Raw genomic sequence first — 65,551 nt, 5'->3', positions numbered from 1 at the left:
AGGTAAGCGGCATCTAATTGAATTGATTCACCCGCTCTCAGGTTGGGCAGTCAGGATCGGAGAAGGGCAATAACTCATTTTTAAAATCAGCGTTCTTAAGACCAAAGAGTCGGGCGGAAGGGGAACTCATGCTCTTCTTCCTAGATTTTCTATAATAATGTTATATTTTTTAAAAAAATATTTAATTACAAATGTGTCAATCAATCATATAATATCATGATAATTGGGTGCTCTTTTTACGCGAAATTAGAAAATTTAATATACAATCAATGAATTCAACCGATCTCAATATGTTCGACATAGTCATACATAATTATTATTTAAATAGATAAGAATTAATTTTGGATCTATATTTTTTTAAAAGTTTAACGGTTTAGTGATAAGAATCAAAAGGTCAAACCGATAAAATTTATATATTAAATCCACCTTTTCGTAATAGTACATCCATACTCTCGAAATTCTGTATACGCCTCTGTATTATTTATTTTTGTGTTAGAAAGATAATAAAGTAATTTTTATGAAAATAAATAATAGTTATTTGATCATATTTAAAATTTACCCTCATCATTATTGGTATGGTACAAGCCTAGAAGCTACGCAGTTTAAATAGTTTGAAACTAGCTAGAATGATTTAAAACTTGAATCGTAAATTGAGTCGTAAAAAGAGGGCTTGAATATATGCATATAATATGTATACCTTTTATAAATATATTGAGCGGATTTGGAAATTTAATTTAACTAATTAAAACGATCCAAAATATATAATTAAACAAAAAATACATGAAGGAAATTCAATCATGAGTTCAGGTCTTTTAGGTTTAAATCATGAGTTTTCGGTCTTTTAGGTTTCAATTCTCAGCGAAGGAAAAAGAGTATTAGGAATAGGCGGTTTATTTTTATTTATCTAAGCTTTGGTAGATAGAGACACGTGGTAAATATCGAAGAATAATTGAGGTATATACAAATTGATATGAACACCATGCCTCACAAAATTAAAAAGTACTTTCAAGATTTAATGAAACCTTATATATGCTGCTTAAACACCTTCAAAGATAAGATGTAAAAGGTTAATTGTTCACAATAATTGCTTCTGTATATTCACTGATGGGCACAGAGTAAATTGAAAGTTTTTCTGGAGATGAGATGTTTAGTTATCTGATATATATATATATATATGTACAGCGATGGAGACTTGAGAAACCAAGTTCCACGTGCTGTATCTTTCACTGTGCCCTACCATCTTACGTTGGGTCATAGTATAATAATTCATTTTGTGCATCCTCAATCTCGATCAGTGTAAATAGTCTTTATACTATAAGTAGTGGTGGAATAAGATTTTAATTAACTAAAAAATTCAAAATATAAACAAGTTAAAGAGATTCAAATCGAAATATTATACAATGCAATTTTTAAACGAAGGGAGAGTTCGAATCATCAACCCCATTACAGTACCTTGGCTCCGTGTTAAAGTTTATTAGTGCAAAATCTATTTTTTAACAAAATTATAACTTCAAACAAATTTCATATAAATAATGAAATATACAATATGAAAAGGAAGAAGAATCAAGTCCTCTGAATTCACAGAGTTTCCTTAATGAAATTATTCCCCTCAAGTATTCGAGGTTATGAAATATATCCTTTCAGGATAAAATGACTCACGACAAACTAATAACTTTTTCTTACTATGTAGTTTTTTTTTCTTCTTCTCGTGAACTTATTTCAAAAACTTATATTCATATCTGAAAAAGATTCAAATATTTATAGCCTATAGGTGAGCACAATGATTCATACATGATATATGAAAAGGTAGCCTAGAAATACGAAAGGTTGCATTCATGCACTTTTACATTTTTAGTTCACCAATCTTTATTCTATGTATCATTATTCATTCACATATTATACGATGAACCCAACACTCTACTCATAAACTACATTAGATGAAGGGATTTGACATTTTTTCCTTTCTTTTATGTGATGCATCATTTTCTAGAAATCCTAAATTCATCGTCATCGCATAGAACATACATCAAAATTATCTATGAGTTGTGCCCCTACGTACGTACTTTGCATGTTCTATCAGTTGAGATGTTGTGAATCATTTGGAAAAGATAATGTGGAAGAAACCAAAAGGCAGCATAACACATGTAGTAGTCATGTACACACACATACACACACCAACTAAATAAATAGGGTTTATGGGAGGAGACAAAGGTTTCTCGTTTTCTGTTTCACAAAATTCATTCTACCCTTTTTACGTGCAACAGTATGGGGAAGCTACGTACCTGTTAGGTTATCATCACTCTCCACTCCTGCTATATGTTGCTGCCTTCATTTTTATTTATTCATTATTTCAAAAATAAATATCTATTTTTACATGTTCAATTTGAAATTATTAATTATATATCATCATTTCTTAAAATATTGAATCCATTATATTCAAATAATCAATAGCGAATCCAAGATTACAAGTCAAGGAGTTCGATTGTTTGGGACTCTTTTTTTGGGGGGGGAGGGAGATTAAATCCACTATTTCAACAATTTTTTATAAAAAATTAATTAATAGCGATAAATTTGGCAAGGCTAGTGGATGTTCCCAAAATTAAATGAATAGAAATAATAGAAGCAAAAAATAAAATACAAACCGTGAGATTCAAACCTGAACTCAGTGATCCATTTGAAAAGACACATATCCACTAGGCTACACTTTTTCTCTTATTTAGAGTGTTCAAAAATAATAAACGTACATAAATATAAAAAATTTATCTTATATGCACCGTGTAAATTTGTTGAACCCCTTCTTGCCCCCGGATTCGCCCCTACAAATAATGATATAGCAAAAATTTTATCCAGTTAATATTTGACACAAAAAACTGAAGAGATGAAAAGTAAGTTGATTTTCCCTTCCTCCCAACGTAGATTTTCTGCTCAATTCAATTGATTTTATTATCCTATTCTAGGATTCACATAACACTGTATCTCCATTTGGACAGTGACATGGGGAAAAAAAAGTTGGGAGACATGGAAAAGGTAAAGGAAAAAATAAAAATAAAATGGAATAATTAGATATTGACATAAATACATAGTTAAGAATTTGTTATATTATTAAGAGTGACATGTTATAGATTCAATCTCAATTTAAATGGAGAAAACACAACTACGTAATAAAGTCAACAAGAGTAATATAAAAAAGTTCATTTTTATAATTAATATTATTTTATAATATTCATCAATATCGCCATTTAATTTATGTTTGCCTTAACGTAGCATTACACGCATATTTTTGTTAGAGAAATATCAGTGAGATACTCAATAATCATATTTTTTGTTAAGTTCTATATGCATCTAAGTAAACATGAACAAATTTAGTAGCTCAGTTGGTTATCTAAATTTTTATTTAATTAGTGAGAGTTTAATTCCTTTTTGTAATTTCTTATCCAGTTTTCTGGTCTTATCCCGAATTTTTTTTAAAAATAAATTTTGAAATAGTTATTAGTAGGTATTTGGATATGTAATTTCAGGATTATAATTTTAAATCTTAATTTATTTTTTTAAAAAAGATTTTGGGATGCATATTGCGATATTAATTTTTTTCTAAAATGTAAAACTTGACTCATAAATTTATATTTCATAAAAATAGATTCATAATTTTTAATTTTATATAAAAAAAGACTCATACGCGGGGTGATCGAATAGATTGTTGATCATGCCATGTGAAAGGATCATATTAAAGAATAAATAGTTACTAGTACTAATTGTTGACTAGTAAATATTTATAAAATTATTTATATTTAAAAATTTGTGGGTGCAAACATATTTTTATAAAAAAAATATGAAAATATGCGATTTATCAATTTGACACCTTAAGTTATTCATATATCTTATTTATTAATTATAATTTCCTCATTTTGTAAGACTATATAAAAATTAAATTTGTTTTAATTATTTTTATAATTTAATTTTTATAACTTATGAAATTTTTATATTTCTAAATAAAAAATAAAATTTTAAATTACATATCCAACACAATCCAAGAACCATAAATAGTGACTTTTGTTCCTACTTTAGGTTGGGGAAATAAATCAACAATAAAACCCTTTGTCTTTATCCATGCTACAGTCATTTATCCATCACTGCGGGTCCCATAAAACATAATACAAGTCTATCTTTTAACTTGATTTTAGCTGACACATTCTTTAATTTTAAATATATATAAATATATATTTAAATTTATATAAAATTAAATAAATAAATACACATATTTTAAGTGACTTAATACACAAAAAATGCTACATAAAACATGAATTATCACATAAAATATAAATATCTACTTATTTAATTTTATATAAATTTAAATATATATTTATACATGTTTAAAATTAAAAAAAATCATAAATATTAGCTAAGACATAATTAAAAAAATATATTTATATATTATTCTTCAAAATGACATGATATAATATAATAGATAGATGTAGAAACCCCATGGGTACAGGTAGGCCCAGTGGTCATACTCATTACTTATTTACTTTCCCCAACTCCAAAATTATTTTGTACTTCAAAATGTTTACTCCCTTACTCATTCTGTTGTTTCACCACGCGATTTTTTTTATTGATAATAAAAATTAACCTTGAAAATATATATTATTTTCTTTGCTTCAATTCGATTGATGTATATTGATTTGACATAAAAAAATTGATTTTTTTAATATTATAATGTTAAATTAAAAAATATTAAATGTATCAAACAAATTGAAACAGAAAAAGTTAATTTAATAAGTGATGTTAGATTTTACTTTATTAATCCTAATGAAATAATCCCTATTAATTAACAAGTCCGCAAAAAGTATAAACTAGTAATTGAGAATTAGATATTCTAAAATTATCACAGAGTTTAACATTCTATGATTAAAAAAAAATACTTAAGTAATGAAAAAAAATCAAGAAGAAATTTGAAGGTTAGAAATGTATGAATTAAAAAGAAGCGCAACTTGATATATTGATCCTTGTGGTCTTCTTCTTTAAACTTATATTCAAAATTAATTGACTATTCATCACTTCTTTTTAGATTTGATCTTGATGAAATTGTTGACAATATCATAAAATTTTATTTTATCAGTCGTATCGATAGATATCGTAAAACAAATACTCATGAATCACCTTATCGTCCCAACTCTGGTTTCTACCCTGCAATATTTTCTTTTTGTAAGAATGGACAAGTTTGTAAACCATAGAATGATTGATGCGACAATCTATTTTTCTGTCTCTAATAATGATAAATACTTACTGAATTTTTAGGTTATTTGATTATTCAGTTAAACTTTTTTGTAATTGCAAGCAATATTCGAAGCTACTTAATTATATAACAAATAAGCTGGGAAAGCTTACGTGACGATAAATTAACAATTTATAAAGGAGCAAGATTCAAACATAAGATCATTTCATGGCAGATCTTGTTAAATAAAGGACAAAGAGTTGACAACGAGTAGGGTAGGCTTGTGACTATAATATTTGTGAAATCCTCTACAGAAATATAGTCAAAGATTTCATCACTTTATACGATATAAATATTGATTTGATACAATTTATGAAATCAAACTCCACAATTCTTATTCAATCTTATAGAATGAGCTAATTATAATTCATAAATAAGATATCTGACTATCTGATCTATTAGTTCAAACAATCGATAATATTAGTTCTAGTTAGCTAATTTTTTAATAGGGAATAGGCTCAAATATGCCATTGAGTTTTGAAAAAAGATTCATTTATATCATTCGTTAAAAGTTTGGCCAATTTATACCATTTTCATTTTAAAAAAGGCTCATCCATGCCATTATTTGTTAACTGAAATGGCATAAATAAGCCAAACTTTTAACGGATGGTATAGATGAGCCTTTTCTCAAAGTTCGATGGCATATTTGAACCTTTTCCATTTTAAAAAAATAATTTAATTAATGACGTGGTCGAATCATAATTTACCACGTATACAAAAATAATTTTGCAAAACGAAAAATATTTTTGGTTTACAAATAATGGCATGGATGAGCCTTTTCTCAAATAGAAATGACATAAATGAGTCAAACTTTCAACGGATGGCATAGATGAGCTCGAAAATGACATAAATGAGTAAAACTTTTAACAGATGATATAAATGAACTTTTTCTCAGTTCGATAATATATTTGAGCTTTTTCTCTTTTTTAATATAATAATTATGCTGATATTCTTTGATATAATCTTATTATACGATTTATTCTGCTTTACATATTGATACAATAATTTACTATTTCGTTCAAAATTAGATCAAACTGACTATCATAATCAACTTTAAGTCAATTAAATAAGAATGGACAAATAATGGTGTAGCTGATCTCAAAATAAGGAAACACAAATAAACTAGAAAATGAGAAATTAACGACAGATAACATTTCATAGCAAAACAATAAAAGTTAAAAGCCATTTATCTATAGTTATAAAGAGCATAAGACCAATTTTTTTAATGATTTTGCCAGCTAGAAGTCAAATGTCCCAAGAGTAGTACTTTTGCCTTTTGAACTTTTTTTCCGATTAAATTCTAAAAGTAATCAACGTAAAAATTGACTAGAAAAATCTGGTAAACAGTTTGTCTGATCCTTATATTCAGTGGAAGTTTAAAGAGAGAACAGAAAAAGTGCAGCTATGAACCCTTTCTAGAGCAAATTAATGGTAATATATAGCAATATAATATGAAACTCTAAAGCACTGAATTGCCTTTAGTTAAATTATGAGTACTAATTTTGACGATCCATATAAAACAAACAAGAAAAAGAGACCATAAAATCCTAAATATTAGCCTACAAAGTCTGCGTTTATTTACTTTATATCCAGTAATGAGTTTGACTTCCCACTAGGGTTTTTGACTACAATTATTCTTTTTTCCTTCTTTCTTCGTATAATAATAATAATATACTATATAGTTTCACAACTGGAATTTAGATATTTTTTTGTTTTTCGATTTATATGCTCAGTTGAAAGAGTAGAACTAGGAGAAAAAAACACAAAGTGTTAAATGTTACTCCTTTAGTGGTAATCTGGGTCATTTGGGTTCATATACATGCATGTTTATATATATTTATTTATAAATAAGTATAATTGTTGAATTAAAATTTATCGGCGGAAATATGAATGAACTAAATTTTTAATAGAGAGTAAAGTTAGATTTTTCGTGAGAAGAATGGGATGAATTTGAATCTTTATTTTTCTCTTTATATCACTCTTTTTTTCTTATTCTTAATAGGCCTTTCATTAAGTTTTCATTTAAAATCAATGTTTGTTTATGAAATTTGTATACAATTTTAAAATCCAAATTCTCTAAAATGTTGTATTCAAATTCTAAAATGTAATTTTATTTTATTTTTAAAATATAAAATTTAACCCATAAATTTATATTTTGCAGTTTACAAAAAAAAACTCACGTTCGACGTAATTTTTTTTACGTATGACGTAAAAGAATTATATTAAGGATAATTAGTCTCTGTTTTGTTGTTCCACCTTTTTGTGTAACAGTTATCTACGGATGCAGAAGGGAGGATGGTTTTGTATATGTAGATCTCTAGAAGTGGATTAATATTTGAATAGGGGTATTAATAATTAATATTGATATTAATAATCCTGAATTATGTTAATATTATTTTTATTCACCGTTTGATTTGATATATTCAACCGTAAGTCTATTTTAATTTTTTCTTTTCTATGTTTTAATAATCCTAATATTACGATTACAATAAGTTGTTATTTATTAGTAATATACCGTACAATATTAAATAAGATGTATAACTAATACAATTAATATGTATAATACTTATACATATATACATCACATAATTACCAAATTGGATATTACATAATAACAAATAACAGATATACATATCTGGTATTAGTAATGTAAGAGTTTTAATGTATGCATTAGTATGATTACAAATACAATTATCCTTCAAAACTTTTTCCGTCATATTTGTGCAGGATATTTTTATAAATAAATAATTATTTTAAAAAGTTATGCAATATATGTTATTCCTAATACACCATACCAAACAATATATAAAAAATAATATTAACATAACTAATATAAATATAATTAATATCAATATTAACACTATTCTTATATATCTTATCAAAACAATCCTTCTTTATTAGTATTAACTGTTGGGTTTTAAAGGTGTGAATGGAAAATGAAAGATTGTGACCTTTTCAAAAGGTTGTGACTTTTTCAAAGAGTTGCGACCGTTCCGAAAGGTTAGGACTTTTCCAAAAAAAAAAGTTGTGACTTTTTTGAAAAGTTGCGACTTTTCTGAAGGGTTGTGACTTTTACGATAAGCCATAATAAACACATGTTCACGCTACTCTCTGTTGTCTATAAATAAAGAATTTTTCCTCTCATTTTTGAACATTGAATTTCTCCTTCTTCTTCATATATTTTCTTAAAAACAAAGTTGAGTCTTTATGTGATTTTGTTGCTGGCTTTTGAGCACGCTGAAATTATTGAAGTTTGAAGTACCGCTACTTTTTTAATAGTTTATTCAATTTATCTTGGGAGGAAATAATTCATAACCTCGGGTACAGTGAGAGGATTAAATTCCTTAAAAGACACACAGTAAATTCTGTGGACTCGGATACTTTTTTATTATTATTTTCATCTTTATAATTTCTAATTTACTAACCTTAATAAAGATGGAATAATATTAACTACTAATGTGGTATTCAAATTTCTCAAAAAGAAAAGAAGAAGTATTTTTCTGCTTCCTTCATATACGATTATGTGGTATTTTATCTGAATTACTTCTTTTTTGAGTAATAAATTAGTAATCTTTTATCTAGGAATATTTTGAAGTGTCGCGTGAAGCAGGAAATTGCAAACCGCGCGTGGTTTTTCCCTCTCCATTCATCGAATCTTTGTTTCAGAATTCCCTCATATGTTGAGTACACGAGTGAGTTGTCCTACACTCCAACTGTATAACACTTAGGCAAACCAAAATGAAAAGAAGAAGAGGAGAAACTGATTAAGAGCCCGTTTTGATTGACTTAAAAAAAATAACTTTTATGTATGAAGTGTTTTTAGAACTTTGAAGTACTGAAAGTTATTTTTATAAATAAGCAGTTGAGTGTTTGGATAAAAGTGCTTATGATGTGAATTTTAGGGTTAAAAGAATAAAAAAAAGTAGTTTGAGAATTTAGTTAAAATACAAGGGATATAAAAGTAATTTCCATGGTCAAAGAAAATGACTTTAAGCACTTTGGAAAAAAAAAGTTAGAAATCCTAACTTTTCATTTTTGACTGACTTTAAAAACTTTATGGCTTAAAGTCAGCATTAGGCAAACAGGTCCAAAAGCTAAAAAGGGACTTTAAGTTGGTTTTGACCAACTTAAAGCCAATCCAAACGGGCTCTAAATAAATGATTAGATTGTACAAAGTACACAAACCCAACAATTTGAGCACTAATTAGATTATATCTCAAAAAAATTTAAATTTTAATAATTTTGAATTTTTTAGTCACCCATACATAAATTAATATGTATCAGATATCAAAACATAATAAAAACTGTCATAATTATATACCAAATACATAACTATAAATCAAATATATTAGAAAGTGATGTAATTGAATGTTAATAAAGAGAAAAGGACAAAAAGGATTTTTTTTAATTAATTAAATCGTGTAGATGCTTAATTTTTTCTTAAAATAGTACAACTATCACAACGAACAACAATAAAAACGTATTGGTATAATTTTATGTGTGAAATTTGAAGAATATACTATGGTATCAGTGCGGAGTCAATGTATAACTTACACTTTGATTTAAATTTTATATTTGTCTTACAAATTTATACAACATATTCAAATTATTAATTTAGAACTCAATAATTTTAAAGAACTAAAATTCTAAATTAATAAACTTCAAATTTTAACTCCCTCTTTACTACATACAAAATATTATTTCTATTTTGTGAAGTTTGAGAAATTATTTTTGATTGACCCCTTATTGACCCTTTAGTCGAATTAACCTATATAAAACAAAGACATGAAAAAAAAATACAACAATAAAAAGTGGTACTGAAAATAATTAAAAAAACTATAGCAATAACAAATATACGATAACAAAAGCAAAAGGTAATAAAAATTATAGATAGTAAAAAGTCCAATAATAATAATAACAATAATAATAAAAAATATTAATTAAATAATATTCGACTATCTACTAACCTTCTATTCTAATTCACCATCTTTATATTCTTCTATCTAGGGTCATAAAATAAGAGATTAATGATAGTAATAATATGGGTAATGCTCCATCTGGTTTGTCTTGCTTTCTATCTTTTTTCTATTTGAAGAGAATTTTAAGGCTGTCACATTAGAGAATATGATATATATATATATATATATATATAAGTGTTTTTAATTTAAGATAATGAGATTTAAAGATTAAATTAGGCGGACAAATCGAACGAAAGGAAATATATATATTCTTTATTAAGTAATTTTTTTAATTTTGTGATTAGATTAAATTTAAATTCATATTAAAAATTCTCATATTAAGAATGTAAAACACTCTCGAATAAAATTTTATATTTTAATTAAAAATGAAGGTGTATTTATGACAATTGATTATTTAACTTACTTTTATATGCTCGGTTGAGCACTCATATGTCGCTATCATACTTAAAAGAATAGGCAGAGCTGAAAATAGGATAAATAGACACCTCGCCCTCTGCCCCAGACCCACACCCACCCCTACTTCTCACACTTTTCGAGCGGGAAATAATAGAAATCACGCATAAAGTGCTTTCTTCCCCCTTCTTTCTCTTTCTCTCTCTTATCTTTCTTTCCCTAATTTCTCTCTATAAAAAAGAAAAAAACCCCACCTCCTAAATCCCTCACCACTCAAAAGCAAAAAAAATAATCTCTTCGTCGTCTTCTTCTTCAATTTCCATGGATTGTTGAAGGAGCTGCGTGTTTGCTTACTTTGTACTATAATTAAAGGTAGCTAGTAGTAATTCATTTGTTGTGTTTTTGCTTTCTCTCTCTAGTTAAAGGTACTGCTACTAATCCTATTAGCTTTCTCTCTCTATAACTATGTAATTGTTGATTTTTATATGTTTCTAAACGATTTGTGTTGTTTTCAGGTAGAGTAAGAGATGCCGGCGGTGTCCACAGATGGTTTCTCCATCAGGTAGTGAGATTTTAGTTGTTTTTTTGTTTGAATAGTGATACAGTACTTTTACTTCTATTTTTTTTTTTGTATATTGTGGTATAAAAAATAGGGAGTATACTGCGAAGATGAGGAGTGAGGACGTGGTGAAATGCTGGCCGTTCGATGATTCAGCAAAGGAAGATCATGTGAGAGCTATGTTGCCTCCAATTACAGTGAAGAAATTCAGTTGGTGGCTTGATGTACTGGAATCGGAGGATTCTGATGATGTTGTTCCTGTCACGAGAATGGGAACTGGTAGAAAAATTAAGTCTGTTAAGGGAAAAACAAGGGTTCAGAAGAAGAGGTCTATTGTTGATATTTTCGCTGTGGCGCCTCAAGTGGAGAGAATCGACGGTGATGGTGATTATTACGATGAGGATGAGGATGAGGAAGAAGAAGATGATAATTGCACCATTGTTAATGAAGAGAAAAATCAGTTTTCTGATCGGAATGTTAATGCAATTAGAAATCGTAAAAGCAAGAGGAGAAACACTATGAAGAAGAAGAAAACGATTGCCAGCAAATTGAAGGAGGTGAAGAAAACGATGAAGAAGGATAAGAAGTTTAAGCAAAAGAAGAAAGTGAATAGTAGCTGCCTGGATCTACTTATCCGAACGAAGGTACGATTTTTGCGAAGCTTCTTATCAGCTAAATGTGTATTTCATTGTTATTTTTTGTGCTAATTTTGTTAATTGTGACGTGAAATGTATCCGAGGCTTAATGAATTGAGATTTTGATGTACAATTTTGTGCATAAAATAACGGGGTTTTAGTACGGTTAGATTTTGTTGTTCAGTACCTTTTGAACTATGAACTATTCCGGTAAAACTAGTCCATATACCCCTCATTGCTTGAAATTACTGTTGAAAAAGCCGGGTAAATATACATCCAAAGACGGAGCTGGGGCTTGTTATTTGTTTTGTTTTGTCTTAAATGTGGAAGAAAGCTACGGCTTTTTATGAATTGTTAGCTTATTGTGGATCATCAACAGCTAATTTTATGCTGTTTCTTCAGAATTTTGAGATGTTACATTAAAGGTGCTTTTCATCTCATTAAGCGTTTAGTATTGATCAGAAACCCATATTTTATGATAGAAGTTAAACGATTTCGTCTAAATTGTTGGATTAGTTACTAGAGTAAGCCTAAAGGCCACTATTCACAGAAAAGGGATTTAATCAACATTTGATTTGTGCATTTGATATTAGAGAGGGGTAATTTACACCCTTTTCCATGATTGGCAACGTGGTTGGTTGACATAGGTGAATCATGCCCCAGCTTAATGCTAGCACGGGTATTGAGGGGTTTACTTTTTTGGGTCCAAGTAAAGTAGTAGCATTGAAGAACTATTTGTATTTTGTTGCATAATCAATTCATCAATATAAAAAAATTGATGGGTTTTCCTCAGTGATTAGTGGAATATACTTGAGAAGAAAAATATCAGCCTTTCAATTCGCAATATCTCTCAGATAAAATGTAATTTAAGAACTAGGAAATTCCAAAATTCTTCTTGTTGATGTTTATCGTTTCCTTTGGAATTAAAGTATAAATTTTGCAATATAGCTATAGCTCAAAATAGAGATTTGTACGTTCAGACTTGTATACACATATACCTCTATTTTTCTACGGTTGTTTTAAAGATTTTGAACCCCTCTTGGAAATTACATTTTAAAAGTTTGCCGGTCACTGTCTAAATGAAAATGCAATAAACTCTAGGGGGTGGCTTGATGCTATATATGGTTGACTCATTTTGCTTGCAGGAGAAATTTGACAATTTTAAGCTCAAAGTGCCGAATTCATTTTCAAAACCAAGTTGTTTACAACATAGAATGAAATACGAGAAGGACACGGCAGATTATAGTCCTACCTACGGGAGGAAACCACAAAGAAAACATCTAGTTTCAGAAAAGAAGACCAAAGGCCTTACTGATTCCAAGTTCTCAGCGGATCACCAAAAGATGATGAATCCAGTTTGTAGCAACCTCAAGAAAAGGACTAAACGATTTCCAGTAGAGAACTCAACAGGTGGCATCTTATCTGGTCCTAATGATGCAAATTTTTGCAGCAATCAACAAGGTGACAAACATGTTACCTCAGGTAAGGAAAAGATTCTTTTGCAAAATAGTAAAGCATCTTCTGCTATATGTTTTCAGATATTTTCGCAGTCTATTCTGACCTGGTTTCTACTTTGATTGTATAAGACGATGCCACAGAGAGAGGAGAGGTTCTATCCCTTGTGGAAGAGAAAGGAATAGATACATATATTTTGAGGACTACAGAAAGTGAGGTTACTGTTCAACCAGGATCTCCAAAGAGATCCGTCGTGCATAGTACAGCTGATGCTCCTGGTTTACTAAGGCACAATATCGGTACTAAAGATAATTCATCTGAATGCAGTGATGTTTTTAATCAAGTCTCTGAGGGAAATGACAATTTAAAATTATTCGGAAGAGGCTGTGGGGTGGCATCAGACGGTTCACAGTGTCTCCGCAACCCTGGGTCTCTTCATGTGCCTCAACAGATGTATAACCACCAAAAGAATGACCAAATAGTTGGAAGCCTAATTAATGCTTGTGGTTCTAGTGAGAGATCACATGACAAGTTAAGAGGTTCTCCCCCTGAAGTTGCTGGAGTTTGTTCCATGCATTCTGTGAAGGCATATCCTCAACATTCATCAGCTTATGAAAATGTGAACATGAAGCCTATTTTGCTGCCAGAATCCGTCATGGGAAATTGCAGTGGTCATTTCATGCAATATCAGCCACTCCCTCAAATCTGCCATCAGGAATTTATGTGTAAAATATGTTCTCTTCCTGAGTGGAAGCAAAGAGAATCCATGCATGGAGAGAAGGGAATTGAAAAGGACTTTGTTCGTTTGCCACTCAACTCTCAAGGGGAATTAATTGATCTGAACTCAAACAGTAAAGGAAAGTTGACTCAGCTGCCAAGCTCAAGGGGAATTGCGGGATCTTCCAGAGGATTAGCTGTAAACAACGTTTCACACTCAAACATGGACAATCTATCTGATGCTAGAGGTTGGGATAAGCGAGCACCATCCACAGACCAGCTAAAAAGGCCCTCTGCAGATGATTCAATGGAATGGAGCCCTACTTTTCCCGTACCTTCAAGGTTAGGTATCTATGAGTATGACGCTGGAAGAGCAAATGTTGAGTTGGATCCACTAAAGCAAAATGAGGAATCTATTACTCCTTTTGAGTTAGATTGCAGTGTCAGTAATTTGTCCAACCATAGAAGCAAGAAAAATGATCAGGCCATGCAACTTGAAACCAGCAGGAGTAAGCACTATGGGAATTCTGATCAAGTCTCACTGCTTGTTACTCCATCTAAAATGCGTCTGATGGGAAAAGAGTTTACAGTTGGCAGAGAAGATTTTCATGTACCGCAGGATAAAAGGATTTGGACAGATAAGCAGATCATCGCTGAGAATTTTTCAGCAGAGACTTACAACTACAATTCAGTGGTTACAAATCATGATCCACAAAATCTCACTGTGCATCCTGTGCTGGGAACACTGAAAGGCACGGTTGCTTGCTCTCCTAGTATCCAAATCAATCAGGCCATTCCAAGGCCTCTGGTTTGCCCTCCTGACTTCAGCTACCAAATTGATTCAGCGCAGCAAAATTGTTTAGGTGCAATCAAACAAAGCCCTTTCTCTCTTTATAATCAAAAACCAAACTTTCAGGAGCCTTTTACAGGTGGATACAAATCTTTCACAATCAGCCCATATGCACCTGTACCAACAATAATGCATCATTACTCCAGTCAGAATGCGGGCTCAAGCTCTGTTGATCTGAACAGTTCAAGCTGCGCCATCAATTTTCCTTTCTTGCGTCCAGATTCTGAAAGGAACTTCCGGCCATCCTGGTCTCAGTTTTCTTCAGAAAGCACCCCATGGTTTTCAGATGATAAACAGACGAAACTACTAATGGATTTTCATGAATTATATTCTACATCTGACAGGAAACATCATTACTGCAGCAGCATTGCAGGGGATAACCGTCAAATCGAACCTTCAGTATATCTTGCATCAGAGCGCTTCTGTTCTTTCACTCAGCGTCCTCAACCTGCACTGGAGAATTCAGCCTCTCCACAATCTTTAGCTAACTATTCCCCTATGCCACTCCAAATAGGTTCCAGAGTTAATACAGGCACAAATAAAAGACATGGCGACGTGACCAAATTCACATCTACTCCTTATCTTAGAGACCTTGGTGACAGCAGAAAGAGCAAAAAGAGGCCATTTTCTACATCAGACAATCGTACAAATGTGGCAGAGGTCCCTAACTTTGGTTTTCGAGAAGATCCTTATGTTGTTTTAGCACCATTAAAAAGCTATTCTAGTTTTGAAGGTCAATACAGCTGCAGAAAAGGATTTGAATCAGGTTCAGTTAAAGGCATGGCAAACAGTATTGACAGTGGCCAAAGTGGAACAACAGAGGCACGCCTTGGATCTTTTAACAATGAAGATACTCTCAATTTTGAATGTACTCTGGGATCTGGGCCCATTAAATTATCAGCTGGAGCAAAGCATGTGCTTAAGCCCTGCCAGTATAATGATCAGAAGAACTTCAGGCCAACCCATTCAACTATCCAATTCGACGCATCTACTGCTGGTAGCACAACTCAGGAAACTGAGAAATCAACCAAGATATACAAGTTCTAGTGGTGAGCTTGATCGTGCAATAGCTTACAAGCCTTCTGGGATAAACCCTGTCAGCCTCCAACTGTATGAATCACAGGAACATCTTTTTTTTACCTGCAGGAGATATTTTCTCTTGCCCGGTGGACTTGGATTTCAGATGTAAAATAGTCAAACCATGATGCTGCACTTGACAGGTTGACTTGTAAGCTTTACTATTAAATTATACTCTAATTATCAGGTAACTATGTTTTGATTGTGATATGACATTTTAATGTGGATGCTTAACTTTTGACATTCATCATTTGTGTGGGTCTTCAGTATTATGTTTTAGTATATATAGCTTTCAACTGTCAGTTTTAACTATGAGCTAAACGAAGATGAGAAAATTAAAGAGAGAGATCAAAAAGAAGTTCATCTTGTGATTACCCTATTGGGATCCGATAAGACGCTACTCATCTCACCTGAGTGACATGACGCCATCGCAAGAACATTCACATCTTTCCTGTTTATTGCATTGTATTTGTTTTGGTTTGCATCAATTGGAATTGGCCTTCCATGCATGCAGAGGTTCAAATGTTTAAGTCACCCATGTTTGTAAAACCGAGGTCGATTCGCGCTGCCCCAAGACACATGGAGGAAAAGAAAAGAAAAGAAGAGAAGAGGCTGGAATATGTAAATGTGGAATAGTATTTGGAGCTTTAAACAAAAATCAAACTAAACATCAATATACAACAAAGATATCAGATGTTTTGGAACCCAATAATAGGGCAGTAACTCAAAAAAACTGTACTACACTAAAGGGGTCTTTTGGTAGACTGTATTAGAAGAAATAATGCATGTATTAGTATTGTGTGTTCGTAGTACCTTGTTTGGTACACTTTTTCAGCCTATGCATTAGTTATACACTTTATTGTGTATTGAGGTGTGCATCGCTAATACATAGAAATCCATGGTATTAGACTATTAGTAATACAAAGAGTTTTAATGCATGCATTAGCATGGTTAAAAATTCAATTGCCCCTCAAAACCTTTTTTTTATATCTTTTCTACCATATTTGTGGAGGGTATCTTTGTAAATGCATATTTTAAAAAAGAATCATGCATGCATGTTATTTTCAATACACCAAACCAAATAATGCATAGGAAATAATCTCTGCATAATTAATGCAAGCATTATTAATATACTCTATTTAGCACTATTCCTAGATATCCTACCAAACGACCTTAAGGGTGTGTTACTGTGTTTGGTAAGAAAGGAAAACATTTTTCGGAAAATGTTCTCCAATTTTCTCATGTTTGATTGACTTAAATGTTTGGAAAAATGTGTTTCTAACAGACTTATTTCCCTAAAAATAAGGGACATTCTTGATCCCGATCCAACTCCCGATTATAGTATTTTTCAGGTCTAGTGTCACAGTATTTTCTTAAGTTTAATTTGGGGCAATATTAAGGGCTCTTAATCCATTCACAAGCACAAATAAGATATTAATGGTTTCAATTCTAGTATGCATAAACACTACTAGAAACAATAATTTTTTCCACCGCGAATCAATGGATAATTCGCGCTATATAACATAATTTTTTCATTGAACCAATTTATTGGGAAAATGTATCTCACTGAAATAGTGGAAGCTTTCTAATTTTTTTCATATGAAACAATTACTATTTTTTTTCTTTTCACACCAATTCCATCAAAATATTTGTGGAAATATCCATTGAACATTTTTCAGTGGGAAAAATAGTGATGTTTTAGTAGTGATATACCCGATTTTATGACTCCCATTAAGGCACAGCCTAAGTTTATAGTTTTCTTTTCAAATTTAGGCACTTCAAAATCAACTTTAAACCTATGAAACTAGACAAAAATTCAGGTCTGAAGTTATAAAATTCGGACATAGGTTTGAAGTAATTACGCTTCCCAAAGTGGAACTGCAGACAATTTGGACGCAATCAAACTTTCGACAAAGTTTGGCTTGATGGTCCCAAACTTAGACATCTTTGTTTGAAGTTTGCCATATTCCAAAACACTCTTTTGTCTGAAGTTTGGTCCAAAAATTTCAAACTTCAAATCCATATGTCTGAAGATTGGCTTAGCGTATAGCAATCTTCAGACAAAATCGCCCAAAAGCTTCCAAACTTGGGATTTAGCTTCACCTAAATAACTGGTTTCTAAAGAATTTTATTTAAGAATTTGTATTCAAGTTTTCTGAATCTGCACACATTGACCATCGATTTCTTTATATATGTAAATACATGCAAACTAGATGTCTACATTTAGATTCCTATTCGCACAAAGCTAGCATAAATTAGCGTTGCAAATGCACTAGAATACATAAAATGATGTGTGCCACCAAATCTGAGCACACAATCGTAGTCCAAACAAGGTCTCTGCCATCATCCAAAATCAAGTCAACTTCACTTTCATGACAAGTCATAGCAATACTTACACAAAATTCATAGTGAAAAAACTGGATATAACTTAAATAACATAGTGAAAACAGTTTAGGACAATGTTGTGTATAATAGATTCTTGTGATTTGACCATTTTCTGGACCACACACGTAATGAGAGCTTAATACACCAGGCTGTCCTTTTAACATGTGAAAAAATAAATATGTTGTACTCAAAACAAATGAAACACGATAAATATAAATGTAGACATAGCATGACTTGCATTTCCGAAAAAATTGTACTAATAAGTTTTACTCTAATAAATATGAGATATTTTATTCCTCTGAAACATATATAGCTGTCTGTAATAAGTTAGCCTGCTTTGATAATTAATCTTGTTGTAATCACTAACTTTGATAGTGATGTTTGTAACTAATGAAGCGATATATAATATTATTGACCTCTTTACCAAAAAAAGAAAGAAACTTATATATCTTGCAAATTATGAATTTAATACAACACTATTAGCAATAGTGATAAAATAACAAATAAGAGAATACATCTAGATAATGGCAAAATCAGGATTTTTTCAAAAGAAATTCAAAATATAAAGATATTATCACATGAATAAGTTTAGGCAATTCAATATCTATGGTATATATAATAATTTTAGTTTTGTATATATAATATAATTTTCTGGAGAAAGAATTAAAATGAGCACCTTTCACTCCTAGGTCTGCCATGCTTCTGACACTCTCTTCTAATTATCCTCCTTTAGGCAAGGGATTGTTGTTTCTTTTACTAGTGTTTGAAAAGACACTTCCACTTCAAAAAGGGAGAAAAGAATACATACATACATTATCATTTGAAAACAGAAAATAATGCCAAGCAATTAGGAACACAAAACACGTTCGATTCTTGTTGTCACCTAAATATCCAACATATTCCAATAACGAAGACAAAGTTTGTACAATAATTGGAGACAAACGGAGCAAATTATTTTATCTCTTTCTTGATGAATATCGAAACCTTAATATATTATTCCGTGAAAGTTCAACATTTGATTCTCTCAGAGGCAAAACTATAATTACTACCATATATTAAGACACATTGGTAGAAATTAGGTTCTTAAATTCGTATTCATATACAAAAAAATCACAAATAGTTTGTTTGTATTTCTACGCTAATAGAGTATAAACTTTTTTATAAAAATGACGGAGTATTCTCTCCGTTCACGTTTAATTGTCATATTTGGACTTGAGTCACTTGAAACACCTATTAAGAAAACAATGATTCACATAACTATTTTACCATACAATCTCTATTAATTGATGTTTAGTATTAGGTCTTAAAAAATGATTTGGTAATAAGTAATTAATGCTAAGGGTAAAACATGAATTCATTTTTGTCTTTTCTTGACATGTTAAAAGTGATAAGTAGAAGTGAAAATCTATTTCTGAAATAGTGGACAAGTAAAAATGATCAGAGAGATTATCAATGGGATCCCAATATCAATTAATTAAACATTTTTTAAGCAATAGAAAATGAGATAGTATCGAAAGAAAAAAAAAACTAATGATATATGGGGCCATTCTAATTTCTAGCTAGGTAATATTTATTTAGTTCTGTATATGAATCAATAATTGTGAAATTCTTTAATCAGGGTATGAGAGTATATAACCTGCAGTGCATTATTAATGAAAAGAAGTAGAAGACCCATAAAAGAAAAAAAAAAGAAGGAAAAAATGGAGAGATAATTTTGAAGTTTGTGGAAAACATTTGAAAAAGACTTGTGTACATGTATTCACTGATAAAGTCAGATTTATCAAGGGGTTTAATATTTGCTATATATATAAATAAATAATTTTAATTAAGTATAATATTATAATTTTTTATTAAATGAGGTTTGGATGAACCTGCTCGGCTTGCCTCGGTCGACCCCTACATGCATTTAAATTAGATTTTGAGAAAAATTTATGTAGAAAACTTTTGTATTACTTATAATTGGGGAAGCATAGGATTCTTTTAGGTTTGTAGAATTACTTGGGGTTCTCATAGGACAAGACATTTTCAAGAGTAAGCTTTTAATACCTTTTCAACTCAACCATCATTGTTTTCAAAAGCTTTTCAAATTAAAACCAAACAGAACAGGATAAAAAAGTTGTAGGAGAACCTGATTCTTAAACCCTACCTACAATATATAAGATATAAATAATGGAAAAATGTAATTACTACTTGGTCTACAGCAATTTTGTTTACACAGTTTATTTTGATTTGACTTTAGGAATACATTACTTAGAAATTGAAATACACCCAATTATTATTATTATTATTAATAATAATTTAAAGTCGTAGTAGAAACTTTTATATATACTCCAAATTCCAGGTCTTCTAGGAAGGGTCAGAGTAGCTTGTCGATTACAGAGTGGGAAAAGGCATAAATTCTCTTTTGAATTTAGTTTGAAAAGTCAGTTACAAGCTTAAAGTATTATGACGACTTACACACTTTTACTATTTAAAAGTGAATTTATTATCTCCCTAAAATTGACGTGACAAAAAAAAATAAAAATAAATAAATATGCACGTCAGATAAAAAATTAAAGCAAAAAAAGTTTAAAAATCAAAATCCTCCTTTGCCCCATCCCTACGTCTCTTCTTCTTCACAAATCACACCCCACCCTTCTCTTCTTTTTCACACCCATCCATTATCCTCATCTTTTTCATTCTTAATTTTTATCACAATTCTTTATTTTTTATCACAATCTCAAAGTGTGAGATAACAAAACAACATCGGAAAACCTTCCTCTGTCCACCATCGCTGTCGCTGTCGCCGTCGTCATCGTCGGTTGTGAATCTTCAAGTGTTTTTGGAACATAAAAACATGTATTTAAACTCAATGGAAACTTTGTTTTTCTTCATTTACCCACTATTTTGAATCTTGAATTTCTTCAAAACCCAGAAAGAAAAAGAAGAAATCTAGTTGAAATTAATAAAGAATTGAACTTTAACCCAATGAGGTTGATAAGAAAATGAGAAAATCAAGATTCTTTTGTAAAATTACAAATCTAGTGCTTTGTATTTGGGATTTTGAAAATGATGATGGTGATATTTGATGGTGCGTGATGAAGAAGAAGAAGAATTGAAGGTGATATAGTGATGGTGAAGAACAAAGAATCGATAGTGAAGATAGTCGAACATGATTTTTTCGATGGGAAGAGAGATAAAGTGGGTGAGATTTAGTGATGAATAAGATATAACTATCAGAGAATTTTAATAATTAATTAGTGTAAACTATAGTTAACAAAAAAAAAAAGTTAATCTTTTATATATATATATATATATAAAAGAGAATCTTCTACATGGTGATGTGACACTTCCTAAAACAATAATGACTATTTAGATTTTTAATATGTTTTTTGCCATTTTAAATGAAAAATTTAATTAATTTTAAATGCCCAAAAGTCGCTATTGTTCCGGTTAAACAAAACTCAAAAGTCGTTTCCTTTGTCTAAACCCCTCTCCCTTTCTCCTCCCTTACAACAAGTCATCCATTCATCACGCGTCTTACTGCAGTTCAAATCACGCATAATCTAAGATTTTTTTAAAAAAATTCCTTCAACCGTTTGTTTTCCAGAAAAAATGGCGCCTTCTCGCAGTTTTCAAACAATCGTGCGTCTTTTATTTCTTTCACCGTCAAACCTTTTCTTAGAAAATTCTTCACCCAATTCATAGTGTCAAATCACATCAATTTTCACAAGTACATAAATTAATCAACAGAGATTAAGAATTCCAACTAATTATTGAACCGTTTCAATTCAAGACCTTAAGATTTTTAATTCCGATAGCAGCAAAGGCAGAGAATAAATCAATAGAGGAGAAGAAGTTTATCGTCTGTTAGAAGAAAAAAATAAAGGTACGAAATTCCATGTTAACTGGTGTTTTACTTCCTATATTTTATGTATTAAACTTGTGCCTTTTTTTAAAATTCTAGAACAGTTTAATTTGGTATTATTAATGTTTTAAAATTTCAAATTCACCTTTTTTATTTCTCTTAGATTTTCTTTCCTAACTTTTGCTTTAAGAAGATTTATGGAAATAAGTACAGAATAATAGGGTAACACAAGATAACTTTTTTCATCATCGAGATTGCAACTTACTTACAATTCTCTCCAGATTTATAGTTGTTGTTGTGGATTTTTTGGTTATGCTATTGGATGTTGAGATTGACCCTTTTTCTCTCCCCGCTTTCATTAGAATTTGTTTTTTAAAATGTAAGAGAAATTGCATTATTTGTTGTTGTTTTGCTTCTTTTTTTTACGTTTTATTGGTCCACTTAGAATTTTTTTGTATTGAACTATGTGACGTGAGATTTCACAAGAGGTATTATCTGGGTACTGTGACCTATGGAAACCCAGTCTCCAGGGAGTTGAGCTGCAGTCTGTTCCCCACCCAAAGGTGCAAATTGGCCCAAATGCCTATACCTGTAAGAGAGGGGGAAAGAACCAACATGAAGCATAAGATCAGAAAAGGTCGAAAGAGTTAACACTTGAGTCGTTTGGTAGGACATATTAGAAACAATCTCAACATAGCTAATTTCAACATTACTAATACACCCTAGTGAGTGATTTTCATGCCTACCTAAAAGGATGGAAGCGATGGCGCCCTATTCCTCTGAATCTCAGTGGACCTTCTGGATTTGCTTCACATATATTGAAGCGATTGAAACAGTCAGCGAGTTAGCTACCTTGTTGAGCCGCAACCTAGTGTGTTAGACAATAATGATAGAAGCATAAGATAAGAAATAGAAGCATATAAACAAGAGAAAACAATCTCTATATATTCATTCACCTGTGCTGTAGCAGGAAGATTTTTCATCTGGGAATCTACTTCAGCTAATACATTCACATAGGCTTTATACTTTTATATTTTAAAAATAACGTAATATATATAAATAATTTTTCAAAAATTCAATAACTTTCATTTTTTAAATCTAAAATTCTTAAACTCAATTCTAGTTCCGCATATACGCATTTTTACTGCATGTTCAGCTAATGAGATGGGGGCAAAAAGTAAGAAACTGGTAATTGAGGATGATTGATTCCAAGAAGGGGTCATTCATGTGAAGTAGAATCTAGTCTCTTTTCTTCAGAGCATGGAAGAGAAAGAACTATAGTACTAATATTTTTCCATTGAATTTTTTTACCAAAAAAATATGGGGAATTTTTGCATATAGCCACTCAAAAATATCTTAATTATGCTCCATAGCTATAGTTTGCTAATTACAATTCGTAGCTATAGTTATAACAACATTTATATAATTCGCTATACAATTCGTAGTTTTTGTATAACATTTGTATATTTCACTATACAATTCATGCACAACGTTTGTATAATTCGCTATACAATTTTTAGTGTTTGTATATTTCGCTATAGAATTCGATTCACGCACAAAATTTGTATAAATCAAGCGAATTATACAAAACTCAACTGTATAATCGCGCGAATTATACAAACCGCAAACTGTAATTACAGCTAGATGTTTGTGGCGAGCCATAATTAACTGTAACTATAGCTATTTTAGCTAATTAACTAGTATATATTTGCTTATCCGCGTAATTTTCTCAAAAAATTTTGAGTAGCTATTTTCATAAATATTTTAATTGAATTAGTGAAAAAAGAAAAAGATAACAATATTTTCATGTAAAAAAAATAGGAAGCTTCTTAGTATTTTAGTGAGAATTGATTTCTCATCATACATTTTTTAATGTACTGATTCAGTGAGAAATCATATTTTATAACACATTTTTTTTATTGATTCGCGATGAAAAAAGCTTCTATTTTTAGTAGTGTTAAAGCTACCACTTAATGGATTGAAAAGATAATAATAAAAAGTTGAAAGAAAATTGGAGAACATATATATGCACGAATGAAGTCTGCCGATCTTGTGTTTACTGTAGATTGTTTAATAACCTAAAAAAAAGTTTATTACGATTATTTATAATATATTAAAAAATATATTCTTAAAATATTTTGACTAGGGCTGTTGTTAGGAGTAATTAACGTAACTCTACTCTGAGAATATTAAAGAGATGGACGATGACGACTCATTCCCATGATTTTATATATATAGATAGATAGATATGTGAAAACTCACTATTATTTTAATAAATATTTGATTTGAACTCATTTTTTAAAAATATTAATAATGAATTCAATGCTACAAACCGTAAATATTGAACCAATTAAATTCAAATTTTGAAAGAAAATAAGATGTACCGTTGTACTAAAGTTAGTCAATTGAACAAAAGACAAAGTTTTGAACTTATTGTAGGTAGTACAGTTAGGACATACATTTATAAGCACTATGTGCTTTCCTTTTCCTTCCAGTTTCCTCGTCTTTTTTTCCTTTAATTTATCCCATATTTGTATCGAAGTCAATTAAATTTGAAGTTGAGTCAGAAAATCCTATATTGAAAGTAAGCGCTCTCTAACAAATACAATTTTATATTTAGGGTACTCAAATCCGAGACTTTTAATTAAAAATGAAAGATACTTATCACTTCACCACAATCCTAATTGGTTCAATCTTCTTTATTGTCGCACTATGCTGCTGCTGCTTCTTCTTCTTCTTGTCTTATATATATTATCGCCAAATTTGACTCTCTGTGTGGTCTGCTGATGGGAGTGAAGTCATTGTTCTCAAGAGATAGTTAAAATTTCAGAATAATCATTTTATTCATTTGATTCCTTTTTATATTTCAACTTCTTATCTTAATGAAAAGCTCTTATACATAGCTATATACAAATATTACGACATATATAAAATTAAAAGCTTCAAAAGTTTTAGTAAAATCATAATTTCGATACACTTGAATCGTAAAAGAGACTATATGGGGGACCTGCTTTTTATTTGTTTATTTTTCTTCATTTTATAGGATTTATTTTGTATACATATGCAGGTGAAAAAATAAAAAATTATGTTGCGTCGATTATACTTATCAATCAAAATTCTAGGGAGAAATTAGTTTGTTTGTTTTTACATTTTTTTTTACTAAGTCGTCCAAATGATCCAATCCACCTCCCTATCATGTATATCTACAATCAGAAAAATTAAAGGGAAAGAGATAAATATCGACCAAATTTGATGTTAAAGCTTTGAAATTATCTGTTAATTTTAACTACTATATATTATTTTTTCCAGGTGACTATCTGTTAATTTTAACAACAGACCAAATATACTTAGGTCGGATAAATTTAAAGAATTTAATAAGCAGAAAGGTATATACAAACAATTTTACTCTTGCTCCAAATTTAAGGAATTCGGTGTACAAAGCATCTAGCGTTATTAGAGTTAAGGAGAGGACGCACACCTCAAGGGTGTGATATGTAGACCCTAATACAAATATTATTGTCGATTTCACGTCTCGAGTCTGTAACCTATAAACCACAAGGAAATAATTTTATCATTGCTCCAAATCTCCCCTTCCCAAATATAAGAAACCATTTAAGTTAGTGTTTTTTTCATGTAATAGTATTTTATGGGATAATGGGTAAAACATAGTCATTTTATTGGTATAAGATAGATAACAGTAACACAACTAGAAAACGAGGAACTAGCAACGGATAAAATCAAATCTCATAGCTAAACATCAAAAATTCCATACTAAATTCCATTGGGCTAAGGATTAGCGATGAATTATAAAAAAATTCAATTAGCTAGAAATGCTTTATCGACAGATTAGCTAGAAATTGTCCACAAATTCGGTAGGTAGCTAATTTCATATTTTCTTTTCTTTTAGTGTAACTTTACTGATCAGTAGTTTTTACAACATGAATGACCATACAAACTTATGTATTACCTCCAAAGACAATGAATGACAAGTTGACAATGTCGACGATGTATATTTAATATACAATAATATATAATGATGTACATTGATTATATACTGTATCTTGACTATTTCTATTTTTTTAAAAAATAAAGATCAAAATTATTCAATATTATAAGCTTTGTTGGCGTAGTTTAAAATTTCTTATTCATCTGATCGAAAATATGAAGAATTTTAGGGTCATTAAATCTCTTAAATTGTTGAGTAATCTAATTTTCCCTTCCATGCACAGGCCCAAGTACAGGTGGGTTGTGGGAGCAGTTTGGTACAGATACTGGGCTTTCGAAATTGGGCTTTTCCTCTCTTGGGCCTGATGGAGACCAAAAACAAGAAAAAGATAAGGGAATTTTACACAAATCTCATAGTTTTAAGAGCTAATTACATTTTATCCATACTCTTTTCCAAATTACAAAAATCCCTTAAATTGGGTGAAATTCGGATACATCCCAAAACATCCCGATACATCCCGTCCCAATTTCGAATACATCCCTCAACGTCCCGATACATCGAATCTCGATTTCAGATACATCCCTCAACATCCCGATACATCGAATCTCGATTTCAGATACATCCCTCAACATCCCGATACATCGAATCTCGATTTCAGATACATCCCTCAACATCCCGATACATCGAATCTCGATTTCAGATACATCCCTCAACATCTCGATACATCGAATCTCGATTTCAGATACATCACTCAACGTCCCGATACATCACATACGTTCCAATACATCGCATAAAGGAATATATCCAAGAATACGAGAGAATAGGGATTTTTTATAATTTTTTCGAATGGTAGAAAATTTTAGAGAATATGGTAATATAAGTTGTGTATTTAGGTAATTTTTCCAAAAGAAAATGACAATAAAAATGTAGCAACTTCTCGCTCTGCTTCATATTATATCGGAAAACTTACAGAAATCTCACTAGTTTAGGAGCTAATTATTTAAATACACTTCAGTTTGTAAGATTACAAATCTTACCAGATTTTGGTGTGTCTAAAAACGTTTAGATACGTGTATCTCATGATACATAGAATCAAAATTAGGTGTAATTTGTTAGAGATACACATTATTCAAGTGGATTCGCATGTATCTAGGATACATGACTATTTCGCTCGCCTCCTTCCCCATTTCACTTGTCTCTCTCTCTATTTTAGTATACCTGGTAACAAAAATATATTTATCTAGGTGTATATTCCTCAATATATGGTAGAAAACTTTTAATTAGCGGTAATCTACGTAATTATTTGAAATATAACTAAAATTAGTATATATGGTATGGATATATCTCTAATGAGGTATTTTCCCTATTAATATTCCACCAGTTTCAATTTGTTTTACCTATTTTTTCTATTAAATAAGATTTTGTATTTTATGATATTAAATTACAGATATGCCAAATATACTAAAATATCATTTAATTTTGTGATTTTAAACATATGTCATATAGAAAGTTGAAATTAAATAATTGTTAAAAAGAGAAAAAATTATTCTTTTCTAAACGAACTTAAAAAAAAGTAGAGCAAATAAATTGAAATTAAAAAATATATAATAATTTTGACTGAAACATGAGATCAAAATATGAACTACTGTCAGATTATGGGACGTCTTAAAATTTTTAAAAAATAAAATCAGCATAAATTAAAACTGATGAGAGTAAAAGAGTTAATGAAAGGCTAATCCAACTCTTATGAGCTTTTTGTTTATTGTTCAATATCTATTTTTAAAATTTTAATTATTTTAGATTAATATTAATAATAAAAAATAATCTTATTCATCTGATCGATACGATTGAACTGCCTATACTTCATTATTGTTAGGCGGGCCCACCATGTCGTATTATTATGGGGACCACCTCTGAAAACAAATGATGCGAACATCAATCTCAGGAATTATTTGAAGAGATTAATGCCACTGTGGAAACACAACGTGTCGGCACTTTAATTATTTGTTATAGAAAGATCAAATACATCAATATCCTATAAAATTTTATTTAAACAATCAAATTATGATTTGTTACATGAATATACATAATATATATAGCTAAAGTATATAAATTATGTATATTTTTATCATATTGATAAGCTTAGTCGAAGAATACAAATCTTTGATATTGCAACGTGAAGCGTAAATGGGCCACCGCCCTAATCAAAGGATAAACAAAATAAATTTCACTATTTTAGGAGCACATTACTTAGATATACTCCAATTTATAATAGTACGTTTTGTATCGTTATTTAGGCGTCGGATATATGAATTTGATTCTCTCAGATACATGTATCCGAGATATATACTAGGCGAAATAAATGAAAGACGCATGCGTATTAATTGTGTGTAACTAAATAGCTTAATTAGTGGAGCAAACTACTCCTTTTGAAAATCTGAAGCAAAACAGCTTCCTAATAATTTCAAAAAAAATTGAATTTTATTCTTTTTTTTTTTTTGCGAAAAACATCAAAGGTTCATTTTTTCTTCTTCAGTAATTTGAGTTTGTGAATCTGTATTTTGAGCTTTGCTTTTTTTTCACAATGGCGAATATTACTTTATTGTTGAGACATTCTGATATATGAAATTCAGATACATAAGAATGTTATATCAAATACATTAAAAAAACAACATAGATACATAGGATAATCATCAAATCATATACATACCAGATACATTGACTGGAATAAAATATAATACATTAACGATTACATCAGATACATAACAAATTGAAATCTGTCACAAATACATGACTTTGAATAATGATTAAATACATACAAACCTCAATTGTTAATGTCATTTTTTTCAAGTATTATTTTTGGAGATTTAATGATGGAAATTGTGGCAGAGAGAAGGAAGGTGTATAGAAGGAAGACAGAGAGAAGGGTGATGGAGAACATAGGAAGGAAGGTTGATGAGAAAGATGAGAGTATTTGATTGACATGAAAACCTTAATTTGGGGTGTTTTAAGTGTTCAGATAACTAATTTAGACTATTATTTATGAATATGTGCATTTAAATGTATCTTCCTCAATATATAGTAGAAAATTCTTAATTAATGATAAAATATTTAACCGTTTGAGAGTATAGATAGTATTAGTTTATATGATATATAGTGGAGTGCATCTAATTTGTGACGTTTGGAGTTGTCGTTCATGCACCTGTCCCCAATAGAAGAATGAGTGATCGGTAGTTTTGCTCAACGTAAATGACAAAACCCAAAAAACATGTACTTCATGTGAATTACATTTTTTTGATGAAATAAATATGATTTTATTGAAATTTCTATGGTGGAAGTAAGAAAAATAAATTTGACAAGTCATATTTCATATTGATTGTATCCTCTTCATCCTCCAATACACCTCATCTCGAATCCTCTTCATCCTCCAATACACCTCATCTTGACCCTTACTCCTTGGCCCTCATCCTCACCACCCCACACCACAATCCAGTAATTGTTTAGATTATATCAAAATATTTTTGAGATAATATTTTTTATTTACATATCAAATACAAAAAAAATAAAGAACAATACTATTTATTTTCCTAAAAAATATTTTCCTCCGTACCAATTGCACCTAAATTTCACTTTACTTGGTAATGAGCCTTTTATGTTTTAAGGTCACAAGGAAGTTTCTTTATATATATTTATGCCATAACTTTGATGATCATCAGTAAGTCTTTGTTTAAGCCAAAGCCACTTTGTTAATGAGGAATTAGGTCTAATGACATTTGAGTAATTAACTCAAACTTTTTTACCATATTGATATGAGAAAAATTTTCAGACCCCACTTGAATTACACTGTGTAAGTTGTTGTTGATGTTGTATTGATCTAGAAAATGAATTTGATGAGAAATTAATTTCCTAATATGCTAAATTCAGTAACCGATTTATTAATTTTATTCGTGATATATATATCGTAGTAAAATTCATTTTGGATTTTGACAAATACATTTTGATATTTCAATTTCATGGATTCATAAATTTTTATTTATGACAAAGCATAATAGAATTGCAAATTCCTTGAGTGCTACCTTATGTGGCATAGTTGATTCACGAAGATAATATTATTTTATTTGTTCGTGAAATTCGCAAGATCAACCAATATTCTTAAGAAACGGGTTTACGCTCCTCTAAATCAAATAAGTTTCATATTATTTTTTTATAATATCATTGTCAGTCATTCTAAAGAGACAAAAAAAGAGGAAAGAGATCAAAGAAAGCATGATGTTCACAAGAAATTTTGGCAGTTAATGTAGATATCAAATAACTTTATTCATTGTGTGTATCTTAAATAGATCGGGAGAATAATCTAATATCTTTGTCTTTACTATATGAGGACCTGATAACTTCAGTGATGAAGTCTTGTTAGACGACTATATGAATCAAGACGAGTTAGACGAGAAGAAAAAATGGAAGTCGAAGTAAAGAAGCTGCAGATGCAGCAGAAAAAGAAGAAGCAGAGGAGATGTTGGAGAGAAGAAGAGAGAAAGAGAGAAGATCACATTGCTATCAATAGTCACATTGTGCATACACACTCTCACCCTTCATGTGGTGTGAGTGAGTTGCATTTATAGAGTTTGAGTAGTTAGTTACAAGTCACTATCAACCTACAACTAACATCTAACAAACTTCAACTAACTTCTAACAAATTATTAACCATGGTAGCTTGCATATGGTTAACACTCCCCCTCAAGCTCATGGTTTGAACAAGTTCATGACTCCAAGCTCCTTCACCAGCAGTTGATGTTGGCCCTTGCCAAGACTCTTTGTGAGCAAGTCGGCTAGTTGATCCTTGGTGTGTGTGAATTCTGTTTTCAGCATTCCTTGGTTGATCTTTTCTCTTACAAAATGACAATCGATGTCTATGTGTTTGGTTCTTTAATGGAAGATAGGATTAGCAGCAATTTGAATAGCTGCTTTGCTATCACACACCATGGTTATAGGAAGCTCAATGTGTATGCCAAGTTCTTCAAACATCCCTACAAGCCATGTAACTTCAGCAGCACAATGAGCCATGCTTCTAAACTCAGCTTCAGCTGAGCTTCTGGATACAGTCTCCTGTTTCTTAGATTTCCAAGATATCAAGGCTCCACCAAGCTTGACCAAGTAGCCAGTTATAGACCTTCTTGTTTCCAGGCAGCTTCTCCAATCTGAGTCACAATAGGCTAGAAACTTGTTGGTGTCTTCTGCTGGCATTAGTAGTCCAAGACCAGGGGCTTCTTTTATGTACCTAACCACTCTCAATGCAGCTTCCATGTGAGACTCTTTGGGACAGTGCATGAACTGACTCAGAACCTGAACTGAGAAGGCTAAGTCAGGTCTAGTCATGGTCAGATATAGAAGTCTTCCTACCAGTCTTTGGTACCTGCTGGGATCCTGCAGTTTGTGATCTTCATGTCCCTCATTACCTGTACCTCCAACACACTCATCATATTGTGCAGATATGAGCTTCTGATTCTGTTCCAGGGGAGTTGCTGCAGGTTTAGCTCCCCCTAGACCACACTCAGCTATTAGTTCAAGAGCATATTTCCATTGAGATATGTGGATCCCTTTGCTTGATCTGGCACATTCAATCCCTAGGAAGAATTTGAGCTCTCCTAGATCCTTCATCTTGAACTCCTTCTGTAGATCTTTTCTGGTGTCTCTGATGATATCCTGGGTACTACCAGTGATCAAAAGATCATCTACATATACCAGCACAATAAGTATATCATGTTTATCATGTCTAGTGAAGAGTGAGTAATCATAGTGACTTTGATGAAATCCCAGCTGAAGTAAAGACCATGTTAGCTTAAAGTTCCACTGCCTTGGTGCTTGTTTGAGGCCATATAGAGACTTATGGAGTTTGCAGACTTTAGTATTCTCCCCCTGTCTAGCAAACCCAGGAGGAATGGTCATGTAGACATCCTCTAACAGATTACCATTAAGGAAGGCATTGTGAGCATCCATCTGATGGATGAACCAACCCTTTGAAGCAGCAAGTGCTATAATGGATCTCACAGTAACCATTTTGGCCACAGGGCTGAAAGTTTCCCCATAATCGAGCCCCTCTTGTTGGCTATACCCCTTAGCAACTAGTCTGGCCTTATACCTCTCCACTTTACCTATAGATTTGTATTTTACTTTGTAGATCCATCTGCAGCCAATAGGCTTCTTACCAGGAGGAAGATCTACCAGACTCCAAGTTTTGTTGTCCATTAAGGCATCTATTTCCTGCTGCATTGCATGAATCCACTGAGGGTCAAGAGCAGCTTCATGATAAAAAGAGGGCTCTGAAATAGCTGAGAATGTCTTGATGCAAGAGCTGTGAGAATGAGACAAATGTTTGTAGCTAACAAAGTCAGAAACTAGAAACAGACAAGAGTGACTTTTGGATTGAGTAACAAAATCCTGAAGCCAGATAGGAGGTTTGGTTGATCTCGAGGACTTTTTGGTTGTCCATTAAGGCATCTATTTCCTGCTGCATTGCATGAATCCACTGAGGGTCAAGAGCAGCTTTATGATAAAAAGAGGGCTCTGAAATAGCTGAGAATGTCTTGATGCAAGAGCTGTGAGAAGGAGACAAATGTTTGTAGCTAACAAAGTCAGAAACTAGAAACAGACAAGAGTGACTTTTGGATTGAGTAACAAAATCCTGAAGCCAGATAGGAGGTTTGGTTGATCTCGAGGACTTTTTGGTAGGAGCTGCTGTGGAAGATGGAAGTGGAGAATGGTTTTCAAGAGTAAGTGATAGCTGAGAGTCTTGAGGAGGATCATCAGGTGACAGGCTAATAGGTGGATGATCATTATCAGGTTGTACTAGAGTTAAGACAGGAAAGATGGGATTGGATGAGGTTTGAAAGTCTTTAAAAGGGAACATGTCTTCTTTGAACACAACATGCCTGTTCACAAACAAGGACTTAGTATGTAGATCATATAGGAGGTACCCCTTTTGAGACAAAGAGTATCCCATAAGCACAGCAGGTATAGCTTTAGGAGAGAACTTATCAGTGACGGCTAGACAAGTAGCATAACATAGGCAACCAAAAATTTTGATATGAGAGAGGGATGGAGGATGTTGATACAGTATCTCAAAGGGAGACTTATAAGACAACAGTTTAGATGGAAGTCTATTAAGGATATAGACAGCTGTGGTAACACATTCTCCCCAAAACTGCAAGGGTACTAATGCCTGGAACCTCAAGGCTCTTGCCATGTTTAAGATAGTTCTGTGCTTCCTTTCTACCACACCATTTTGCTGAGGAGTGTAAACACATGTGGTTTGATGACATATTCCCAGAGTTGACAGCATGGACTGAAAGGCTGTGCTCATGAATTCAGTCTCATTATCAGTTCTAAGCACTTTGACACAAGTTGAAAACTGATTATGGATTTGAGCAAAAAAATGTCTCATCACAACTATAGTATCAGATTTAGCTGTGAGAAGAAATAGCCAAGTGAATCTGGAGCAGTCATCTAATACAGTAACAAAGTATTTCATTCCATTATGAGTAGGTACTCTATATGGTCCCCAGACATCACAATGCACCAAGTCAAAGAGTGCCTTTGAAGTGTGATTGCTTATAGGAAAATGAACTTTTATTTGTTTTGCTAATGGACACACTGTACAAGGTGAGCTGTTAGAGATATCTACTCCTGAAAGACTAGAGGACCTTCTTATTACATCAATAGGAGCATGTCCTAACCTGCTATGCCACAGTGTACTTGACTCAGAACTACTACCATATACAGCACTAGTAGAAGAAACTTGAGCAGTAGAAGTACTGCATCTCCTCTGAGTAGGATCAGTATGGTGGAAGCCTTCCTTGAGGATGTAGATTCCTTCATCTTCTCTACTAATCCCCTTGAACTGTCCACTGTAGAGATCCTGAAAGACACAAAAATCAGGAAAGAAGGCTGCCATGCATTGAAGCTCCTTAGTTAGTTGCGACACAGATAAGAGGTTGCATTTGAAATCAGGAACAAAGAGAACATTGTCAATAACTTGATCTCCAAAGACTTTTGTGCTGCCAACATGAGACACTAATGCAACATTTCTTGTTGGTAGTAGTACATGCCTTCTTTTAGGCTTAGACACTGAGGTACATTTATCTAGTGATGATAGCTGAGATGTCATATGGTTAGTGGCTCCTGTGTCAACTATCCACTCCTTATTTATATATTTGGACACTAATGTTGATAAAACTCTACCTGCTGTGGCTGCTTTGGCTGAATGCTCTCCACCAATGTCACTGCCTTTGGTTAGTAACTGCATTATTTGTTGATATTGTTCTTTTGTGAAGAAAACTGCAGGTGACTTGTATACTGCACTATGTTCTTCATTGTGTGATAAGCCTTCACTTTGAGCAACTGTAACTTGGTTAGCAAAGGAACTAGAGCTAGGTGTAGAACTACCAGTTTTCTTCTTGGATCTCCAGCCAACTGGATATCCTTTGACTTTGAAGCATTGCTCCTTAGTGTGACCTCTGTAGCCACACACCTCACAGGTAATAACAGACTTTTGTGGTTTCTGAGGATTGAACTGAGCTTCATAATGACTTCTAATTGGATTACCACCACCTCCACCAGGTTGATGACCAGAATTTCCATTACCAACACTATGACCACTCCCTTTTTGGCTAAACAATGCAGTACTTTCCATCAGTTTAGGAAGGCATGATTCATAGTTAGTGTGTGCTATATTCCTTTGACTTTCATGAACCATGACAAGGGAAAAGACTTTGTTAAGATTTGGAGTTGGAGACTGCATCAAAATCTGTCCTCTAACTGCAGAGTAGGTTTCATTTAATCCCATTAGGAACTCTAGTAACCTTTGATACTCATAATGATCTTGAAACTTCTTAGACTCAGGACATGAACAACCTGGACAAGGCATAATTGAATCATATTCATTCCACAAGCCTTTGAGTTTTGTAAAATAATCTGAAACTGACATGGTTCCCTGACTTAGACCATGAATTTCTTTATGGAGTTGATATACATGAGCTCCATTTATCTTGTCGAACCTTTCCTTTAGATCACACCAAACCTTGTGTGCATCTCCTCCATACACCACAGTCCCCAGCAATCCTGGTCGAACTGCATTCATAATCCAAGAGAGGATTACAGCATTACACTTCTCCCAAGCATCAGAAAACTCAGGTCCAAACTTAGACTTAGGATATCTACCATCAATGAATCCAAGTTTACTCTTGCCTATTAATCCAATTCTCATTGATCTACTCCAGATTGCATAGTTCTCTGAACCAAATAGTTGAAGAGAAATTAATGAGCTACCTGGAGTATCATTTTGATGCAAGAAGAGAGGATGATTGTGGTCAATATTTGGTATTACCAGCTCAGATGCTGCTGTGTTTGAGTTGAAGTTCTCAGCACCTAGTGTTCTAGTTACAGCTTCACCTAGATTCACCATTGAACTTGCTTCGAAACTGAGAATGCTGAAAATTGACTGCGACTCAAACACCTTTCAAAGATGAGCACCTGCACTTCTCATTTTTTTTTTCTTCTTTCAGTACTTAACTGCTTGTTCCAGTTCTAGGAACTTACCAAATGCTCTGATACCATGATAACTTCAGTGATGGAGTCTTGTTAGACGACTATATGAATCAAGATGAGTTAGACGAGAAGAAAAAATGGAAGTCGAAGTAAAGAAGTTACAGATGCAGCAGAAGAAGAAGAAGCAGAGGAGATGTTGCAGAGAAAAAGAGAGAAAGAGAGAAGATCACATTGCTATCAATAGTCACATTGTGCATACACACTCTCACCCTTCATGTGGTGTGAGTGAGTTGCATTTATAAAGTTTGAGTAGTTAGTTACAAGTCACTATCAACCTACAACTAACATCTAACAAACTTCAACTAACTTCTAACAAATTATTAACCATGGTAGCTTGCATATGGTTAACAGGACCCTACTTCTAAGTTGCGACTGATTTTGTTTTATTATTTCTTTGAAATTCTATAATACAATTAGTTAAAATGACAAGATTAAATTATAGGACTTTGTAATATTTGGTAAAAACGCCCTCTTTGAATTTGTTAAAATTACTATTTTTTTATTTTTTGTCCAGAGATTTAGCAAATTAATTAGAAATTACCCACGCCACAAATTTGACTTTCATGGTGTTGGACTGTTGGTTCAGAAATATTAATTAATTTCCATCGATTGTTTTTGGAATCTTAAGGACAATCAGGAAGAAATTGAAAGTATTTTGTTGTTTTTTTTTCTAGTTAATTTTTTGCTTTTTATTAATACCACAAGAAGTACAAGAAGGGGAGGGAAACTCCTCATACCTATTAGAGTGGGACAACCCCCATTCTATATACCAAAGTAGGATTTCTATATAAGCTCCCAAAAATCAACAAAAAGAGGTATAAACCTCAGCACAGTGCTCTATTAGGTTTATCATATATGATTGTTTTTGTGGGCTGACACATTAATAAAAGATAAATAGACATAGTATTCAAAAGATGCTTAATAAGCGTAATCTTACCCCCCCTGCTGAGAGCCTTTAGCATTATCAATAACCAATCTTTTTAATGATCTTTGTGGCCATTTCTGTAAAATATTCATTTTTCTTTTTCCTAGTGAATAACGGACATCCCAGATAGGTGATTGGAAATTCTTCATTTTTGACTGCAAGAATTCTGGAAACAATGTTGATTCTTTAAATAGAGATATCTTTATCCATTATGAAGCAGTTCTTCCCCTTATTCATCTGTTGTCCAGAGGATTCTTCATACTTTCTTAGACAATCTATAATGAGCTCCAAATTTTGGTTTTACCTGAACAAAAAATAATTAAATCATCAGCGTAAGCTAAGTGATTGATCCTTGGTCCAATGGTATCCATGCTAAATCCATGGAAAGAAGGATTTTTATACAAGTTATTCAACATTAGAGAAAGAGTTTTGACAGCAATAATGAATAGAAAAGGTGAAATAGGATCGCCTTGTTTAAATTCTCTTTTGGATTGAAAAAAATCATGTCTCTTATCGTTAATGTAATGATATACCAATTATTGGAAGGATATTCCACACATTATGGATCCATCTATAATCAAAACCCATTCTTTTCATAACAATGCAAACAAATTGTCAGGACATCCTGCCGTAAGCTTTGTTCATGTCAATCTTGAATATAACATTGCCCCCTTTATTCTTGGTCTTGATCTCATGAATAATTTTTTGAGCCAAAAGAACATTCTCTCCTATAGTTCTACCTTTAATGAATCCACTTTGATTGAGCGAGGTGATCTTAAGAAGAATATTGGGAAGCCCATAATTCATTATTTTGGAGACAATTTTGTTAGTTACATTGCTAAGGTTGATGGGTCTGAATTCGGAGAAGGACTGAGGAGACTCCACTTTAGGAATGAGAATCAATCAGGTGTTTGTGAAGTACTTGAACATTTTTTGTCCATTCAACACTATTTTGACAAGCTGAGTAATATCTTCACCAATTATGCCCCAAGCTTTTTGGGAGAAAAGCCCACTGAAACCATCAGGTCCAGGAGAGCTATAGGAGTTAATACTAAAAACAACTTCTTTGATTTCCTCTGTAGTAGGATCTTTGATTAGGATCTGGTTGTCTTGTTCACTAATGCATTTAGGGATGAGGTCCAGCAACCTATCATCTACTCTATTTTTTCCATGAGAGAACAAGTCATGGTAAAACTCTATAACAGCAATGTCAATGTTATCATCCCCATCGATCCAATTTTCATCTATTTTAACTCTTTGGATCTGGACAAAGTTCCGTTTGGATTAACGATGGAGTGAAAGCATCTAGTGTTTTCATCACCCTCTAGGTTCTAAGCTTTTATTCTATTCATGTTTATTCTGTCAATGGGATCCATAGAATTCATGTACTTTTCTTCGCTTTGTTCTGCCTCCTTCTCCAGATGTTTAGACTTCTCAAAGATATTTCCAATCTTGATTTTAGACTAATGACTCAAACCTTTACTAGTCATCTTTATTTTATGATGAACCTGCCAAAAAATATTGTCATCTAATTGAGAAAATCAACTTTTCCTAACTACATCAAGGAAGTCATCAAAGTTAGTCCAAAAATTTAGGAATCTAAAATATTTGGTGTGATGGTCAATGATATTGCCAAAATTAATGAGCAAAGGACAATGATCAGATCCTACTCTAGGCAAATGGTGCACATTACTATGGGAGAAACAATCACCCCACATAATGTTGCATACCATTATGTCTAATCTTTTCCAAATGATGTCCTTACCACTTCTTTCATTACACCAAGTAAAATTACTACCTGTATCTTCAATGTCTGAAAGTGCACAGTTATTTAGACATTCCATGAAGGCTATACTCTTACTTAACGTGTGTGGTATGCCCCCAAGCTTTTCTTCCATGCTTAAAATACAGTTGAAATCACCTGTAATAGCCCAAGGATGGTTGATGACAGAGGCCAGAACTCTCATGTACATCCAGAGATCTTTTCTACCAGAGGATTTTGATTTAGCATAAACAATGGAGATAAAAAGAGTTTGGTCCTCACTTTGAATCTTACAAGTTGTGATTTGGTCCTCACTAGCATAGATTGTACAGTTGAGTTTTTGTTTCCAAAAGATCCAAATTTTGTTACTACAATTTGCAAAACAGTTTTGCATGCCAAGACAATTCGCGTACATCTCAATTTAGTCTCTTTTATGAAGGGTTCTTGGATAGCTACTAAAGAGACTTTATGATTATCAATCAAAAACTTGAGCCTCGCAGTAGAGGCATGGGACTTCATGCCCCTGATATTCCAATTGAGAATACTAATCATGAAAACCGAATTTAGAAGGTTTTTGTGATTTTCCTTTTTGCTTTTTCACGTCAGGATTAGTTTTTTTCTTCCGAACCATCCTGCTTGTTTGATTTTCCCTGGAGCAAGCTTCAGATTGGTTTCCAGTTCCTTGATCAGACCCATCGGTGTCTTTCCATTTGATGTTGATGCTCATTTCTCCTTTTTCTTGTTTGTTTCCCTTCTCATCAGAAGACTCCTCAGAAGTGTCGTCTTCTTGTTCACCCTCTGAAGATGTTCTACCTGCCCATTCATCTTTGAGTCTAGTTCTTCACCTTTGTAATGATTGTCGATATTCTTGTTGCTTTTTAGTCTAGTTTTGTAAGTGCTTGCCAATTGTTCCTCATCTTCCACCATCAACTTGTCAAAGCTATTTTGATTAATATCGGCAGCCGTCTATTCATTCATACTTCCAGCTTGTTGTCTTCTAATTTGAGTGTTAGCTTTCTTGCGAGTTCCCACTTTGTTTTTCCTGCTAACAATTTCTTTCCATTCCCCATCAAAAATATCAATACTGAGATCGTTGATATTCTTAATGGGTATGATTTTGTTGGGGACTGACACTATGAGGCTTCCTGGATTACATTCCTTCATATTATTCTCAACGACAATCTCTTTCGCTTTACCGCTTGTTCCATTGATCTGTTCAGTAGTAGCGACCTCATGTTCCAAGTCTTTTCTTTTGATGCAGGGGAAGTGTCACTATTGACCATATCAGATTTGCATTTGAAGGACATAAGTTGACTGATGGTCTGATTATTTGCCTTGTTTTTATTATTAATCTTTGTGATCTCTACATTGGTTTGAACCTCTGTCGTAGATGTAGGATGAGGTTTATCAAGCCAAAAGATAATTCCAGTTGGTTTATAAGCTTTCCTCGGGGGTTCACTTCTTCCTCTTGTTTTTTCTGTGTTGGTCTCCCTTTTATTTTGCATTTCCCTTCCTCTGTTGGGAGTTGTTTCAGCTTCTTCAGGCAACTTTGTTTCCCTGTTGTCTTGTTCCAGATTTCTTGGATGTTGTTGATTTGTTCCTTGTTGATCCTTTTGTAGTGCCTCTTTCTTTTCAGTCTCATTTATCTTTTCTAGAACTCTGCAATTGATCATATTATGTCCAAGCTTTTTGCAATGTTTACAAAATTTGGGGATATTTTCATATTCGATTTTTTGAGAAAAATCTCTTAAAGGAGTGTTGTCATCTTCAGTTCCCACCCAAACGTTATGGACAAGAGGCTTCAATAAATCAATTCCCACCCTTGCTTTAGCCATACTAGGTCTGTTCATCGCTTTGGTGGCTATATCAAGTTCAATCGGTTTCCCCACCTCCCCTATAATTTGTTTGACATAGTTCCAGGTATGCATATGAAAAGGCAGACCAGGGAGAAGAACCCAGACACGAACTATAGGGATATCTTCCTCCGGTTTAAAATCTAGAGTCCATTTTTGTAACCAGATTTGAAACCCTTCTAGCTCAATAGCCCTCTTATATAGCACTAAATTGAAGCCTTCATCATTAGTGAAGGTAATACACACAATTTTACAAATTTACCTACATCTTAACACACTTCACACGTACATGATTATTGAATTTTTTAAATTTCGTGTATGTCAAATCATGCCGTATACAACTTTGTAAAATAATAGCAATATAATTAAAATAATTTTTTGAGTTAATAATTACAATAAAATTGTAAGGACAATTTTTTGTGAATACTAATGTTGAATCGTCATATTAATTGGGCTATGTATCACTTTTCACATTGTACACAGTATATAAATCAACTTACACAACATCATGTGCTGGCAAAAATTTAAGTTGAATCATCTTTATATGATTGTAAAAAATTTCATAACTCAATTTATAGCTCCTAAGTTATTCAGCAAATACCATGAGAACTCCCACACTCAATCAAAGCAATCCAGTAATATATATCACATAAAGTAGTAAAAACTTTGCATGCATTTCTTATTATTGTGACCATACAAGCAGAAAATGAGTAGGTTCACATCTTATTGCATAACCCAATTTATATGTAAAGTACATTTTATATGGTTTTCTAAAGTACATTTTATATGGTTTTCCGTTCCCTTGCTGTTGTAATTTGGTTGAGCTCATAACTAATCTTGAACATTCTCTAAGATGCAAGAATAAAAATATTTTAAATTAGAGTAAGCTTGAGAAATTAATCAGTAACGATTAATATAGATTTATTACACACAGTTAATTCTTTGAGTAAATTTTGTGCAACTCAAAGATTCTACTCTATTGTCTAACACCATAAAGCATGCATCAAATTGTATAGACGATTGCAGCAATCGTGATTAAAAAAATGTGAAAATTTAAGCATTTTTTTATTTCGCCAAGCAAAAACAACCAATTTAAAGAAAGTCAAAATGTTAGGAATATTACAAAGTAGCAGTGCCTCTATACAATATAATATAAAGAATATGAAAATTCAAAAGTTACATCAATCTTTTTATCTCATGAGCCAGCGTTTGAGAAGTCTTGATATAAAATATGAAATTGAATCTGATATACTATACTATAGTGTGTTGGGCATCATTCGCTCCTATAATAATATGATCTTTACTATTTTGAAGGTACTAAAAAATAGTGTGGCCATCCCACTGCTAGAAGGACTCACTTATATTTTGCATGCTATTAGTGTGGCCATCTGACCAATCTCCAACTTCTGTCTTATTATAGTTTGCTTCTAAAAGATTGAAATTAGCACGGTAGGAATACTATCTTTTCCCTAAAATAAAAATTGTGATCCATTCCCTCTATTCATTTTTCCTTGTTCATTATTTCAAAAATTAATTTTAATTTTTACTTGTCATTTTTAACATATCAAGAAAAAATATTTGTTTTTAATATTTTACCCTTAGTACATTACTTATTCTCAAATAATTTTTCAAGATCTAATACTAAACATCAATTAATAGGACAGTGTGGTAAAACAGTCATGTCAATTAATATTTTCTTAATGAGTTTGTCCAATCCAAAAGTGACAAGTTAAAGTGATTGAAGGAAGTACCTTTTATTTAGAATATGCAAACCATTAATGTTCATTCCGTGCTTTTATGTTGCTTCCATTGCGAGTAAAAGTTGAAGCATTTGAATGATCCAATTCATTAGTATATATCTCATCATCTCGTTGATGTCAAAATGTTGACATTTGTGCCATACAATTTGGAAGTATAGGACTATGAAGTTGGATAAAAATTTAAATTACAGAATCTAGAACTTACTATCTTAAGATTTTGATTCCACTTTAAACTTTAGTTGTTGATACAGGTCATCTTCTATTAAAAAAATATTTTATTCAAGTGAACTTTGATTAAGTGGAACAACATGAAAAATATATGTATGATTGGTAACAATTTAAAAGTGGTCAGGGACCGACCAGAACATATAAGATCTCATCAATGTCTTGAAAATCCTCAATATCTACACCGTAGAACTTTTGACAATTTGTTTAATTTTGACATTCACTGCGTCAACCAATTGGAGAAGATTGAAAAGTGAAAGAATGAAATTAAACAACGCAACTTTTGGCTGGAGCAAGTTTGAATATGAAGGGTTACTTCTATTCGTTAGCGGATGTATTTTTATTAGATGTTAACTAAATATTTAGATTAATAGAAAGGGTGTTTAAGTAATTTAACATTTAAGTTATAGAGTTCATGCTTTTAAGATAGTATGTATATATATATATACACGTTCCAAGTTAGTCTAATTAAGATGTTAAACAAGCTTCCTTCATTTTATTAAATCCAAAATTGGAAGCAATAAAAAGGAGCTACTAAGACAGAGTAAATATAAAATGAAATAATTGAACAAATAAGGAAAAGAGGGGATATTATTGGTTTTGTAGGCCACTTATATATTATTTTGTTTTTAGTTTTATATTATTTTTATATATTAAAAATCTGGAGAAAAAAAAGATCATTTTTTTTATTCATTTAATAAGTGACCAAGAGATCTTAGTTCTTTTAAATAAAAGAGTGAGTTTACGTATACATTCAATATGATGAGAAAACTACGAGAGGAAGTGGTTTGTGAGAAGCAGCAAATTCTTATATGTACTTGGCGATTACACTTATTAATTATTATATCAACCTACCATAGTTAAGTGATATAACATGCATTTTTTAAAAATCATAATTAAGTTAGGAAAGTCCATACACAAATTTGTATTTATTATTTATTAATTTATTATAAATATCGGATACAAATAACTTTTCAATCATGTGAAAAAGACTCACCTAATCTAACTTATGTTTTCCTAAAGGCATAATACATAAATAAGACTCTAAAGTCTGTGGGACTTAGATATTTTTTTTTTATTTAAGTGTTGAATAATTAAAGTTCTTACTGGTGCATTATAAAATTAAAGATTAGACTTAGAATTTGAATCTAAGTTTAGAATATATGATGCCTTTTCTAAATGTAACAAAGTAAACCCTAATAAAAAAAGGTATTAATTACAGGTGGGAGTCACAACCTAATTAAACCTCCACTAGTCAATACAAGGAGGATTTTAATTTTTAATTAAAATTGTCTAGTATTCATTGGAATTAATTCGTTAATGCAATGTACTTTCCGATCCGTTCATTTTTTCTTGTTGCGTTTCATTTTTTGAGAGTCAAACTCATGTATGAATTTTGATTAAAATTTTAAGATGTATTTTTCATCATATTAATATAAGAAGAATTGTAACTTATAGTATTTTTTCGTATAGCCTTCAAATATCTAAAATTTAAATTAATATTCAATTTAATTTCAAAAATTAATTAATTATGTCTCAAGAAGCAACCACAAATAAAAGTGAATTGAAAAAAATAGTTAGTGGGAGTAAATTTTGTCTGCACAAGATGAAAAAGTCTCACACAACGTATGGCCCTAGAGTGATAGATAGTAACGAAATGTGGCAAAGTGTATCATGAGGTTTCCCCTATCCTTTACCAAAAAAGAATTGAGTAATGGGTGATGGTGAATATGACATCACATAGGAATAATAATCTAATAATTCAAGAGAGAGAAGTACTTTTAGGTATGGGAGATTTTTTTTGTTTTTTTTTATTTCTTTCTTAATTCAACCATCTGATATTTGAAATTTACTGAATTTGATAAATTAGGATTTATACTACGCCGTCAGTAAAATATTTAGTTGCCTAAAGGTTTGTCATTCTTAGCAGTCACGCGAGCTAATACAGAGTAGGGAGATATCTCGATTGATCATTTCAAGCACCTATCTTGTTCGGACTTAAAAAAACGTGTCAAATTCTCAAATAATGCTTTAGTATTATTGGAGGATTCGAATACAGATTTCAATCACAATATTTAAAAGTCTGAGCAATGGTTAATAGTCTCTCACAGGGAGATCAACGATAGAGATAGAGTAGAAGGTTGGGGGGGGGGGGTTAGTGGTGGATTCAATGTCTTAGCTACGTGTTCACGAGAATCAAGTAGCTTTTGTTTATATCCTATATTTATATTATAATATTTATAAATATTTGATTGTGAACCAAAACACTTTAAATTGTGGATCAACCTCTGATGGGGATTCGATTAGTAGAGCATATTAATTTTAGTTCAAGCATGGTTTGTCCAAAAAAGCTCATTTAACATGTACAAATTATTAAATTAGAATCCAGTAACTCAAAAAATAGATAAACCTTAGTTGATTAGTTAGTTGACTACCTCAATTTTTACTGTATTTGTCAGAGTTCAATCCCCACCTTGTGATCTCCTCCCCTAACCATTTTTTTCTTCAAAAGGAGTTAAAATATAACTCAAAAATGACTACAACAGCTTGAATATAGGCTCTACAGCTGCAAAATTTGAAAGGAAAAAAAAACAACAATACACAGGGTTTTGCTAGTTTTGTATTTCTCCACTCTTTAAAGTTTTAAACTGAAGGTTGACTGCACTTACAACAAACTTACTCAATTTCTATTAGTTTTCACTTTTCAAAAGAGACTCTCATTGTCCCTTTTTCCCATACTTTTAGAAAAATGCATAGTTAAATGGAGTTTGATCAAATTATACATCTAAAATTTTACACCCTCTTTTTGCTATTTCCTTTCAACAACAACAACCCAGTGAAATTCCACATCGTGGAGTCTGGGGAGGGTAAAGTATACGCAGACCTGACTCCTACCAATGTAGGACGGCTATTTCCGAAAGACCCTCGACTCAATAGAAGCATAGAAAAAAAGGTCAATACCACTTAATTACCTACACCTACATTAAAAAAGGAAGGTATATTCACTTACACCACAAGAGAAGATGGAATTTGCTAAGAAATTTATTGATAATTCCTAATTAGTCCATTGCTAAAAAGTTTCTAACTAATTAAATTTTCTTATATGATCCGTCGCTAAAAAAATCCTAACTAATTAAATTTTCCTATATAACCGTCGGTAAATAGGATTAATATGAATTTTTTACTGTTTAGATACGAAATTTTATCTGTCGCTAATTCTTTATTTTCTAGTAATATTTGTATCAAATTATCGGTGATTTTCTTTTGTACGTCCAGACCCTACTTTGTAGGTCTACACTAGGTATGCCGTCTTTATTATTGATGATTCTCTTTTACATATCCTATAATAAACATTAATTAGAAGAAATGTTTAACTATTTTATCCCGTTCAAAAAAAATCTTAGGACAATAAGAATAGTTTAGTAGTGTATAGACATACACTGAAAAAAGTAGTATTCTAGTTGGACGGTCCAATTTTTTCCTATCTATAACTATCCTTCTGCTTGTTCAACTCACTTCCATTTTCTGCAACCTCTCCTGTTCAGACCTATACAAAATAGGAACAAATTCGAAAGAAAAAAATATAAAAAATCTCTAGGTAGATTTTCTTTCTTTCTTTACTTTATCCTTGCTATATTTCCTGATCAAAATATCACAAAAAAAAAATCAAGAAATTTTGTTTTGCTTCTTTTGGATGCTACATAAGCAAAGGAATTATTTTTCCTTAGACTATAGATTTAATTATAATTTCCCTAATTGAGTGTGTAATTTAGCTAACGAGATCGCGATATTTGTTTTGCTTTTTTCAGTTTTTTTTTTTTTTTTAATTTTTAGATAGAAGACGATGGTGTTTCCTAATAATGAAGAATTACTTGTTGATGAGTCGTCTTCTCAGTTGAGGAAATCAGGTGGAGGCGGAGGAGGAGGAAGAGGAAAGATTGAGATTAAAAGGATCGAAAATACGACGAATCGACAAGTTACGTTCTGCAAACGTAGAAATGGGCTACTCAAAAAAGCTTATGAGCTTTCTGTGCTGTGTGATGCTGAAGTTTCCCTTATTGTATTTTCAAGCCGCGGCCGTCTCTATGAATATGCAAATAACAGGTTTGTTTATTAATTTTTCAACAAGATCTGCTTTTAAACCTAGTAAAGAATATGTGCAATTTTTTTAATTTTTGTTTTGTTTGTATTGATTTGGGATTTTTTTTTATCGATAAGAGGGGTTGTTTAGATGGTAAACACCCTTTACCTCCAATCATGAGATTATGGGTTCGAGAGGGAAGATATCTACAAAGATTGAAGATTGATTGATCTTCTATGTCAGTGTAGATATTTTGTGTGGATTTTTTTTTTTTTGACATAAGAAGGTGACTATGGTTTTTAGTTAAAAGATTGAGTTTCTTCCATCACAAAGATTTTCTTGTCTAATCTTTAATTTTGTGTTCACTTTCCTTTATGAGCTTCAAATTTCAAAACACCACACTTTTCTTTGATTTTACGAATAGATCTGTTTATTCGAGCCGTGAAATCAATTATTGATATTTATGTTAAGATAAATACGTCTTATATTAGACTTCTTTAGAGTATAATAACGAAATATTTTGTGCATCAGACAGTCTATCTATGTGAAACATATAGATATAGATTTTTATCGGGTAAAATTACAAGTAGGGTTAAGAGAGATAGGAGAAAGTTGAAAGAAAATCTTAAGCTCATAATTCATTTCCCTTTTCATCTCCATTTTTTGGGGCATTTTTGCTACTACTAATTTTTTCTCTCTCTTCTGTTTGTCTGTAAGCTGTCAAGTTCTGATTTGTTTTGCATCAACTCCTCCAATTGATGCTTCCTTAATATAACATGTCATTTCAGAGATCACAGAACCAATAGCCTATCAGATTGCAGATTAGGGTTTCAGGTACACCCAAAGAATCAAGTTGCCTTTTTCAGCCACATCACTTTTTATATGGGGGGTGGGGGAGGGAGGGGGATTGAACCTTAACTGACAAGTTGAAAATTAAGATAGTCAATCAACACAACTATTAAAATTACACAACTATTAAAATTTTAGTAGAAAAAAAGATCCATCCTTTTCAGTCTGTCAAAATTGAATTAGGGTTGTTTTTTCAAGCAAGGCGATTTATTTGACAAGAGTGAGTTGTTCGGATTGTAAACACCCCACTTTCAACTCTTATCTGTCAGCTCACATTATCAAGGGAAGAAAAAAATAGTGGAAGCTCCTAGGAGGAATAAAAGATTAAAAGACAATTCATTCTACCTTTGTTTTTACCGTTATAACCCTTCAATAACGTAGGTAGAATTTGAATTTATGAATTTTGAGTATTTTAAAAATATTTTACAAAATTTTGAATAAGTTATTTATACATATTAAAATTAAATAAACTTTTAAACACAAAAACCAAGCTTAAATCAAAATTATGAGATTCCGTCAAACACACAAATAGAACTGTATCTCCGCTAATCCCTAAATTGGTGCAAGGACAAATAGTCTCACTCTCCTTGTTTTGGTGATATGGAAAGGTCTCGACACATATGGCAAGACTTTATTTTTTATTTTTTATTTTTTAAATAAGGTATGAATTCATTCGAATTCATTAATTTTAAGTTGAACCTTATATATTTAATTTGCTAAAGAATAATCCCCTTTGTCTCAATTTGTGGGAAGGGGTTCAAAGTAAGACTAGTTAAAATGCTTAATCTTTTGATAGTGAATTATTCAAAATATTTAACAAAAGTTTAAAACAATTATAGTAAAAGAAAATAAAAATTATCTGACTCTCCAAATAGTAATGCCTTCGTATAAATGAAAAAAAATACTGAGTAAATACACATAATTCATTTCAAACCTAATAAATCAAACAAATAGTAATAGTAACATTCCATACCTTGATAGGTCCATGATAACTATCCTTCTATTTATTTGTTTATTTATTTTTGAAATAATTTTTCAATTTATTTGAAAATTAGTGTTTGATTATGAAAAATTTAAATTCAACTTAAAGTTCTATTTCAAATTAAAAATAACATAATTTGTTTTCCAACTCACTTTTCACTTTTGACTTTTAAGGTTGCATTTAAGTATATTTAAGCATGAATATTATTCTAAATAATGTTTGTAATTAAAAAAAATATGATCAAATACAACACCATCTTTAACTCCAACCTTCATAAATTTCAAATAATGTGAAATATATGATCAAATGCCTACTAAATACTATGAGTGATCTTAGCAAATGTGTTTAATCTTGTTACTACATTCTACCCATTTTATTAAGTCAAAATTACCCTTCTATAATTTCTTGAAATGTGGGATCAATATATAGGGGTTAGGGTTTGATGAGCATAATACATTATATTATAGAGAGTTAGACACAGATATTTGGTCACGTCGGATACGAATTTTTTAGTTCTGAGCTAAACAACAAGAAGTTTGTGTCATATAATCCTTTTCCGATGGGTCAAAAATAAGAGATTTACGTCGAAAGTGTTTCTGACAAGCCAATTTTTGAAAGATTTTGTTAAAACAATATCCATTGGAAATTTACACTTTTTATGCAATTACTATATAGTGCCACATAAACTAAAATAGAGGGAATATTCTTTAGATATTAGGTTGTTCCTTGTACTTACATATCTCTTGCGTTCTAACTCACAACTTTGACTTGTATATGTTACTTGTGACCTAATCTAGTAAGATATTGTTGAATTTTCAGATGGTCATTCATCTAATAGTTACTATTTTAAATTTTTTTTTTTTTGTTTGTCCTATTAAAGAACACTTTTAAATTTTGTGGTCTTGAATTAAAGATATGTCAAATATACAAAAAATTTTTTTAATCTTTTTTAAAATGGACTAAAAAGTAAAATAGGACAGTCAAATTGAAAGAGAGTGACTAGGAAGTATTCCCTCCGTTCACTTTTACTTGTCCACTATTCTAAAAAATATTTTTTTTACTTTTACCACTCACTATTAACAAATAAAAAATATACTATTTTTTCTATTTTACCATTAACATTTATTAATTATTTTCAAATCATTTGTCAAGACCTAAAGACGATACATCAATTAATATTGACATTGACGTAAAGTCATTATTTTTTAAAATGATTGCAAAGTCCAAAATGAATAATTAAAATTAAAATGAAGGAATCATATGAGAAATCAAACAGATGGTAAGGAGTTACATTTATGAAGACCTAGTCAAACTAAAGACTTACTGATAAGTTTTACTATCCTATTTTTTTCACCTTTTGTTAGTGAATTTGAGTAGAGAGGGGGTACGGACTGCTAACTGCCTGCATTCACACACACATACCGGGATTAATTGAATTCCTACGTTGAAAATTATACTGTATATTAATTGAATAAAAATAATTTCTTTTAATTATATACAAATTGTTGAATCTCTAAAAGCAGTTCAAAGAATGTTTTAGGAAGAGCTAGATCTAAAATTTTAAGTTAATGAATTTTGAATTTTGAAACATAATAGTTTATTGAGTAGAGAATAAATTATGTACACATGTAAAGCAAATTTTTTAACATAAATATATGATTTAGGCCAATACTATCGAACACCTAGCTTGTATAGTAGATCCAACCCTAGCTTTAGGGTAGGGTTAAGTTTTAGGTTTTTAAAGTTTTCTTATTTAAATTTCTGACTCCGCCATTACAAGGGCGGACCCAGAGCATGAGCGGGTTTATGAAAACCAAATAGCTTTGCACAAATCTTGTATATAGTAAAAAATTCATAAAATATTATATTATGAACTCAGTTATATTTATATACTCCCTCCGTTTCAATATATTTGTCTTGCTTACTGTTTTGTTCGTTTAAAATTTTTTGCCTCTTTTCCCTTTCTGATAATTCTTTAATTCTAATTTTCCACATAGTATTTAAGATCATATATCTTTAATTTAAGAGTACAAAATTAAAAATGTTCTCTACTTTTTGAAAATTTCGTGTCAAATAAATAATTATAGATAAATAAATTTCAAATTTTAAATTCGAAAAGATAAAATTTGGGGATGTTGGGGGAGAGACGTGGAGGTGGGTAAAAGGGTTTGTTGAGGGTATTATACTATGGGTAAAATGAAGAAACATTGTAGCCAATCATATTGTGGGATCAAGAGCCAACGTGGCAGGGGACAACCAATCACTAGCTCGACTAAATTAAGGTAACAGTGGCTGCTGCTGCTGGAAGTGCAGGAAGGACTTCACCTCACAACTTAATTACTTTCTCCGTCCATTTTTATTTGTTCAATATATTAAAAATAAATGTTCAGTTTTATTTGTCGAGTTTGAAAATCACAAAATAATTTACCATTTTGGCTATTTTAATATTGCTGTTAAATACTTCTATTTATTTTCCAACATTTAGATGACTTATACTTCCAATGACACATTTTTATATTCAATAACAATTTAACTTTGAAATGTTAAATGATTTGTAGTCACACAAACATCTATGTCTTATTTTAAATCATAAGTTTTAAAAATCTTTGTTTTTTTAAACTCTGTATCTAGTCAAAAAGTATATCACATACATTAAGTGTAATTAATAGGGGTGATATAATAAAAATTACCCTTTTATTTATCACTTTTTAAAAAGTCAAATATGAACAAATAAAGATAAACGGAGAAATAATTATTACTTGGTCATCCTTTTAACCCAGCAGGTAATAGTAATACTCACAAATCACAATTTCTTTTTTGAATATTTGTTTGCTTTCGTCATTTTGACCTATTAATCTCAAAGCATAGGTAGAAAGCTAGCTAATTACTCGCTACGTTTGTAAAGAAATTAAACTTTTGATTTTGAATTTTAAAAAGTATGTCTAACACATCAAAAATACTCTTGAATATTATAATTTTAAATATGCCAAGTAATCCTTAAGATAATTAAACAAATTAAAATTAAAACCTTATTGAATGTAGGTTGTCCTTAACTTTTTAACCACGTCAAAAATCACCTTCAGGCTATTCAAACTTTTTGAAAGGTTTATACTTACAAAGTCATTTCCTAGCTTATTATACAAAGAAAACATCACTTCATCTTGAAATATACATTTTGTAAAAGATTGACAAGACATTTTGTTTAGTTTTACGAGACATATTTTAGTTGTGGAAATTAAGACATTTTGTTTAGTCTTACTATGAGCAAATTGTTGTCTTTGGCTTTGCCATTCATGAAATTTAGGGCTAAAAGTATAATTGAAGAAACAATTGAATCGAACCATATAAGGACAAAGTTAGTTAGTTATACACAGGCATTGTGTGATCTAATATATTATTTGTTTTGTGATTTGTGTGTATGTGCAGTGTTAGGGCAACTATTGATAGGTACAAGAAATATCATGCCGATTCCACAAGTACAGGATCTATTTCTGAAGCCAACACTCAGGTAAACTTGTTTATAAACCACTATGTTTTGATGTAATCTCTTTTATTTTTTCTTGATTGAGTCATTTACCCAGGGTTTTACCACCCACGGATATTTTGATAGATTGTTACCAACTTTTAGTACTTTGATGTAATTTTATTTTATTGATAGAATCATCCACCCAGACCGGGTTTCACCACCTGTGGATATTTTGATATATTGTTACCGACTTTTAGTACTTTGATGTTGTAGAGCATCTCTGTACTAGTGTAAGGAAAAAATGTCATGCACTTAACATTATGATAACGGCCCAGGCCGCATAACTATCAACATAGTCCGTTTTGGAACTGATATCCTCTATACCAATTCATGGATTTTACAACCCTTGCGGTTTCATTGAGTGTGTAAGGCTCAAGATTCAAGTAGTAGAACCAACTACTTAGATGCAACACAAGAGGTCCTGGCTTCCCTTCTTAATGGGGATAGTGGTCAAGCCGGAAACGAGGCTGAGGTTGATGGGTCAAGTCAAAATAGACAATATCTTGAAAGTTAGACATTGTGTCTCTAAAAGGGAGGAAGAGGGGGAGAGGAAGAGGAAGAGGGAGAGGGAGAGGGAGAGGAGTGTAACAACTAATTTTTGAACTCAAAGGAAATTTGGGGAGCTCAATTGTTGAGATGCCTTTTTTCGTTTACACCCCAAGGAGATAAAGCCATGAGGTCCAAAAGCCTTAACCAAAAACACACAATACTCTAACTGTTGGCCTGGACCGTTACACTTACATTTTTGTTTTAGTACCAATTGCACAATTAACATTGAACTAACAAGGTGGAAACCATGACAACTTTAGCTAGCTTGTTTAATTTCTTCATGGTTCATTTACCTCTCTTAAATTCCATCTTAGTCCAATATTATCGAAATTAATTTAGTTTATCATCTTCATATATTCTATCAACATATAAATTTCTGACAAAGACTAAAAACTCCTAGCATATATAAAATAAAGTAAGCATGACTAATACTTAATCCCAACTTATTGATATCCATTATATTGATATGTTTTCTTTCATTAAAGGAAAATAAACCTTACCAATCGTACTGAGGTAACAAACATCTACTAATAACAAGCATGAAGAAAATAAAAGCTACAAAGAACTAGATATTAATTCTATGATCATCACATAACTGATTAAATTGACACAACTTTTGTTCCTCAGTACTACCAGCAAGAAGCATCCAAACTGCGACGGCAAATCCGAGATATACAGACTTATAACAGGTCTGTCCAAAGAGATCTTTTCTAATATAAACCATTGTGCACTACCAGAAAATCGCTAATTTTCAATGAATTTTTTTGTTGGAATTTGACAGAACGGAACATTGAAAATTAGCGATTTTATGATAGTTACAAAAGTTGTATCATGAGACTAATTATGATTTTTTTTTTTGTTTAGGCAAATAGTTGGAGAGGCTTTGAGCAGTTTAAGCCCTAGGGACCTCAAGAATTTGGAAGGGAAACTTGAAAAGGCCATTGGTAGAGTCCGTTCCAAAAAGGTAAATTCAGCATTTTGTGAGCTGATCAGTTCACTGTTTCCTTATTATTAAAAGGCAAAAACTGACTTATGTACTTTATGATTTTCCAGAATGAATTGCTCTTTTCAGAAATAGAGCTCATGCAAAAGAGGGTAATAGTACTAATTCATGTGCTTTATTTAAATACTTTGACAAGGTTTCTAATAGGTCCATATGGACTACATATTTTATTTTATTTTATAATCGTGGTGTCTAAATCAACTTGCATGCACCTTAACTAATTTCATTGGATTATCGCCACCTTCCACTAGCAATACGTCACTTAGTATTTTTGTCTTTGCTGGCTATGAACTTGAGACCTCATGGTTCTCAACTCATTTTATTGACCGCTAAATCACACTCTTGAATACAGAATATGGACTACATACTTAAAACAACCTAACGTTTAGATGAGCAGAATTTGGACGACTCAAAATAGATTGAGCTAATAAATAAATGGATCATTAATTCATCCAAATTTTATGAATTTTTATTTTCATGAACTAATTTTATCACTTGGCAGGAGATTGAGCTGCAGAACGCCAACATGTATCTACGAGCAAAGGTCCTATTCCTTTCTTTATGCTTTTATATATGTACTCCTTAAGTGGACGTTTGACCATGTTTCATTGTGAAATTTGAAAAAAAGTAGTTTTGTTTTCAAATTGAAAAATGATATAGTTACTTTGGTCGAAAGTGTTTTTCGGTGTTCAACTCTGAAAAAAAAGTGAAATTTTCATGGCCAAACGCTAATCCTTGAAAGATCTATATGTAGCAGATAGCAGAGGTAGAGAGAGCACAAGAGCAAATGAACTTGATTCCTGGAGGAGGATCTGATCAATACCATCACCAGCCAAATTATGAAGATGCTCGCAATAACTTCCTGCCTGTAAATCTCCTGGAACCAAATCCTCATTACCCTCGCCGCGATGATGGTGATCAAACTCCTCTCCAGCTTGTGTACGCTTCTCTTCCTTCTTAATTTTTAATGTTGCATTTTATATTCATATTAGTTAGACTCATATGAGTGGTAAATTTTACTGAAACTTATTTTAACGTTTTAAGCATGGATTGAGATTTTATACCATGACTAAAAAATTGTAATAGAGGGAGGTGTGAGTCTTTCCTCGTGACAAAATAGAGTTACTCGAATGATAAACATTCCTCACTTTTAACCCGAAGATTGTAAATTCGAATTACGAAGAGAGCAAAAATGGTGGGAGCTCCTACGGAGGGATGAAAAAAAAGAGTCTTTACCCCGGTACAAATCAGATTGAGATACCTCTCAATACTATAAAAGAAGAACTCAAGAGTAGTATATTGTGCCTAGTATCATGTCACGTTATAAGCATATATTCTTTGTGCATCAATTTATTTATTTTACTTTTCTTTTTAGTCCGTTTCAAAAAAAATGATTCTTTCCCTTCTTGTTTTGGCTAATTTTTAATTTCAATTTTCTGCACGACAAATTTTCTTACTTGGGACTATGACTTTTGAGCGGAGGGTCTTTCGGAAACAACCTCTCTATCTCCATGAGGTAGTAGTAAGATCTGCGTACATCTTACCTTCCCCAGACCCCACTTGTGGGATTTCACTGGCTATGTAATTGTTGTTGCACGACAAATTTAATGATAAGACATTACGGTAGATTCTACATATTTTTTGTTGAAGAACTTAAGATTCAAATTTTTTTTCTTAAACTTCGTATCAAGTCAAACTAGACAAACAAATTGAAACAGAGGGCGTTTACCATTAGATTAAAAGGAGTTGGTTTTTTCATATCTGACTCTAATACTTGGATGTTGCATCTGTCAAGCTGGCAGTCCTCTTACTTGACTGGGTTGTGCTGGTATGAGTGAGCAATAGCAATTTCATCATGTATTGAAGCATTTTTGGTCTGGCAATCTGCTATCTGTTTAGCTTCTCTGAAGCAATGATTAATTTTTGCATTAGCTTGATTAGATTTTGTATGACAAGCTTGTAATATTTATCTGAGCTTAACATTAGTAACATATTGATCCTTGAGCATAGTAGCAATAATGAAAAAGTCTATCTCCGTCTCTATAAGCAACTCAACCCCAATGTAACAACACCAACTTCTCAAAATCACAATTACACCACACCATCGCCATACAGTCTCATAGACCCGCATCTTTTAAAGAGACGAATTAGTACGTATTGGCTTTCACCATCCATCTTATCTTGCAATAGGCATCTTATGCTGTGGTAAGCATACTATGATGCAACATTTATAGGCGGGGAAGTAGCCTTGTAGTCTTTGCTTGTTCATCCTCGGGGGGAAGTAGCCTTGTAATCTTTGCTTGTTCATCCTCGGGGAACTAAACTCCCTTGAGATAGAAAAATCTGTTTGACCATGAAATTTACTTAGATTTTGAAAATTTATCTTCAAAACATTTTCAAGTTCCAAAAACTAGCTCAGACCAATGAGCCAATTTTTTGAGAGAAATCCCACTTGCAGTCGCATAATATTATTCTAGATCCGCCTCTACTGGTGGGATGTTTTATGAAGTTTGCAAAAAAAAATATTGAGAATCTTTCATCTTTCATGTACAGCTAGCCAACAATATATCGTCCGCTTAGCTTTTATGACTTTTGAAACAATGTTGAAATTGAGCACTTGTATGCAAGATACAAGTAACTTCACGTCTAGAAATAAGGCTTTTTTCCGTAAAATACGATTTTTCCATTTATTTCTCACTACACCTATTCACTGGAAAAACACATAGTGGGAAACAGATTATCACCTGAAATATTAGGAAGCTTCCTATTTTCTTGTGAAAACACTACGATTTTTTCTTTTTTCGTTGATTCAATTAAAATATTTGTGGGAATAACCATTGAATAATGATTTTTAGTAGTGCTTACTTCAATAATCTCCAACTGATTATTTCCCCTCTTTTGTCCTGGCTGGTGTTATCTGTACAGCTGATAATCATGGAGCAGGTTTTCTGAAATTTGGGTCAAGGTTCTTCCTTCATCTTCAGAAATGTGTACTACAATTTTTAACCTATAGTGTTGTAAATCATAATCATAACTATTGCCACTGAGATTTAAACTGTTTATTTTCAAGCAATATTATTCAGTCATCTGTTAATTAAGGAATGAAAATCTTGTTGTTATATTATGTCTCCTTCTATATACTTTTACTGGCTTCTATAAATAAAATGCTATTGAACTATACAATAATCTTTAGAACAAGCTACTTTATTAATTTCTTTTATCTTTGTAGCAGAAGGTGGAGTTTCTGAACTTGGTTCATGTATTTAAATTGGTCCTCATTACATGAAAGTATATAGTGTTTTAAACAAGGAAAATATTAAGGATTATGTCAAAAGTATGATGTTGAAACATTTATTAAAATCATTGACATACTTATTAAAGCTTTTGAAAAGTTTACAATGTGTGTTTGTTACTTTATAAAAGTAGTAGGAATAAGTTGCATATGTTTGAAATATTCTTCAGAAATTCTTGAAGAACTTATGAAATATCTTGGCTAAATATGTAGGGAACTTTGATATTTACCGGTTATAAATGGACTAAACTTTTACTTCAAATAACATATTCTGAAAAGAAAAACTACCAAAGGCTTACTTAGATGACTTTGCTTAGGAAGATTTCATATATATGATTCTTTCTAAAACTGGAACTAGATGATCTTTTTGTATTGGTTATTCTGCAGCTCCAAGTCTCTTTACGCGTTGTTTCCTTTCACTAGAAGGCTATACAAACAGCAGATATATAGTCACTGAATGTCATCGCCAAAAACAAAAAGAGAGCATTCTGTAAATCCTTAAGAGCATTGATTTAGTTTATAGAACAACGGGAATAAGCCACATTCAGTAGGAAATTAGGAATAAGTTCCTCTAAACATACAATACAAGATATTGAAAAGGAATAGCCGCTATCCTTCCCACTCTTTAATGTTCATTAGAAGCATTTCCTGTCTTGAGTTCATGTTGACAATCATCTGCCCAGGATAATAGTACTCCATTTATGCACTTTAAGGGTGTCATTATTTTAGACAACTTTCTATCGTAGACAAAATTAAGCTACATATGACCTCAATATAGAGATGCAGAGAGTTTTCCAAAGAGTAGAATTAAGATATTATTATATAGATATATATTTAAGGAAATGTGGAAAAAGACTTTTACAATACCTACACCTATAAACCTATTGCATCACGAAGGTTGTCAAACATCTTGTATGAGTAATATATGGCCTGCTAGCTTCTAATCTATACAGGGAGACTACAGTGTGGTCTGATTGGAGACTGAAGGCTATACCTTCTTCCCTCCAACTCAGAATATATATGAAGGCTAAATTCTGATGAATTTCATGCAGAGAGTGAGACTTTGTCCCCTTAATCATTCACTCCATGATTCCGCATTTCCTAATGAATTCATTTGACATATTTACATGGCGGCTCCACAAGCTTCGTATCTCAGGGGCCCCAATCTCAAGCCATGGCTTGGCTGGTCCACTGAAATGTACAACTGCTCCATCTTCCAGTACAGATTCTGTGACATTCATAATGGATCGATAACCTAAACCAGCAATGTGCCAAGAAGGATCAATCCGGTGTACATGACCCTCAAAAGCAATTAGAGAGGGTGGAAGTGCTCCAGGATTCCACAATTCAAAACCAGAGTTTAAGCTCTGTAAGATAGATAAGAGAAGTCAATGTCAGGACATCCGGAAGACATATTGTTAAGGAAGCTGCTTAAACAAAATAAGAACAAAAAAAAAAATTAGATTTCCATTAGATTGATTGTTCCTTATTGTTTGAGAAGAAAAGCTAAAACCTTATTGATAAAACCTGTCTGAAAAGATGTAAGATAGCAATCGTGTAATTTCACATGATAAAAGACACAAAATACGCAACTTGAAACATTCTGCAGAATTCCAAAAAGAGGGGTCCGGTTGTGCTCTAGATGTTTGTCTATGTGGAGACAAGCCTGAGCATATCAATCATTTATTTCTGCCCTGTCATCTTACTGGCCAGCTATGACAATTCTTTCTCAATATGGTGGGACTAAAATGGAGTATGCCAGGATGTAATCGTTACTGGAATGTTGGAGTAAGAATTCCGACCAAAGAAGATGGTGCAAATGATTCCGGCTTGAATGTGGTGGACATTTTTGAGGGAGCAAAATGCTAGGTATTTTGAAGATAAGGAGAACTCAATTCAGAAGATCAAGATAAATTGTTTACTTCTGTTTCATTTTTTGGTTTAAGTAGAATTTTGAAAATGATGTTTAGAAATCATAGAATCCCTTTACGAATAGGATGGATATTCTGTTGGTATCTTGTAAATATTTTTCACCGCACCTCCTTGGTGCCATATTATAATACACTTGCCATTTCTCAAGCAAAAAAGAAAAAGGAAACATTCTGCAGAAGCATCTTTGCATAACACACTTCCCCATTAATGATGAGATCTTTGTAACTAATAGGTGTTTAGAATGAATAAAACTGCATTTATAGTTTTGATTTAACTAATTCTGGTTGAACTATACTTACAAGTTTAAGCCAGTGATGGTAAATTGCAGTGATGCTAGTCTTCCTCCAAGCGTGGAGATCAAAGACATTCATTCCATAAAGCCATCCGCAACGATCATAATCCAACTTAGATGATATAATAGGACTCGTAAAATTAAAGTAATCCTTGTACTTTCTTCCAGGGCAACAGTCATCTCCACAGCCTGAGTCAAAAGCTGCACCAACAACTTTCCCGTTGAGATCTAGTTCCCACAGAGATGATAAATCATGCTGTACTACAGTATCATCGTCCAAAAATACAATCTTGTTCAGATCTGGGAAAAGCTGTGAACCCATGAAATTATATAAAAAAAATAATCAATTATTCATTGAATGCCCATGCTGAAGATCATCCTTTTGCCAGCGAAAACAATGTTAAATTAAGTTATTACCTCGGGGATATAGATGCGCAGATGATTCAAGAGGGATGTACAGCTAGGCCGTAGATGCTGTAAATCTTTTTCATGTTCATAGTTGTCCGCAATATTTTCCTTTTTCATGCTGTCAAGCTTGTGACTACAGATCAATCGATGAATCTCTATCATCTCCTTAATCCCGATATTCACCTCATGAGACCAATCATACTGATGCAATCCTCTTACTTCCAGGACAGCAGAATTAATAGAGTTTACAGCAAACCATGCATGCATCGCAGTGTATGTCTTCTTGTCAGTAACTATGTGAAACACCAATCTTTCTGGGATACTTGAGCTTTTAATGGCCGAGGAAACTACGACAGATGCAGCAAGTACGTTGTCCGTTAAAAGAACTACATGATGGAAGGAAGGGTCAGTGAGGTGGGAGACATATTGGGGGGAAGGCAAGCGAGAACGTGCAGCAGCATTTTCAGCATATTCTTCAGCTAACTTGAGGGATAGACAATGTATGCCCTTTGGTACACCGTGAGAAGCTAAATGCCAGAAAATAGACTCACGTTGCCTAGCTGATTCTACCATTTGCTCCATCTTCATTATCTAAACAAAGGAAAGAAACATATACTTGATTCAAAATCTACTAACAATAAAACGTTGGTCCATTTAACTCTCCATGACGTACTCTGTAGTAAAGAAATTTGCAAGGAGTTGAAGAAAAGAATTCATGTCATTTAAAGTTAATAAACTTATTTTTATTTCCAAAATGTCACTTTAAACTTCAGTATAGAGTAACTCTTGAAGTGTACAGCTGATATTGAAAACCAAAAATATGCAATCTCACTGTTGACAAACATGCCCTGTTGGCAGTTGGCTCATGAAGCTATGCAATGCAGGGAATTTTGGAGACCCTCCCTCAGGTTGGTATATTATGGCTGATGATCATATGGTGTTGCTTTCCATTGGTATTAGGCTGTTAAAATAAGTTTTAGACTTTAGATACTGCAACTGCAGCACCAGAATAGAGTTTTTCTAACATCTTAGAATAATTGAATCATTCAAATGGTATTAGAGAGAAGAGTCTAAACGCAATCTGATTTCAGGTTGATGACAAATTCTTCTCTGTGATTACCTCTATTAGTCCTCTAGATCAGTGAATATCGCTTGCAAGGAATGAGAGTGAGGACTCCATCTGTACATCTGAAATTGACTCTATTTCTAATTCAATATACTTAATCCATTACCAAAAACAGGCTCGATAGTTTTGGGTCCAAACAGCCATCAATCTTCTAGAAAGATACCTATTCTTTCACAGGTAAAGAAAGCCTTGGAATTCTCATTTCAAATATAAACTCAGGGTAACCAAGCTTTGAATATAAGTAATTTGATTAAATTTACTGTCGTAACATTAGCTGAATCTATGGAAACAATGAAATCTTGAAATTTGGGTTTTCTTGGTTAGAGGACAAAATCTTTGAAACCCTGGAAATGTAAATGACCCTTCCATGAAGGTGGAAAGTATCTATGTGAAGTTCCTATTTTCGGGCATCAAGCAGAGTTTTTACAGGATCTGAAAACTAAATATGAGTCTTTTCCTTGTAGAATCTAATTAATTTTTTATATTCATTAGACAAATAGAACTAGCTATAGTAAAAAAAACAAATCAATACATAAAAGATGAGCAGCATCATCGTTGCGCAACCATAAAAATATCTTATGAAGGTGTTTGTGCTAGGTTGCTAGCTTACACACTCAACTATTCAAGAAATCACTAAGTATTTTTTTGCCTTTACAAGGATTTCAACTGAAACCTCATGGTTCTACTCCCATTTTATCGACCACTCCGACACAACCTTAGGTATTGCCTAGTCATAACTAAGAGATTCTAATGTTAATCTTCTTTCAATCTCAGAATATCCTGCTTACTTTTCTGAAGTGGCTTGATCGATAATATCTACTCTTATTAGTTAGCTGAAAATTTACAGTACTGTTAGAAACCAGATCTGAATCAGACTTTTCTGCCCACTAATTTAATTGCTTAATGTAGCTGTCTTATAAAGTCATAACTACTGAGCATTTGCAATTATAGGATTAACATTCCCACATATTATTGGTAGGTAAAAGAATTTCTTTAACATGGAGCACCAACTAGTGGGTCCATTACGCATTCCAAAACAGAAACACGCGCCAATGCTTGAATGATGGAGCATCACGGACGAGCTGTCTGATTATTCATGTGACCAAGTGGCCTACTTGTGCTTTTTCTAATTCAAGATTCTCAAACCAAAGAGGAGATGATAAAATTTGAAAAGTTATTCTCAGCTACATATAGAAACCAAAAGACAAGTTGGGTAGAGTATATGAGCATTTATGACTGCAACTCATAAATACACCCTCCGTTCATTTTTATTTGTCCACTATACTATTTTGAAATATTCAACAATACTTATCCGGTTTATAAAATCAATGAATAATTTACCAAAATGTGTCTATTTTACCTTTGCTATTAAATATTATTCATTTTTCTATGTTTAGATGACTTGTATTTAACAAAGGAGATTTGGTAAAGCTTCTATGCCAAGTCTTTTTTTTTATTTCCCACCCGGTGTACGGTACCACATTGGAGCCCAACTAAATTCAGATTCGCGTGGGCAAGTCCCACATTGGGGGTTAAGACGCTCCCTAACAAAGGTGACTTCGTATCCAAAGGGACTCAAACCCGAGACCTCTTAGACATAGAGCGCAAGAAGAAATGACACGCAAGAAAGAAGAATTAACCTAAATAGTCAGCCGCTCACTCAACTAATTATACTAAAAATAGCCAGCGAATATATGTGTCCGACTAAAAAATGTAAACATTAAATCTGTTCGATAATTTGTGTGAAGATTCCTGCAGGAAAAGCAAATTAAATGATAAAGTGGAACGCACAGTATAGTGAAGTAATGGGGTTGCTTGTTACCATAGCTTTAGTTTTGAAAGCAAAAGCCTTGATGTCTTGTCCATTTGAAGTCATGTCCTTCACAAGATCATTGAATGAGGATGGTAACGTAGTTGAACTTTCTATACCTACTATTCCATTGTCACCATCATTTGTTGCTTCCAGCAATGCCCGCATCAACTCTTCTCTGAGCTTTTTCACCGTATGGTCAAAAAGGAAGGAAAATTAGCATAACAAATAATAACGAGAAATATTGGTAATCATGTTGATCAAGACCCCACAGTTGGCAAAACTTCAACTATGTATGATATTTATACCAAATCACATTATGTTTTAGCCTTCAATATTTGGTTCAAAATAATTGATTCTTCACGTATTTAATTCTTTTTTCCAAATTTACGCTCAACACATTCCTAATCCCCATAATAAAAAACCCCTCTTAATAGGAGTGACTGAATTTCTTCATCCATGTGCCCAAGTCTAAAACATCAGTTATTTTGGACCAGAGGGAGTCTAAAATTGTGTATTTGTTAATCGTTGTAAGTAATAATAATGTATGTAAAGCCAATATCCTGTATAGTTACTGTTCGTCTAAATCTATCAATACTCAATAGCGATGTGGACATGCAACGATAATAAAGGCCAACTGGCCAACCAATCTCTTAAATAATTAAGTCAAGTGGGCATATATCCTGGCGAAAGTCCTTTTTTACAAGAGCAATTTTGACTTATGCGGAAGTAGTGTGTAGCACTTTAATTATCTACCTACACTATGGTCTAGCATTAAAAATAATAACAAGTGGGACTAGAAAATCTAGAATAGAAATGAAAAAAACATTACTTAGTCCTAGTCGGAATGATAGTATTACACGTGAATCATGATACTAATAAAAAACATTGGAATTCACTAGTTCGTCGCTATTCAAAAGTCTGTCGCGCTAAATAGAATTAACAACGAATTTTATTATTTAACTACAAAATTTATCAATCGCTAAATTCAATTTTTTAGTAGGAGATGTGGTTTACTAGTGACCAGGTATACAGGAACCAACAAGTTGATGTCAATGACCGACAATTCGTTTAAATGCGGTTACCCTTGGAACTATAAATAGAGAATATGCTTGAGTTGTACGTAATATATAGTAGGTATGGGGAAGTGTCTGGTTTCTAATTTACTTTTTTTGCCTGAAATAACTAAGGCAGCAGTGACTAAAAGATTTACCAATCCTAGAAATGTATGGGTTTCCTGGTTAGTAGTTAGGATTTATAGGAAGTGACCAAATATTTAGTGATGAAATGGACAAAATTTCATTATTGTTAACTAGAGATCTAGATCAACCTTTTGAGAATGGATTTTTTTAATAGAATATACATTTTCATTTAATGACGAACCAAAAAAAAAGAGTGGTGTACAAATGTTCATCCTATGCAATTTTGAGAGATCTTGATCAAGTGGTAATCATATTGAAACTTCCTTTTAACTTTGCACGTTTGGCGCTGTTCCATTGTGAATTTTAAAAAAAAATAGTTTTCGTTTCAAAGTGAAATTTGGCCATGCATACAAAGTTACTTTAATTTTTTATGAGTAATTTAGAGTAAAACACTTTTTCATTGTTTTTCAAATTTCTAAAAATTTTGTTTTTTTACTTTTTATAAATAATTTGGAGCCAAACACTTTTTATTATTTTTTAAATTCTTGAAAATTCAGAAAGTCAATTTAAGTTGCATTCCGAAAAAAAATAATTTATGGCCACATATATTTTGTGAAGTTCAAATTGTGAAGGTGCTCACACGTGAATAGATTGCAAAATGGTAAAACTAAAACGTCATACTGGAGAAATCCCAAAAAAGAGGAGGCAAAAATAAAAATAAAAATAAAATTGTTAATTTATCAAAAAGATGAAAGATGATTTACCAGAGTTGAGTCACTCCCGCCGAAAATCCTCCATCCTAGACAACCTGTAATTTAAAAATAATATCCAATAAAAAAATAGAATTATTAACCAAAAAAATGAAAAACAAATCAAGGAAAAAAAAATATTAGAAACAATCGGAAAAAAGTTTACCGATAGGGTAAGAGCAAAAAGCGGCAGATTCGAGCATGATAAAGGTAATTCTGAAAAACAGTAAGGATAAAAGTAAACCGACAACCAAAACGGCCGTTAATAACAACGTCCGGTGAGATATCCGGCGAGTCACCGGCGGCGATCCCTTCCCTTTCATACCAACCGGCAATCCTACGCCACCTCTGCCGCTAGTGACAGCGGCGGAACTCGATATAGTCAGTTTTTTAATCCCCGTCGCCGATATGTAGAACTTCATCATCTAATCAATACCAAAAAACTTCAGTTTCCTCTTCTTCTTCCAAACAAAAACTCTCATTTATTCTCGTTTCCAGCTTCAGATCCGGTTGCTCGATAGCTCATTCATTGCACAATCATCCTCTGCTTCCACAAAATTCACGCGCGCACACAGTTAGAGATAGCTAAAATTTCAAATTGAAAAGCAATCATCAACAAAGCCTTAGCCAATTCAATATCAAAAATATTTCAAATCAGTGATTGACTCCGAAGAAATGATCCAAAAGCCACAAAACCTGCGAGCGTCAATTGCAACCTAGTTAGAATCAGTTTCATAGATCCCAATAAATCAATAAATTACAGTTTCAATCTAATCAGTGTAATAACGGAAAGAACATTGAATTGAAGCAGAAAGTTTACCTTGAAACAGTATCTGATCTCTCTTTGATATCTTGAGCAGCTTAATAATGAAGGTTGTATTATTTTCTAGATATAGTTTGACTGAAGATCACTCTTTTGGCTGTGTAATGAAGACGCAGGGAAACGAAGGTAGGGACGGACAAAGCCGAAAAGCCAAAACTCATAGCCGCGTTAAATGCTGAGGGGAAATTAGATGGATTAAAGATGGTGATAGAATTAAAATATTCAAAATATAAAAAAAAAGGTATACGAGTCAAAGAAAATTTATTATTTGTTATTTATTTCAAAATAATTTTAATTATATATAAACTATATAATATTCCTCCTAAAAGGATAACTAGGCTCCTCCCGTGATCACAGAGTCCTTCGTACACATCTACAACAATTCTACTACGTTCATCGGTACAGAGGATAAATTCTTTTTTATTCCTTTTTCGCCCTTTAGATGTTTCTCTCAGTTTACGATTTTGCCCTTCATATCACCGACAAATGGCAACGCCTATAATTTTTTTCTGCCTTCCTCTGCCACTTGTCGATAAATAATAACCCGAAGGTATCAGCTTTCCTTCTAAGCAAACAGTAACTACACCAATCAAATTTTGCCACGTATTCAGATGATCAACTAAATGAAATTAGCAGATTAAAGAAATAAAAGAGCATGTTTATGGAAGAGACCAGTCATTAATATTTGCTGAAAGAGGAGGAAAAATACCCTCTGGAATTTCAATTCCCTATAACAAATCGAAATCT

General features: G+C 32.1%; 4 protein-coding genes across 9 annotated transcripts; 2 read left to right on the top strand and 2 right to left on the bottom strand.

Moving 5' to 3' along the window:
• The first annotated feature begins 10,819 nt into the window (after window positions 1–10,819).
• Window positions 10,820–16,150, top strand: LOC129892457 (uncharacterized). 3 transcript variants are annotated; one of them, XM_055968029.1, is made up of 6 exons: window positions 10,820–11,069; window positions 11,160–11,206; window positions 11,298–11,847; window positions 12,984–13,320; window positions 13,425–15,909; window positions 16,007–16,150. In XM_055968029.1, the coding sequence occupies exons 2-5, from the start codon at window positions 11,172–11,174 to the stop codon at window positions 15,905–15,907; spliced, it is 3,405 nt and encodes a 1,134-aa protein (XP_055824004.1). In that variant the 5' UTR covers window positions 10,820–11,069; window positions 11,160–11,171; the 3' UTR covers window positions 15,908–15,909; window positions 16,007–16,150. The 3 variants fall into 3 exon arrangements, with proteins under 3 accessions (XP_055824004.1, XP_055824003.1, XP_055824002.1); XM_055968028.1 differs by having other exon boundaries at window positions 10,821–11,016; window positions 13,425–16,150; XM_055968027.1 differs by having other exon boundaries at window positions 10,821–11,069; window positions 13,425–16,150.
• A 23,412-nt stretch (window positions 16,151–39,562) lies between these two features.
• Window positions 39,563–40,252, bottom strand: LOC129891847 (uncharacterized). Its single transcript, XM_055967326.1, has one exon. The coding sequence runs from the start codon at window positions 40,250–40,252 to the stop codon at window positions 39,563–39,565; it is 690 nt and encodes a 229-aa protein (XP_055823301.1).
• A 5,781-nt stretch (window positions 40,253–46,033) lies between these two features.
• Window positions 46,034–56,354, top strand: LOC129892177 (agamous-like MADS-box protein MADS1). Of its 2 annotated transcripts, XM_055967736.1 has the most exons (8): window positions 46,035–46,344; window positions 51,579–51,660; window positions 52,855–52,916; window positions 53,092–53,191; window positions 53,281–53,322; window positions 53,733–53,774; window positions 53,988–54,169; window positions 56,156–56,354. In XM_055967736.1, exons 1-8 carry the CDS (start codon window positions 46,085–46,087, stop codon window positions 56,157–56,159), a joined length of 774 nt encoding a protein of 257 aa, XP_055823711.1. In that variant the 5' UTR covers window positions 46,035–46,084; the 3' UTR covers window positions 56,160–56,354. The 2 variants fall into 2 exon arrangements, with proteins under 2 accessions (XP_055823710.1, XP_055823711.1); XM_055967735.1 differs by lacking the exon at window positions 56,156–56,354 and having other exon boundaries at window positions 46,034–46,344; window positions 53,988–54,191.
• A 970-nt stretch (window positions 56,355–57,324) lies between these two features.
• On the bottom strand, window positions 57,325–65,015 carry LOC129891382 (probable galacturonosyltransferase 15). 3 transcript variants are annotated; one of them, XM_055966722.1, is made up of 7 exons: window positions 64,802–65,015; window positions 64,148–64,525; window positions 63,997–64,040; window positions 62,103–62,273; window positions 59,164–59,745; window positions 58,754–59,056; window positions 57,325–57,889 (listed from the first exon to the last, which is right to left on the bottom strand). In XM_055966722.1, exons 2-7 carry the CDS (start codon window positions 64,404–64,406, stop codon window positions 57,602–57,604), a joined length of 1,647 nt encoding a protein of 548 aa, XP_055822697.1. In that variant the 5' UTR covers window positions 64,407–64,525; window positions 64,802–65,015; the 3' UTR covers window positions 57,325–57,601. The 3 variants fall into 3 exon arrangements, with proteins under 3 accessions (XP_055822697.1, XP_055822696.1, XP_055822698.1); XM_055966721.1 differs by having other exon boundaries at window positions 64,148–64,677; window positions 64,802–65,014; XM_055966723.1 differs by lacking the exons at window positions 64,148–64,525; window positions 64,802–65,015 and having other exon boundaries at window positions 62,103–62,268.
• Between the last annotated feature and the right edge of the window lie 536 nt (window positions 65,016–65,551).

The sequence above is a fragment of the Solanum dulcamara genome, chromosome 6 (genome assembly GCF_947179165.1).
Source record: "Solanum dulcamara chromosome 6, daSolDulc1.2, whole genome shotgun sequence".
In the NCBI taxonomy this organism is placed as follows: domain Eukaryota; kingdom Viridiplantae; phylum Streptophyta; class Magnoliopsida; order Solanales; family Solanaceae; genus Solanum; species Solanum dulcamara.
The sequence above is the reverse complement of the archived record's forward strand: the minus strand, read 5'-3'. Positions and strand labels throughout refer to the sequence as shown.

Bases quoted from the DNA above. Each gene is read 5' to 3' on its own strand.
- LOC129891847 (XM_055967326.1), bottom strand. From the start codon at position 40,252: ATGAACAGACCTAGTATGGCTAAAGCAAGGGTGGGAATTGATTTATTG.
- LOC129892177 (XM_055967735.1), top strand. From the start codon at position 46,085: ATGGTGTTTCCTAATAATGAAGAATTACTTGTTGATGAGTCGTCTTCT. The intron at 51,661-52,854 runs GTAAACTTGTTT...TTTGTTCCTCAG, and splicing joins TTTCTGAAGCCAACACTCAG to TACTACCAGCAAGAAGCATC. The intron at 53,323-53,732 runs GTAATAGTACTA...ATCACTTGGCAG, and splicing joins TAGAGCTCATGCAAAAGAGG to GAGATTGAGCTGCAGAACGC.
- LOC129892457 (XM_055968029.1), top strand. From the start codon at position 11,172: ATGCCGGCGGTGTCCACAGATGGTTTCTCCATCAG. The intron at 11,207-11,297 runs GTAGTGAGATTT...TATAAAAAATAG, and splicing joins ACAGATGGTTTCTCCATCAG to GGAGTATACTGCGAAGATGA. The intron at 13,321-13,424 runs GTAAGGAAAAGA...TGATTGTATAAG, and splicing joins TGACAAACATGTTACCTCAG to ACGATGCCACAGAGAGAGGA.
- LOC129891382 (XM_055966722.1), bottom strand. From the start codon at position 64,406: ATGATGAAGTTCTACATATCGGCGACGGGGATTAAAAAACTGACTATA. The intron at 62,274-63,996 runs GTAAATCATCTT...ACGGTGAAAAAG, and splicing joins GCGGGAGTGACTCAACTCTG to CTCAGAGAAGAGTTGATGCG. The intron at 59,057-59,163 runs GTAATAACTTAA...ATGGGTTCACAG, and splicing joins TGCGCATCTATATCCCCGAG to CTTTTCCCAGATCTGAACAA.